The sequence below is a fragment of the Lathyrus oleraceus genome, chromosome 4 (genome assembly GCF_024323335.1).
Source record: "Lathyrus oleraceus cultivar Zhongwan6 chromosome 4, CAAS_Psat_ZW6_1.0, whole genome shotgun sequence".
Taxonomy (NCBI): Eukaryota; Viridiplantae; Streptophyta; class Magnoliopsida; order Fabales; family Fabaceae; genus Lathyrus; species Lathyrus oleraceus.
Genome location: NC_066582.1, coordinates 418,421,529 through 418,493,617, shown reverse-complemented (window position 1 = coordinate 418,493,617; position 72,089 = coordinate 418,421,529). Strand labels below are relative to the sequence as shown.

The 72,089-nt window shown below is 36.1% G+C and overlaps 5 protein-coding genes across 10 annotated transcripts; 2 read left to right on the top strand and 3 right to left on the bottom strand.

Moving 5' to 3' along the window:
- Positions 1-6,784: 6,784 nt before the first annotated feature.
- LOC127075792 (growth-regulating factor 9) lies at positions 6,785-9,062 on the bottom strand. The gene is made up of 4 exons (XM_051017266.1): positions 8,851-9,062; positions 8,541-8,750; positions 7,491-8,156; positions 6,785-7,405 (listed from the first exon to the last, which is right to left on the bottom strand). Exons 1-4 carry the CDS (start codon positions 8,882-8,884, stop codon positions 6,933-6,935), a joined length of 1,383 nt encoding a protein of 460 aa, XP_050873223.1. The 5' UTR covers positions 8,885-9,062; the 3' UTR covers positions 6,785-6,932.
- A 32,934-nt stretch (positions 9,063-41,996) lies between these two features.
- On the top strand, positions 41,997-46,723 carry LOC127075791 (pentatricopeptide repeat-containing protein At4g32430, mitochondrial). Of its 6 annotated transcripts, none has more exons than XM_051017263.1 (4): positions 41,997-44,754; positions 44,940-45,270; positions 45,379-45,447; positions 46,240-46,723. In XM_051017263.1, the coding sequence occupies exon 1, from the start codon at positions 42,064-42,066 to the stop codon at positions 44,434-44,436; it is 2,373 nt and encodes a 790-aa protein (XP_050873220.1). In that variant the 5' UTR covers positions 41,997-42,063; the 3' UTR covers positions 44,437-44,754; positions 44,940-45,270; positions 45,379-45,447; positions 46,240-46,723. The 6 variants fall into 6 exon arrangements, with proteins under 6 accessions (XP_050873220.1, XP_050873219.1, XP_050873218.1 ...); XM_051017262.1 differs by having other exon boundaries at positions 45,536-46,723; XM_051017261.1 differs by adding an exon at positions 45,536-45,621 and having other exon boundaries at positions 44,940-45,447.
- A 4,559-nt stretch (positions 46,724-51,282) lies between these two features.
- On the top strand, positions 51,283-54,407 carry LOC127075790 (peptidyl-prolyl cis-trans isomerase CYP18-1). Its single transcript, XM_051017259.1, has 5 exons — positions 51,283-51,492; positions 51,578-51,652; positions 52,295-52,456; positions 53,498-53,656; positions 54,101-54,407. The coding sequence occupies exons 1-5, from the start codon at positions 51,490-51,492 to the stop codon at positions 54,182-54,184; spliced, it is 483 nt and encodes a 160-aa protein (XP_050873216.1). The 5' UTR covers positions 51,283-51,489; the 3' UTR covers positions 54,185-54,407.
- Positions 54,408-54,534: 127 nt separating this feature from the next.
- On the bottom strand, positions 54,535-56,218 carry LOC127075789 (4-hydroxy-tetrahydrodipicolinate synthase, chloroplastic). The gene is made up of 3 exons (XM_051017257.1): positions 55,929-56,218; positions 55,780-55,851; positions 54,535-55,671 (listed from the first exon to the last, which is right to left on the bottom strand). The coding sequence occupies exons 1-3, from the start codon at positions 56,009-56,011 to the stop codon at positions 54,747-54,749; spliced, it is 1,080 nt and encodes a 359-aa protein (XP_050873214.1). The 5' UTR covers positions 56,012-56,218; the 3' UTR covers positions 54,535-54,746.
- Positions 56,219-61,663: 5,445 nt separating this feature from the next.
- LOC127075788 (4-hydroxy-tetrahydrodipicolinate synthase, chloroplastic) lies at positions 61,664-63,465 on the bottom strand. The gene is made up of 3 exons (XM_051017256.1): positions 63,240-63,465; positions 62,791-62,871; positions 61,664-62,665 (listed from the first exon to the last, which is right to left on the bottom strand). The coding sequence occupies exons 1-3, from the start codon at positions 63,299-63,301 to the stop codon at positions 61,738-61,740; spliced, it is 1,071 nt and encodes a 356-aa protein (XP_050873213.1). The 5' UTR covers positions 63,302-63,465; the 3' UTR covers positions 61,664-61,737.
- Positions 63,466-72,089: the final 8,624 nt, after the last annotated feature.

Below are 72,089 nucleotides of genomic sequence, written 5' to 3'. Positions count from 1 at the left end.
GCATAATATTTGGTCACAAATTCACTTCTCTAAAATCAAAATATCAAATCATTATGCAGGTCGGTTTCTAACCCCATTGAATACAATGATCCTTCTCCTTCTCCAAATTTTGAATTCTCTGTGTTTGAGGCTGAGGAGGAAAGTGACGAAGAAGTGAGTGATGAATTGTCTCGTCTTCTTGAGCATGAAGGAAAAGCCATTCGGTCATTCGAAGAGCAAATTGAGTTAGTCAACTTGGGTTCTGAAGATGATGTGAAGGAAGTCAAGATTGGATCTCAACTGTGTTTAGAGGTTAAGAAGGGGTTGATTGATCTTCTTCGAGAGTATTCAGATGTGTTTGCTTGGTCCTATCAAGACATGCTTGGTTTAGATTCTGAGATAGTGGAACATAGATTGCCGTTGAAGCCAGAATGCCCGCTAGTCAAGCAGAAGTTGAGAAGAACACATCTTGATATGGCAGTGAAGATCAAAGAAGAAGTGCAAAAGCCGATTGATGTTGGTTTCCTTGTGACCGTTGAGTATTCGCAATGGGTGGCCAATATTGTGCATGTGCCAAAGAAAGATGGAAAAGTCTGCATGTGTATCGATTATAGAGATTTGAATAAAGCCAGTCCAAAAAATGATTTCCTTCTGCCACACATTGATATGTTGGTAGATAATACTGCTAAATTCAAAGTCTTTTCGTTTATGGACAAATTTTTCGGACATAATCAGAATAATATGGCCCCCGAAGATATGCAGAAGACAACATTCATTACACCTTGGGGAACATTCTGTTATAAAGTGATGCCTTTCGGTTTGAAGAATGCTGGTGCAACTTACCAAAGAGCAATGACTACTCTTTTTCATGATATGATGCATAAAGAGGTTAAAGTCTATGTTGATGGCATGATTGCTAAATCAAGTGATGAAGAAGAGCATGTTGAGCATTTGTTGAAGCTATTCCAGCGTTTGAGGAAGTATAAACTCCGCTTGAATCTCAATAAGTGTACTTTTGGTGTCCGTTCTGGTAAGTTGTTGGGCTTTATTATTAGCGAGAAGGGTATTGAAGTTGATCCTGCCAAGGTCAAAGCAATACAAGAGATGCTTGCGCCCAAAACTGAGAAGCAAGTTAGAGGTTTTCTCGACCGCTTGAATTATATCTCAAGATTCATTTCACACATGACTGCCACATGTGCGCCTATATTCAGGCTTCTTCGGAAAGATCAGTCTTGTGATTGGACCGAAGATTGCTAGAAAGCTTTTGACAGTATCAAGGAATATCTGCTTGAGTCTCCGATTCTATCTCCACCTGTTGAAGAAAGATCATTGGTCATGTATTTGATTGTTCTTGAAAAGAGTATGGGTTGTTGAAGGTTGAGAAAAACAAGAAAAGGGGTTTGAATTGTTTTGGAAATAAAAAACTTTTTCAGAAAACAAAAACACATATAATTTTATACTAGTTCGCTTGAAATTCAAAGCTACTCCAGTCCACCCGACCAAGGTGATTTCGCTTTCAAAAAGGACTTAATCCACTAATCTTGAAAGATTACACAACCAAACGTCTAAGAGAATAATCTCTTAGCCCTCTCAAGTATTCAGATGCGCATAGTCACTTGAGGAAGTAGTTTAAGCAAGAATAAATTGTAATGTAAAGTGCTTCTAACAAAAAGCAAATATTACAGAAATATAAGAACAATAGCTTTTCACGTAAGAGCAGTAACTCGTGAAAATGAGAGAGGATGAGTGAGATTTCTATGTGTCTCAGGTGTGTTCTCTTGTGAGGTATTCCATTCTTTATATAGTCGTTGAGAAGGACCGTTGGAGTGATGACAGAATCTTGGTCATTGAAGAATAATTAATGTCATTACTCTCCTTGTTTCTTTCTAAAACAGTTTTTCACGCCTCATTATTCCCTTCTTGAAATACTTTCTTTCCATATTAAGATTCTTTTCGGTTGCGCGTTCTGGACTGGCGAATCTACGTCAGAGTCTGTCTTCAGAGGATGATTATGTATGACTTCATCAGAGCTTCTTAGTGCTCTAGACTTCTTAAGTATCAGAGTCTGGATTTAGTAGTCTTTTATCGGAGCTTCTGATTTCTTAATGTTATGCTGGTATCTGCGTTGGTCAGAGTCAGAACCTTCTGGACGCATCCTTTCTGAGTGGCATCTGATCATCGAATATCTGATATAATTTTGTATCTGATGTATGGTCAGAATCCTGCGAAGTGTTCAGAGTCCTGCACACTAAGAAAAAATCACGTTAGAGTATCATTTTTGTTTCATCCTTTGTTATCATCAAAATCTTAGAGATATATTGTATAACCAACTTTATTCTTACAATCTCCCCCTTTTTTATGATGAAAAAATAATTCATATTAACGATGAAACATTTAAATAAACTTTTAGATCAGATGGTACAGTGCCCCCCCCCCCCCCCCTCCGAGTTAGATCTTTGGATAACTCAGAAGTTCTTACCGGACTTTCCTTGGTTTGGTGCTCTTAGCTACTTTCCAGCATATCTTTAGTCATTGATTTAGTAATAGTTTATTAAAAGTGTTCGCAGTGCTTGAGATGAATTAGTTATGTTTTCATCAGAGTTGTTTTAGTTCTCCCCCTTTTTGTCAGAATCAAAAAGACATAGCAGCAAAAAATGATATTGATATAGAAGCATTTACAGATAAGCACATAAGTCAGAAGACAGAAAGCAAAAAGAAGACATCAAAACATAGAAAGCAACAAGCAAAAATAGCCTAGGTGCCTAAGGGTTTGGAGGCGGAGGCATCCTCTGGAGCAGCTGGGACAACATGTTCTGAATGTTAACATTGATAGAGTCCTGTTGATCCAGTCTGGCGCGAACTATCTGTTGTTCTTTCTGCAGTTCTTCGAGAGTCTTCAGGACTAGAGGGACGAACCCAGAGGTGGAGGGCTCCCCCTGAGTCAGTTCATCAGCTTTGGCTATGGCAGCAGCTTCTTCAGCAATGCGAGCTGCTTCTTCAGCGTCGACTTTAGCTTTTGCCTCAGCCTCAGCAGCAGCAGCATCATCAATAGCCTTTGCTTCAGCTTCTCTGAAGTTCTTCTAGACGCACTTTCTCTTCAGCTTCTTTCCTTGCCCGTTCCTCAGCTTCTCTGGCTAGGCGCTCTTGGAGTCTGATCTCAGCGTCTCTGATGAAGCTGTTGCGGACTTGTTCAGAGAGGCCTTTTAGCTTGAAGGCTTCAGAGGTCATCCAACTTATCACTCTGTTCCAGTGGATCCTTACAGCAAAGGGATCATCACTGATACCAGAGGTGTATATGTGGGTTGTTTGGGGAAGAGAAGAAGCAATAGGTTTGATTTTGACAAAGGGAGGGAAAGATACAAACTTACCTAGAGATCCAACCAGAGGAACTGGGGGTCTTGATCCAGATGATTCTCCCAGCTTAGCTTGCTTCGCCTTTTCTAAGATCTAATAATCCAAACTAAACGGCGCAGAGGCCCCCAAAGGGACCCAAACCTTAGGGGGTTGATCCCTATAAAGTTAAGCTACATTTAGGCAAGCCAAAACGAGCAGGATGAAGTTGGAATCAGAGCCTACCTTCGAGGCGGAGGCTGGCCCGACGAATGTTGAATTTGAAGAATCAAGAATACCATAGGAATTTCCAAGAGGTACCTAACTGATGTGTAATCCTTCCTTATACTCTTCTTCTTCTTCAACCGTAGTGAGTAGGATTACTTCTTGTTGCTGTATTCTTGTTTGAGATTGATGAGAGTTGAGAGGTGAGTGATGGAGAGACTCAGAGAGTGCAGTGACATTGAGAATGAAAGTTGTAAAGATTTTGATTTATGAGTGAGGTGATTTTTAGTGAGTGTGATAGAATCCCCTGATTCAGCAATGATTGGAGTATTATATAGGGTTAATGAATGGTGATGATGCTAACAGAATCGAGTAGCTCGGGCAGAATGGTTAGGGCAGGTTAACTCTGTTAATTTGCTCAGTGAAAGTTTGTTAAATGGATAACTATGTTAGTAAAATATGTTAGGTTTAATTTGGGTTAATTGGATTTTGTTGATTTCTGTTATGAGTTGGTTAATGCAGTTAGTAAAATGAAATCATGTTAGCACTCTATCAGATTAGCTGTTAGATTCACTTCTGGTACAGTTAGTTATAGAATTTTAGAAGTTAATGGTTTTACCTTGTCGATTCGAAAATTTATGAACTGAATGTTAGAGAGTATTAAAAGGTTGAAATGTTAGTGAATAGATTAGTTAAAAATGGAATCTGTTAAGTTAGTTGCAGTTAGAGTGTAAGTAACATAGTTGTTAGTTGTGAATCAATTAGTTAAAGTGAAATTGATATGAAAAATTTAAGTAGTTGGTTAATGATTGTTAGTTAGTTGCTTGTGTAATTTGAGTTATAAGTTAGCAAAACAAATTAGTCAAATTAGCTTTCATGAAATTTTTGAGTAAGAGGGATGGAGTTCAGTTATGAGATGTTGAAATGAGTGTGATTTTCTTTGAGTAGATATGCAAATAGTTGATTTTGGCATTAGTTAATTATTAGAATGGATCAAAGAATTTACATGAATTTGGTTAGTGACGTTATGTTGAAGGAACTGTTATGGAAAGGTTAGAGTAATTGGTTAGCAGATTTTGAATGTTAGTGTTAATGCTTGAAATAGATTGTTGTGCAATGTTAGTGTATTAGTGAAAAATTGGTTTAGCATTATACTTGAGTGTTTGGATTATTAACTATACATGAATAGATTCTAATTGTGCATTATATGTATTTTGCAGGGCTGGTGTATGTGATAAGATGGCCTGCCAAACTTGGCTTGATTTTGACATGGCATCATAAAGGAGGAGGCCTTGTATGAAGGTTGGCATATGGTGAAGAAAATGGAGTGCATCAAGAATCACGAAGAAATTGAAGACTTTGTGTGAGATAGAAAGTAGAATTAGGATTAGGATTAGGATTAATGGTTGACTTTGGTCAAGTGGTTGACCAAAAAGTCAACAGTTGACCAAAGTCAACTGTAAATCAAAGGTTGTAGTTTTTTGTGTAAAGTGTGCTAATTTTTTTTATGATGTAACTCGATATTTAGCAATGAAAATGACTTTTTGGATGAATGTGTGTATGATTTGACAACTTTCCCTCCAATATTTGGATTTGAAAAAAATAATGTTCGAAATTGTGTTGACTTATTAAATGAATCTAGATTTTTTCCTTGAATGCTATATCATGAATTACATATGATCAATAATAATCATAGAGTGAGACTTCATATGAAAATGATTACCAAAAATCTAATTTAAAAAGTGACATTCACAATCAACCATTCCATGATGCCCTCCAAAGATTGTACCATGAATTAGGATTTCAAGACAACCAAAGTCAAGGTAACAAAACCTCAAAGGATGACCCCAAACATGTCATGGAGGTAAACCCTATCCCATGAGACTTGTCAAGCCAATTATCAGGAATCCAATCTTTGTGTCATAAAAATCTTTGAATCAATGATATTTGTGAAATAAGAGAATGACCTAGATGCCTAGGAGGATGTAAATGAATCATAGACAAACAGTTAGATCAAAAGTGAAAAGGGAGGGCAAATTTTGGGGTATGACACCTTCTTTGTTGGTTAAGCTCCTTTGTTTATGTAACTTGGAGCAAGAATGATTTTCAGTACTTGCAATCTATCAACTAAGTACTCTTCAAAGGTTGAGCTTCCTTCTTTAACTGAGAGTTATTCTAAAAATACAACAACGACAACATCAACACCATTATGTGACATAGATTGTAAGGGCAAAAAAAGTATTTTGTTCAAGATACAAGGACATTAAAGATTTTTTCTGTCTTACAATCCATCCCAAAGAATGATGCTTGTGAGTTTGGGGCGGCTTCATATTAGTAAGAATTAGGGTAAAATTTGTTTAACGAGTGCTTTTATAGTAAAATCATATTATTTTATGTCTCGGTTAAATAGAAACTCATAGGATTAGAACATTTTGTTTACACTTATAAACAAATAAAATCATAAACTGCGATAGTCGGGAATCGAAGCTTGTACTGAGTTGTTTTTTCACCTCAGCGTTATGAAAAACCGAGGGAATGTATTTTTTAAATAAAAAATAGCGCGTCTTGGCTTTATACCTAGATTTTCTATTGTTCGAGGTGAAAACTTCGTCATAAAAACGTTATTTGTTATAGTGCTCCTAGAGGACCACCTAGGCCAACTAACGTTATGTGTTAGATTATGTTTTTATTAATATTTGACTTTTTTTTTTCATTCAACTATTTTTTACATAAAATTTACTTTAATTTTATTATAATATAAGTTGGCCGCAAAAGATTACGATGTTGAGACAATGGTGATATTCTGAAATGATTCAGAGAGGTATTCGGAGATACATCTCCGAAATAAATCACATTTTCAACACCTTTTTAAGGACTTCAGAGAACATTTCAAAAATACATCTCCCGATACACTCAAATAATATGATACATCTCCGAATCATATTAGTTCAAACTGGGATGAACCTCTTAATAGCGTAGTTTGCCGAGATTTTGGTGCGTTCAGATATGCATCTCAGGAGCACGAAGGACAATTTTGACTTTTCAAATGTATGCTATGCCCATATAAAGTGGACAAAGGTGGATAGAGTAATACCCCCCAAGTCAAAATGTGAAAATAAGCAATCAGGCCCAAATGTAAATATCACAAGAAACAAATGAGAGCTGTGATATTTTAAAAGAACCACGAGACTATAACATAAAAATAAGATAAAGGATAAAAAAGTACTCTAGCCTAAAACAAAAGCAGCAATTAAGAAAAAGTTTAGTTAATCTATTTATAATGTAGACATATGAGACCATTGTTCACTGAACACAAAACTGATATCAGTATGCTGAAAGTTAACATTTTCATTCATATATAAAAATTAAACATGTTTTGAGAAATCAAACATAGCTACTCAGAAAGAAATATAGCTACACCCATTGACGGCATCAGTGATGGTAGTACTAGTATTGATGTCACTACTGCATCTGCCACTTTTCTCCTTACATTCTGCACTTTCTGGAACTGACATTGAAAGCTGTGTGTTTGGCATTCGACAGTCAGCTTTCTGAATGTCGGTTGCTGCTGCGGCGGAAGGCAACCGAGCAATGGTAAGATCTGAACTAATTGCAGTTGTAGTAGCAATGGCGGAAGGAGGAGATGATTTGGTATTTGTACGTCGTCTTTTAGCACCTCTGTGCATATGTGTTGCACAATATTTCTGACCTGGAAGAACTGCACTCTTGCATCGCCATCTCTTACCGTCTGTTCTTCGGCATCTACCGGGTTCAGGCTCTACTATCTTACCGTCTGTTCTTCGGTATCTACCGGGTTCAGGCTCTACTATACTGTTTCTATCGTTGAGGTATGAACCATTGCAACCAGAAACTGAAATGACAGCCGAAAATGGGAATCAAAAACTCTCTTAGCTTTCTGATGAAAAGTTAACCGGCAAAGTTAGTGATAGTCTTACCTTGAAGAACACTCTTCGGGGAGAAACCTCCATTGCATACATTAAGACTGCCTCTGTTGTTCGAAGTCAGAGTTGCCGTGCCTCCGAAAGTGGTCACCTTAGGTCCAACTGCAGGGGCCAGGTTCGAGGCGGCGGTCACCTTAGGTCCAACTGCAGGGGCCAGGTTCGAGGCAGCGGTCACCTTAGGTCTAACTGCAGGGGCCAGGTTCGAGGCAGCGGTCACCTTAGGTCTAAGTGCAGGGGGCAGGATCGAGGAAGCGCTCACCACAGTCACCAAAGTAGCGTCAGAACTTATGGCATTTCTCGGGCGATTACAACTGGACATGTTATTTACAACACAGAAGCTCCTCGATGGGGTGTATGAGAATGCATGGCTGTGTTGAATGACCAAAGGGCTTGGATTTGAAATTGCAGACTCAACTTTCGGGACTTGTTTTGCATGTGAGTTGCCATTACTAGACTTTGCTTTCAAATTAGGAGAGTTAAGTTGAGACGTTTCCACAAGCTTTCTTGAACGATTTCGACCTCTATGCATGTGGCGTTCGCAATATTTCTGATTAGGTATTGTGTCCTTACGACACCTCCATTTCTTTCCATCAGTTCTTCTACACCTATGTGGTTCTGAATCCAACATAGTCATGTAATCAGAACCACGACAACCGTATTCTGCAATCAAAAGAAATAAATCAGAATCATTAGTATCTTACAATTTCACAAGACATTTTCAACATCAAAATATCAGAAACAGACTCTTGCAGTAATAAACTCTGTAAGCATTTTCCCCCCGCGGGTCGTAGACAAATTGTTAATAATCACTCGAAACTCACAGGCGGCGGTGAGTACCACGAATAACTGCTGGTAATACTAATTAGTTCCAAATAGAAACATGAAATTCATTTCAAGACAGTTAATTGTTTAAATTTATCCATGCAATTCCAAAATATACTCTTTCTCAAACTAACAAAAATTGTGGAAAATGCATTCACAAGTAACAATTTCCAATGTAATAGTAAAAAATTGAAAAGGGTGTGATAAGAAGTTTTCACAAACCTGACACAACAGTTGGAAACTGCAAAAGGTAATGAGGAAGAGGAATGTTATAAGCAAAGTGATAAAAAATGAAAACTTGATGGTCAAGTTCACGCCTTTGAGCTTCTGTGATCAAAGGGTTTCTTTCTATCTCTTCCTTCAGCACAAAAACAACCCTTTTTTTCCCTTCATCAATTTCACCATTCTCAATCTTCATATGGGTTCCACCTCCTAAATAGTCCTCATAAAGAAACATAAAATTTATTGTTCATAACAAAAATACAAAGAATAAGGAAGAAAAAAAAAAAAAGAGAAAAGAGTGGAACGAAACCAGTTGTGTTAGCTTTCATTGTGAACATTGACATGAGGTTTTTATTTTTCTAGTGGGTCGGTTTGTTTGTTTATTTATGATGCTGATAGCAGATGATGATCAAAGTAAAAAAGAAAATGCTTTATTTTATCTTTCACTTTTCAATGAAAATACAAGTGTGAGAAAGAGAGATGGTGAAGGAAAGGTAGTAAAGTGGTGTCAGGTTTTCTGACAAAGGTTATTTACGTTTGCAGGAGCGACCAGACATACATGAAGCTTACGTTTTTTACTTTGTACTTTTCAATGTTCTTAGCCGCGTGACCGCCAAGTCCTTTTCTTTGTTTTTAACGGGACTAAAATCTTATATTTAAATTTAAGGTTTATTTGTTTCTTGGAAATGCACAAGACTTAACAATTAGCCACTAGATTAGATTAAATTAGAGGATTGACATGTAGAGTTGGGTCGATTAGATTAGATTAGAGGATTGACATGTAGAGTAGGGTCATTAAAAAGGGTTGTCTATCGGTGATATTTTAAGTCCGCCAAAAAAAAAAGTGGAATAGACAAGTTTGTCTTAAATAATATTTTTTATTAAGATGGGATTGACATTCGTTTATTTTTTAATTTTTTAATTTTTAATTTTTTTAATAAATTAATAGTTTTTTTTTATATTTTAATTTGATTTTTCATTTATTTTTTAAAATACTTTTTTATAAATTATCATTTTAACAGATTTTACTTACACAAATAAATATATAAAATAGAATCATCAACAAGTATTCCAAAACTATAGTTCAATTATTAACCTTCAATCAACCAAAATAAATATTTTGAGTGCTTGATAACTAGATTGGCGGACCAACCCTTCCTTTTTTTGGCGGGCTTAAGGCGAGGTGGGCTTGAAGTTGGACGGACTGACAGGGTAGGCAGACACAAAACTCCAATCCAATCCGCCATTTTTTGGCGGGTGCGTGGACTGGCCCAGTGGACCACTGCCCCTTTTACCACCCCTACCTAAAGGCACACTTATCACACAATCTCTTTGTCTCTAAAGATTTTTAGATGATAATAGAGTCTAAAAAAATCTCGGACTTATATCCTTTGAGATAGTGCCTTATAAAAGGTTTTATATAGCCTCTAAACTCTAGTACTATGAAGTCGAACTTCTTAGACAATAGTACCGATCTAGAAGGGGGTTGAATAGACCAGTTTTTGAAATTTAGCGCTTTTTAAAAATGTTTTCAACGGTTACGGAAGCAACCTAGATTATAATCGTCTAAACGATCCATTAATGGAAAGATCGGATATGCATGAAACCGAATGGAATAACTACGATAGATATAATCAACCACTATCTAAATCAATCGATTAACCACTACAATCCTTGATATCATTACCTCTAATAATGTTTTAACACAATAAGAGAACAAGTAAAATATTACTAGATTTGTGTGAGATTAATTTTATCGAACACTTAGTGAGCACTCCACACCAAGTTTCAATTTCACTCAAATTGAATGTGCAGAATTTTACTCAGTTGCAATCAAAGTGATTGCACCAATTTATCGAACAGTTACTATGCACAACAATCAAGCGATATTGATTTTACTATTAATTTCACATGAAACGTAATTAATGCAGAATTTAAAGAGTTAAGAGATAGAGAGAACAATACTGGTTTTATTGAGGCAGTTCCCCTATCGTCCTCGCTTAGGGTACTGTAAGACCCCAATTTTGACCTTAAGATCCCTCATGCAATCTCATCATATGCATTAGCATTGGGATCATACTTTGGCATCCGCACTACCTCTCTTTCATTGGGTTTGTTTTGGGAGAGATCACCAAGCACCATGTGATTGTATCATACTTGTATTTTATCATTTCACTAACCAAAATACCAAAAAAATATGTCTTTGTATTTGTCTAACTCTTTTGTAGGTAGGGCATGATCACTATTGATCTATCAAGTTCACATCTAGGGTTTAAGACCCTCATTGCTAAAAGCACAACCAAGGAATGATCCATAATGGCTCTATGCATTATATATGAGTCCCCATGATCTCTACATATTATTTTGATCAAGATTTCTTCAAGAGTTTGGAGTTGGTTTACCTTGGAAACCCTAGTTCATCTGGGTATCTTAAGTAACTTCTTCAATAATTTTCTTCACCAATTGATCAAATTTATCAAGGTACACTTCAAATTTCATCATATTATACATATATGATCTACCATGAGCCTAAAAAGTCAAGAGAATTGCAAGTTAGCAAGTTGGTTGATGGTGGCTGGCCGAATGAATTCATTTGATCAAAACTGGGTCCCCCTAGACCCTATCTTCTACAATTTTTATCATATGAAAATGATTCCAAGATGAAAGTTACTCTAAATGACATTCCAAACAACTTTAATGTTAAATTATAGAGCTAATTTTTCTTGGAAAGTCATTTTTTATGTTAAAACATTATAGGTCATTTTGTCTAAACCCTAATTTGAAAGTCAACTTCCCAAGGCCATAACTTTCTCAATTTTTATAATATGAAATATTTCCAAGTTGCACCATCAAATTCAAGGTGTATACTACAACTTTGATGTTTGTAGTAGGATCTAATTAAACTTTTATGAGCATGTGATATGAGGACTCATTAAGCTACTTGAAGACCGAGTGACGAAGAGACAGAGATAGCCAGAGGTTTCATCTTCCTCTAGTATGCCTCAGCCTTCCGTTGCTTGGAAGAAGATTTTCGATCAGCTTGTCCTCGAGAATATTCAGATGAAGGCTTCTTTTGAGACCGAGATCCGACGCATTTGAAGGAAGTATGCGCCTACAGCCAGATCTTCTGATATTGTTGTTAGGGATCCTTATGATGACTAGTCTCCTTTTCTCTTTATTTTTCATTTGGTTTCTGAAATCCTTCCAATTATATAAATAAAAGAGATTTTTATGGTCATATCAAATTTTTGTAATTATTGTTATGTATATTTGCAAATAATATAGTAAGTTCCTTGAAAATAAAAACAATCAAGCATTGCATTTCATGCATCATTTGCATAAGCAGGTTTCTCTTTCGCCAGGTGTCTAATTTGTGTTTCTTCTGTGCTTCAGCCAAGCTGACTCATCGATACAATACTCGTGTCAATCACTCCAGAATCATGGAACATCTTGAGCAAGAGAATAGAGACTTGAAAGAGGAGATCATCTGCTTGACTACCATGGTGGAGTCAGTGTTAGCTGCTCAGAGCCGGTCTTCTCCAACACCCGCAACTCCTCCTTCTTAGAGGACTGTCATTTTCGAGGTGGCTACCCTTACCATTCCTACAACTGCTGCTCATTTTGAACCCAACATGCCTGCCAGATTCCCGTGGAGAATGCTTCCGAATTTCGTACCTGAAGGCTTTGTGCCCATGTTTGCTTCAATACCGACATCTAACCTGGTCATGTCTGTGTCGCCGCCTGTTGTGCATACCCTGCCTCGTGTAGAAGACATCATCTATCATTCCGAGCCGTTTGAGGGCCCAGATGTGTATGAGAAGATGGATGAGATGAAGGATCAATTCCTTGAGCTGCATAAGGAGTTGAAAATTTTGAGGGGTAAAGACTTGTTTGGGAAGAGTGTTGTAGAATTGTGTTTGGTCCCAAATGTGAAGATTCCAGTGAAATTCAAAATGCCTGACTTTGAAAAATACAAAGGGAATATCTATCCACTCAGTAATATTTGGTGATATATGCCCGAAAAATGTCTACTCAAACAGATAATGATCAGCTGTTGATCCATTATTTTCAAGATAGTTTGACTGGTGTCGCTCTGAGGTGGTACATAGGGTTGGATAGTGCGAGCATCCGCACATTCAATTATTTGGGCGAAACATTTGTAAAGCAGTATAAATATAATGTTGATATGGCTCCCGATAGAGATCAGTTGAGATCATTGTCTCAGAAGGACAAGGAGACATTCAAGGAGTATGCGCAGAGATGGAGAGATCTTACTGCTCAGATCACCCCTCCTTTAGAGGAAAAGGAGATGACTAAGATTTTTCTGAAGACCCTGAGCTCATTTTATTATGAGCGGGGTGATTGCCAGTGCCCCCAGTGACTTTATCGAAATGCTAAACATGAGGATGGAGCTAAAAGAAGGTGTCCGAGAAGGACGGTTGTCTAGAGAGGAGGTGTCATCCAGCAAGAGGTATGGCAACAGTTTTAGTAAGAAGAAGGACAGTGAAGCTAATGCAGTTTCCAATGAGAGGCAAATGAGGCCTCAGATTAGAAGAAATCAACCACCTCGTCAACATCATCATCAAGTATCTTCAGCCATTCCTGTATTTTCAGCAAATCAATCAACACCTATTCAACAACAACGACGTTAACAACAACAACCACAACAACGAACAAACACCTACAACAAAAACAATACCAACAATTATCAGCAACAAACTTTTGAGAGGAAGAAGGTCTCTTTCGACTCAATTTCGATGACATATGCAGAACTATATCCCTCTTTGGTTCTCAAGAACCTATTACAACCAAGAAATCCTTCGCAAATTCCCGAACCACTTCCATGGTGGTACAAATTAGAACTCTGTTATGCTTTCCATCAAGGAGCTCCCGGGCATGATATAGAGAATTGTTATCCCCTCAAGTATGAAGTTCAAGAGCTGGTTAAGAGTGGAATGATGTCCTTTGAGGACCGTGTGCCGAATGTTAAAGCTAACCCACTGCCTGCCCATGGAAATTCATCTATTAATATGGTAGACGGTTGTCCAGGGGAGTTTAGGGTATTCGATGTACGCTTCATTAGGAGGTCCTTGGTGAGGATGCACAAGGGCATTTTCTTGGTTAGTGATTGTGAGCATGACCATGATGGTTGTGCTATCTGCAGTGTCAATCCTAGAGGTTGTATAATTGTGAAGAGAGACATCCAGCGGTTGATGGATGAAGGCTTGATCAAGATCGTTCAATCCCGTCACATAGATGACGATGTCAATGTTATAGTACCGGTTTTCAAGAATCCTGAGAGAGTGGTTATTCAGTATGACAGTAGCAGCAGTAACAGTGTTAACAAGAGATCGGTATCACCGTTGGTCATACGGTTGGCGGGTCCAGTCCCGTACACATCCGATAAAGATGTTCCTAATCAGTATAATGCAACTATGGTGAAAGATGGTCAAGAGGTTCCTTTGCCGACGAGCAGTTTTGTCGTAAGCATTGCTGATGTTACTAAGGTGACCCGCAGTGGTCGTGTGTTTTGGCCGGTGTTCCAAAAGAATATAGAAGATTTGATTGTCGGTAAGAAGGTGGATGTGCCTGTTATAGAATCGGTCAGTGCTCCAAGGTGTCAATCTAGTGAATCCAGTGGCTTGAAGCCTAATGATGATGATAAGGTACTCAGGCTGATTAAGAAAAGTGAATTCAATATGGTGGAACAACTGCTCCAAACCCCCTCGAAGATCTCAGTATTGTTTCTGTTGATGAGTTCCGAAGCACACAGAGAAGCACTGCAGAAAGTTCTTGAGCAAGCTTATGTGGAACACGATGTTATGGTGGATCAGTTCGATCATATTATGGCTAATATCACTTCCTGCAATAATCTCAGTTTCTGCGATGAAGAACTCTCCGAGGAGGGTAGGAATCGTAACTTGGCTTTGCATATCTCCATGAACTGTGAAATTCTGGTATCAGATATAAGATGTCGAAGGTAATGTCACGACACTAATATCTGAATAATACAAATAGGATAAAGACAAAGAATAGTAATGCAAGAGACACAAGCAATTGTTAACCCAGTTCGGTGCAACTCACCTACGTCTGGGGGCTACCAAGCCAGGAAGGAAATCCACTAAATAGAATCAGTTCAAAGACTCTCAATAAACTACACAAATTACAGTCTTTTTCACCTAATCTTTACCCATATGATTTCTATCTAAGAACTCTTAGATATGAGATCCCACTCACTCCCCCTCAATCACACCAGTTTTATTAAATAAGAATTACTTATGAAAAGAAGACACTCTTCAAAGACACACACTTGATCTTAGTTAGCAGCTTCAATCAAGTAGACACACACTCATGCTTAAAAGCTTAGAGTGACAAATTACAACTCAAAAATCAGACCAATTCAATCATCTATGGATGAATTGAATGGCTTACAAGTCACACGACCACACAAGACTAAAACCCTTATTCTCTCTCAATATTTCACTCTGTATTTCTTGTGTATCTGTCATACCCCAAAATTTTCCCGTTAATATTTCAAGACATTCTTCAAGGCACTCCAACTCATTGTTCAAGGCATTGATCTTAAAAGAACAAAGACCCAGCACACAGGTGGCCAAATCCAGAAAATGGGCCAAACTGGCATGCTCGCTAGGCGAGCAACTCCTTCGCCTAGCGAACCCTTCGCTACTCCACTCGCCTAGCGAAGGTTGCGAACACCAGAAAATTCTGGGCTTCATTCTGAGCCCATCAGGTCACAAAAATTATTATAAATAGCAGAGCTTCATTCAGAAAAAAGGGACGGAGGCAGACGGACAGAAACCCTAGCAAGGAAACCCTAACAGAAGCAACACAGCAAACCCTGGAGGCTAACCCAGAGAATTCAGAGCAACCCTCAAGGAAACCCGGAAGGAAACTCATCTGCACCAAGGTTACCTCCGCCCAACTCAATCCGGCGCCAACCCTAAGAGTGACTTGCCAATTCAAGGTTGCAATTCAGTTGCAAACAGGTTTGCATTACTATTACCGCTTTATGTTCTTAATTTGCATGTGGCATTATGATTGAATTTATAAAAATATCTTAAGCTTTGCATGTGAATTTAAGTATGTATGAATATCTTGAACGTTTAACCATGTAATTTCTGTGATGGATGCCATAGGGTGTGAAGCTTTCTGGAACTGTACTGTCATTAAAACCAGAACCCGCAGTCACTCGCTAGCACATCGCTAAGCGAGCATGTAGCGAGCATTCGCTAAGCCTTCGCTAGGCGAGGCAGGAGCGAACGTGTCAGTCGCTGATTTTTCTGTTCTGTTCTATGCTTATCTGATCCGTTTTATTCTAACCATGCGTTATTTTGCCTGACATTCCTACCGCTGTGTTTCTTTTGTGGTGTAACTCTCGATTGCACCCTGATTTGGTATTCTGACCTGTTTGCTGAATTTTGTAAGGGTTCACCTACTCCCGGAGAAGGTAGCTTGCTAGGTATTCCACTTTATTTGTGGGATACCCTTGTGGAGATTCACCCTAATTACCTAATTGATTATAATGTGGACCTAATTACCTAATTGATTACAACTACCTAATTGATTGTAAAATATTGCCTTTGAATATGTGATCTTGGACCTCTCTTTGTTGCCTTACGATATTACGGTATTATGGTCATGTCCCGCGAATGTGGGGGTACACTTAGCAAAGACCCTTCGATTAAATCATCAAGTCCCTATAAAATAAATCATCGTCCCTCGGATGTTGCCTGCGAATATATGATTTTGTCCCTCGGTGACCCGTCGTTGTAGCCTACGGTTAAATGATGATCGTCCCTTCGAATGCTAAGGTATCCTTACAAATGTTGCCTTCAATGACCAATCGATGACCCTACGATGTCCCTTTACATCCAAAGGATAAAACTACTTACTTCTTAATAGTAAGGACAGTTTTACCCTCATAAGGATAGGAAATGCCCATAAAGACCTTGGGTAGATATAACTCTTAAATGCCGAATCACAACTCAAAATACTTTTCACACCTCACACTTTGCAAAACATCTACTAGGAAATCACCACTTGGTATACATTCGTACTAGAATCATTGCCAAGTTATATTTTTCTAAACAGTTTTCTAAACAGCTTTCAAAATTAAACGAGATAAACACTTTGTATACATTCGTACAAGAATCATTACAAAGTTAAACTCTCTTTCCAAAACATTTTCTAAGCAATTCACAAACACTTTTTCAGACAAGAAAAACATAAGTGATTCAGCAGTTAAGAGCCCATGGATAACCATGGATACAAAGGGTGCTAACACCTTCCCTTTGTATAATATACCTCCCGAACCCAAAATCTAATCTAGGTCTTTCCTGTTCTTTTCCGCCTTTCCTTATTGGATAAAAGAAAAGTCGGTGGCGACTCTTGCTATCCGCGACATTGCGATTCAAAACAAAACACAAAAGTCCAGTTCACCGTATGACAGTATCAAATCAGGTTTTCCATGTCTTTTTTATAGAAGCATTCAGCTGGGCTTGGACATCATAAAACCCTAAAATTATTTTCCATTCAAATCTTCTTATGACAGTTGGTTAGATTTCTTTGGAAAATAAGTTTAATCACGTTGTAATTACTGATTGATAGCGTGTTCAATTAACTCATCAATCATACACAGATTGCCATTAAAAACGCAATCACAAAACATTCAGACTGAATGTTTTGTGTACAGATGTCATGACATCGGGTCTGACATCCTGGAACAATCCTGCATAATTCCATTTTAAATATCCAACAGGTACATTATATTAGATGTCATGACATCGGGTATGACATCCTGAAACAATCCTGCATAATTATATTTTAAACCTCCAGCAGGTACAAGATATCTTATGTTAAGACATCACATGTAACATCTTGTGAACACTCTTTGTTTTACCAAAATTGCTGCCAACACTTAGAACCAACAAACTCCCCCTTTGACAAATTTTGGCTAAAACATATATCAGTCCATTTTGTTCACAAGAAAAACACATCAGCAGTTAAACAGCATAACAAAGTTTAAGCAACAGCAGAAGCAAACAGAATTACTAGCTATAATAGCAACTAGTAAAACACACATAAACACATGGGTACATCTTCTCCCCCTAAGTCTGTTCAATACATACATCTCCTTCAGCACCTGTAACATTCAGAGTTACCCTCTGACATCTCCTTCAACATCACCTGTGCATAGAATATGCACAGAACATCAGACATCTCCTCCAACATCACAGAACAAAACATCATTCTGTTCAACATCAGACATCTCCTTCAACATCAGCTTTCCACATCAGGCATCTCCTTCAACATCAGCTATTCACCTGTTTAGCCTAGCTAGCTACAACAGTACTGCAGATCTCCATATCCACACATTTAATTGCAGCTCTCCACATAATCACTTCTCCCCCTTTTTAGTCAAAATAGACCAAAGTGACCAATTAGACAAACTAAATGTCAATTAGTCTAGCAGAGAATGTCACAAGGGATGTTATAACATATTAAATGTTAAAACATAAATGTCAGGTGGTAGAAACCATAATTATACACAACTGCAATAGCTGAAATAATCAGAAATCCATGGAGCTCATAAAGAGCCCAAATATTACATCATGGCATCAAAAAGGACTGCCAAAAATTACAAACATTAAGCAGAAAAACATCAAAACATCCAAGCTTCCAAAACATCCAAAACAGCATCCAGAACACACAGTCTTCATAACAGGGGGACCATTACAACTTAGTCTGAGGAAGTAGCATCTTCTTCTCCTTCAGATTCAAAACTGCCACTAGATTGATCTTGAGAATTGGACCTCTCACTTGAGGTATGGGCATCTGACTCCTTGGTTTCACCAACCTTATCCATCTCTTCCTGCTCCAAGCTACTAATGAGAACCTCTAAAGCCTCTTTCCTAGCCTTGGCAACCCTAATCCCAGTTTCCAGCTCCTTACAAGTTTCCTTCAATTGAGCAATCAGGCCACCTTGAGAGGCTGGCTCCTTCCTTGCAGATGTCATGACAATGTCATTGACATGGCTTCCTTCAAATAACTTATAGTGAATGGACAGTGGAGGCTTCCTTCTGCTGGGAATATCACTTGTGTTTAAAATACTAGGTTGCTAGCTTAAAATAATTCCATAAATGATAGAGGGAAAGGCAATAGGCAGCTTTACTGCATTAGTGGAGGCATGTCTAACAATTTGTTCAAACATGAACCTTCCAAAATCAAAGTTAAGCCTGGTTCCAATAGCATAAATGATTCTTCCAAGACCATTAGAGATAGTTGAGATATGATTTGTTGGCACCCAGTTGGCTGAACCAATCTTATGCAAGATGACATATTTTACAGTCAATTTGCCAGCTGATAGATGCTTTTTACTTGGCCATTCCTTGACTTGGCCAACAGTGATTGTCCTACAGACTTCATTGTCTGTAGCCTCTAACTCCATGACTCCTTCAGTTCCTCTCCCTAGGAACTTATTGATTATGGTTGGGGAGAACCTTACACATCTTCCTCTCACAAAGACCTTGCATAATTCTTTGCTACTCTTGTCAGAAATATCCTCTGGGATATTCACCACAAACTCCTTCATGAAACCTTCGAAACATTGGGGCAATGCAACAACTGTTTTCATCAAACCAGCAATCTTGATCAATTCCATAACCTCCTTTACTTCTACAGCCTCCTTCCCTAGCTCCCTCTCCACAACAACTCTCCTTTGAATAACAAACTTCCACTTGGAAGCACCATCTTCCAGATGGAAGGAAATGTTGTCCAAATGTACAGCTGCAACCTTAGCTGGAGACTTTGTAACAGTCTGCCTTTTAGCAGGAGAGATGTCTGGGACATCGTCTTCGACATCATCTTCAGAATCAAAGCTTTCTCTGACCTTCCTCTTCTTGACCTTTACTTTACTCCATGATTTGGAGGGTCCTACACCAGCAACCTTCTTACCTGTTATGGCTGTCAACATCTCAGCCACAGTCTTGCCTTTCCTGGTCTTCATTTTCCTTGCAACACTTGGTTTCAAGTGATGAACCAAGGTGTCATCTTCTTCTTCTGAACTCTCTTCCTCCAAATCAATTACTCTCTCAATAGTGTCAGGCTTCTTAGAATGAGAAGCATCTATAGGATCTTTGTTAGGCATGGTTTTTCTTAGAGAGCATAATCCCTCAGCAACAATGTCTTTTCTGATCTAGATGAATCATCATCTTTCTCGGTTTGAGGTTCCACCTCAGGTGAGGGGTCCCTTCTAGACAGAGGAGTCGAAACTCCCTTGACTCATGTCCTTCGTTTAGAATCCTAGTTACTAGGTTCCTAATGACACGATTTGTATAGTGCATGTCATCCTTAGGAGAAGGGTCTTCAGAGTTGTTACCTTGATTGTTTCCAGTTGTGGAAGAAGGGCCAAGGGCGTTGCTTGGGATTACAGAAAGAGGAATAACCTCCAAAATATCTTCATCTAGAAACTCCATGGAGGGAGTCCTTGCTTTGTGAGTGGGTTTTGAACTAGAGGATGAGAGATGTTGTGACATTTTTTTGAATTTTTGAGAAAAATCTTGTTGCCCTAGCAGAGGTTGTCTGAGAAGTTGGATGAAGATGGAAATGGTTGTGTTGAGGTAGCGTGTGGAAATGGTATAGATACTAGTTCCAATACTAGGTAATGACTTATCATAAATGAGGCACTTTCTTTTAAGTGGGCAGACAATATTTTTATTACCTTTTCCACTCCACTTTAATTGCTATAAATTCTCATGAATACAAATCCCCAATTTCCCTCTTAAACATTCAAACTGATTAGTGTAACACCCTTCTACCCAAACGACATATTTAAATAAATTATCAGAGTACAACATGTAGAAGAGTTTACATTTCTCACAACGTAACACTTATTGCATTACAACATAAAACATATTATTTAATATTTAAAATTTCGCAGCGGACAACAGCACAAATATTATAATTCATAATAATGTTTCAACATTATCTCAACAAAACATCTCAGCATTTAGTCCTCATAAACAACATAAATAATAATCAACTATCTATCGAATCCTATAACCCCGGTGTCACATGACCAGAGCATTTGACTCGACTCTGTAGAATAACTCTACACTTATTCCTCGAACCTCAACAATAGCTACTCCTCTTTATCTGCACATTGCTCATCATAGATGAACATAAACACATGCAGAAGGGGTGAGAATTACATTATTAAATAATAATATAACGACAGAAATATAAACATAAATATATTTCACATATGCCAACACAGCTCATCATAATCATCATAATCAACATACTCAGGAACATCAACAAAACAACATATCAAATGCAATGCACACACCCATGCATGACTCAACACGACTCGGTATACCCATTTTGTGACCAACTACAGGATCACCACTCCCAGATTCATCACCATAGAATCCGAGTTCCCCGCAAGGAACCAAGCCTCTCAACAAGCCCGGAGTCAACAACATCATTGGAACTCAGTCCGTTCATCACTAGGCATCGGCCTTTCATGAATGCATGCACACCAAACATGCATCATAATCAACATAGCAACAACAGCATCATATAGTCTTGGTATTATCATCATTAATAGCATGACATACAACTCAACAAAATTACTCATCATAATTAACTACAATAGGCCATTCACTAATTGGGTTCACAACATAAAATTTAACAATTTTTCTACACTGCAACAGTGTTAACCGGTTAACGCCCTGGGTTAACCGGTTAACGCAGGAAAAATACACTTTCTGGCAAAACGCAACAGTGTTAACCGGTTAACGCTATAGGTTAACCGGTTAACGCAGGCAAAACTCAACATTTTCACAAAATGTAACAGTGTTAACCGGTTAACGCCCTGGGTTAACCGGTTAACGCAGACAAAACAGCAGTCCCTGCGCTAACATAAGGCAGAATGCAGAGTTCTCCGCATTTTCCGCCGTTGGAGGACTTCCGGACCTCCGATTCAACTTCCGTAAAAAGCTATACGTTCGGAAATTCATAACTAACCTAAACACATATTCAATTACAGTCTAAACACAGTTTCATCCAACGTGATTTTCCCTCAAAACCCCAACTTTCCCAATCCCCCTAACATCCCCAAAATCCATCAACAATCCAACATATACATGAAATTGCTCGCATATTATCGTTTAATAAGATTCAGACCCCTTACCTCTTTGGATTGAAAGAAACTCTGAGCAGTCTTCGGCCTTTTCCTCTTCCTTCTCTTTCTCTTAGCGTTTCTCCCCCTTTCTCTGACTCTGAAGCAAAACACGTGAAACCCAACTCTGAGTTCTCTTGGCTTCTTATATCAATTCCACTTTTACCCTTCCACTCTTCATATTCCATTTATTTTATTATTTTATTATTATTAAAATAAATAACATCTATAATAATAATAAAATAATCCAATAATTCAACTTTATTTAATTAAATTAATAAAATAATATTAACTCAATTAAATAATTCTCTTATTTTAATCGGGGTGTTACAACTCTCCCCCACTAAAAGAGTTTTCGTCCTCGAAAACATACCTCAAGCAAATAGAGCCGGATACGACTCCTTCATCTGATCTTCACGCTCCCAAGTCAAGCTCTCACCAGCTGGACCTCCCCAAACAACTTTCACTAGAGCAATCTTCTTACCTCTCAGGGTCTTCTCTTCTCGGTCATCTATCCGAATTGGCAACACCTCAACGGTCAAATTATCCCTCACCTGGATATCATCCAACTGAACAACATGCGAAGGATCCGCAATATATTTTCTCAACTGAGATACATGAAACACATCATGCAGATTAGAAAGCGACGGCGGTAAAGCTATCCGATACGCCACTTCCCCAATTCTCTTCAAAATCTGATACGGACCCACAAACCTCGGAGTAAGCTTTTTAGACTTTAAAGCTCTACCCACACCTGTCGTCGGAGTAACTCTCAAGAACACATGGTCTCCCTCTTGGAACTCAAGTGCCTTTCTCCTATTATCATGATAACTCTTCTGATGACTCTGAGAAATCTTCATTTTCTCCTGAATCATCTTAACCCTTTCAGTCGTCTGCTGCACAATCTCAGGTCCGAGTACAACACTCTCACCTGATTCATACCAACACAATGGAGTTCTACACCTCCTACCATACAATGCTTCATATGGAGCCATACCGATACTAGCATGAAAACTATTATTATAAGTAAACTCCACCAACGGCAAATAACTATCCCAAGAACCACTCTGCTCCAACACACAAGCTCTCAACAAATCCTCCAAGGATTGGATAGTTCTTTCAGTCTGACCATCAGTCTGAGGATGATAAGCTGAACTCAACCTCAACTTAGTCCCCAACGCTTTTTGCAAACTTTCCCAAAATCTAGAAGTAAATCTGGGATCTCTATCAGACACAATACTGGATGGAATACCATGCAGCCTCACTATCTCCTCAATATACAACTCTGCCAACTTCTCTAAAGAGTGATTAATCTTCATCGGCAAGAAATGCGCCGACTTAGTCAATCGATCCACAATCACCCAAATAGAATCATTACCCTTCACCGTCTTCGGCAATCCCGTCACAAAATCCATGGAAATGCTATCCCACTTCCATTCAGGAATCTTCAAAGGTTGCATCATACCTGCCGGTTTCTGATGTTCAATCTTTGACTTCTGACAAGTCAAACAGGCATACACAAACTTAGCAACATCTCTTTTCATACCAGCCCACCAAAACAACTTCTTCAAATCTTGATACATTTTAGTTGCACCTGGATGGATACTCAATCCACTTCTATGGCCCTCTTCAAGAATACTCTTTTTCAATTCAGACACCTCAGGAACACAAACTCTACCCTTAAATCGCAGGATGCCATTCTCATCAATCTCAAAATTACCACCATTACCCTGGTTAACCATAGTAATATGATCAACTAGAGCGACATCAACTTGCTGACCATTCCGAATATCTTCCAGAATTCCACTAGTCAACTTCAGCATACCCAACTTTACACTATCAGCGGAAACTTCACAACCCAAACTCATATCACGGAACTGTTCAATTAACTCAAGTTCCCGAACCATCATCATAGACATATGTAGAGTCTTTCTACTCAGCGCATCTGCAACTACATTAGCCTTACCGGGATGATAACTCAATTCAAAGTCAAAATCCTTCAGTAATTCTAACCACCTTCTCTGCCTCATATTTAACTCTTTCTGATCAAACAGATACTTCAGACTCTTGTGATCACTGAACACTTCGAATCTGGAACCATACAGATAATGCCTCCACATTTTCAACACGAATACAACAGCTGCAAGTTCTAGATCATGCGTAGGATAATTCCTCTCATGAACTCTCAACTGTCTAGAAGCATAAGCTACAACTTTACCATTCTGCATCAAAACACCACCAAGACCCATCAAAGAAGCATCACAATAAACAACGAAGGACTCACCAGGATTAGGCAAGATCAACACTGGAGCACTGGTCAACCGCCTCTTCAACTCAACAAAACTGGCTTCACAAGCTGCATCCCACACATACACTTGACCCTTCTTAGTCAACTGCGTCAACGGCAATGCCAACTTAGAGAAGCCCTCAATAAATCTGCGATAATAATCAGCTAACCCCAGAAAACTGCGTATCTCAGTAGCAGACTTCGGAGTCTCCCACTGTAATACAGCATCCACTTTAGCAGGATCAACAGAAATTCCACCACTCGAAATCACATGGCCAAGGAAACTCACTTCCTTCAACCAGAACTCACATTTAGATAACTTTGCATATAATTTCTTTTCCCTTAACACCTGCAAAACAATTCTCAGATGTCTTGCATGCTCTTCTCCCGTCTTAGAATATATCAATATGTCATCTATGAACACCACAACAAAATTATCAAGGTACGGATGAAATATACGATTCATATATTCCATAAACACACCTGGAGCATTAGACACACCGAACGGCATCACAGTGTATTCATAATGACCATACCTCGTACGGAAAGCAGTCTTCGCAATATCATCTGACTTCACTCGGATCTGATGATAACCCGACCGCAAATCAATCTTACTGAAAACATGAGCTCCAACCAACTGGTCCATCAAATCATCAATCCTCGGCAATGGATACCGATTCTTGATAGTCACCTTATTCAACTGCCGATAATCGACACACAACCTCATCGTACCTTCTTTCTTCTTCACTAACAATACTGGTGCACCCCAAGGAGAAACACTCGGACGCACAAACTTCTTCTCAAGTAATTCTTCAAGTTGCTTCTTCAATTCAACCAATTCAGTTGCCGACATCCTATAAGGAGACATCGACACGGGACTCGTACCTGGCACTAAGTCAATGGCAAATTCGACTTCACGTTCTGGAGGTAAATCACTTACATCCCCCGGAAACACATCCTGGAATTCACAAACAACGGGCAAATCTACACTCACCACTTTCTTATCCGCTTGCAGAGACGCAAATAAAGCGAATATCTGAGCTTCCTCTTTCACAAAATCCCCCACCTGCCTAGCAGATAGAAATCTTGCCTCATCATTCTCACCAACTTCAGAAAACCGCACCGTCTTCCTATAGCAGTTGATAAACACGCCATAGAATTCTAGCCAATTCATTCCCAGAATAATATCAATTTGGTGCAAGGGTAAGCACACCAAATCAACCACGAACTCTCTCTCAAAGATCGTCAAATGACAACCTCGACAGACAACAGAAGTCTTCACAGAACCATTAGCAGGAGTATCTATCACCATACTTCCGCCTAGGGACGACATAATCACACCAATCCTGGTCGCACACTCATACGAAATAAACGAATGAGTAGCACCAGTGTCAACAATAGCAAGCAATTCAACATTATTAATCAAGCAAGTACCTTTAATTAGATTATCTTCTTTAGGAGCTTCAGCCCCACTCAGAGCAAACACCCTACCAGTAGTATGAGCTGCAGTAGCCGCCTTCTTCGGTTTCGAGCACTGCGAACTGATATGGCCTTTCTCGCCACAATTAAAACATGTCGGACCAGCATCCTTACATTCCGTAACTCTATGACCAGCCTGACCGCATCGGAAACATCTCAACACTTTCTTGGTACAGCTATCAGCACGGTGGCCTGGCTCGCCACACTTGAAACATTTACCAGCTATGGGAGGTCCTCCCCCACTTGGCTTCTTCTCATCTACCACTTTCTGCTTACCTTTACCATTCGGAGATGCATAAGGACTACCACGATCCTTATTCTTCTTCTCACTAAGACTCTTGTAATGAGCAGTCCTAGCCTTACTATCTTCCTCAAATATCCTGCACTTGTTAACCAGTGTAGGAAACCTACGAATCTCCTGGTAACCAATGCCTTGTTTGATCTCGGGACGCAACCCGTTCTCAAACTTGACACACTTGGATTCCTCAGCATCAGCATTATTATAATGAGGACAATACTGCACCAGCTCCTCAAACTTCGAAGCGTAATCAGCAACAGACATGTTACCCTGTTTCAGTTCTAGAAATTCCATTTCCTTCTTACATCGCACGTCAGCAGGAAAATATTTCTCCAGAAAGGCCGTCTTGAACCTTTCCCAAGTCATCTCAGCACCTGGTACTGCAATTCTCTGGCGAGTGTTATCCCACCAGTTTTCAGCCTCTTCAGATAACATATGCGTACCGAACTGCACCTTCTGTGCTTCAGTACACGTCATCACCCGGAAAATCTTCTCAATTTCCCTCAGCCAAATCTGAGCACCATCTGGATCATAGCGCCCTTTGAATGTAGGAGGGTTATTCTTCAGAAACCTTCCCAAATTCTTAAACTCGTCGACCGGCGGATTCTGCTGCGCCTGCATAGCCTGCGCCATAGCAGCCAAAGCCTCAGCAATCGCACGGTCATTTTCTCCAGCCATACTCTGCACAACACAACCACAACCGTTAAACATCGACAGTGTCATTTACACTAATCGACCAACAGGGAAAACATCACATTATGACTCGACTGGACTGACCATGCTCTGATACCACTAATGTAACACCCTTCTACCCAAACGACATATTTAAATAAATTATCAGAGTACAACATGTAGAAGAGTTTACATTTCTCACAACGTAACACTTATTGCATTACAACATAAAACATATTATTTAATATTTAAAATTTCGCAGCGGACAACAGCACAAATATTATAATTCATAATAATGTTTCAACATTATCTCAACAAAACATCTCAGCATTTAGTCCTCATAAACAACATAAATAATAATCAACTATCTATCGAATCCCATAACCCCGGTGTCACATGACCAGAGCATTTGACTCGACTCTGTAGAATAACTCTACACTTATTCCTCGAACCTCAACAGTAGCTACTCCTCTTTATCTGCACATTGCTCATCATAGATGAACATAAACACATGCAGAAGGGGTGAGAATTACATTATTAAATAATAATATAACGACAGAAATATAAACATAAATATATTTCACATATGCCAACACAGCTCATCATAATCATCATAATCAACATACTCAGGAACATCAACAAAACAACATATCAAATGCAATGCACACACCCATGCATGACTCAACACGACTCGGTATACCCATTTTGTGACCAACTACAGGATCACCACTCCCAGATTCATCACCATAGAATCCGAGTTCCCCGCAAGGAACCAAGCCTCTCAACAAGCCCGGAGTCAACAACATCATTGGAACTCAGTCCGTTCATCACTAGGCATCGGCCTTTCATGAATGCATGCACACCAAACATGCATCATAATCAACATAGCAACAACAGCATCATATAGTCTTGGTATTATCATCATTAATAGCATGACATACAACTCAACAAAATTACTCATCATAATTAACTACAATAGGCCATTCACTAATTGGGTTCACAACATAAAATTTAACAATTTTTCTACACTGCAACAGTGTTAACCGGTTAACGCCCTGGGTTAACCGGTTAACGCAGGAAAAATACACTTTCTGGCAAAACGCAACAGTGTTAACCGGTTAACGCTATAGGTTAACCGGTTAACGCAGGCAAAACTCAACATTTTCACAAAATGTAACAGTGTTAACCGGTTAACGCCCTGGGTTAACCGGTTAACGCAGACAAAACAGCAGTCCCTGCGCTAACATAAGGCAGAATGCAGAGTTCTCCGCATTTTCCGCCGTTGGAGGACTTCCGGACCTCCGATTCAACTTCCGTAAAAAGCTATACGTTCGGAAATTCATAACTAACCTAAACACATATTCAATTACAGTCTAAACACAGTTTCATCCAACGTGATTTTCCCTCAAAACCCCAACTTTCCCAATCCCCCTAACATCCCCAAAATCCATCAACAATCCAACATATACATGAAATTGCTCGCATATTATCGTTTAATAAGATTCAGACCCCTTACCTCTTTGGATTGAAAGAAACTCTGAGCAGTCTTCGGCCTTTTCCTCTTCCTTCTCTTTCTCTTAGCGTTTCTCCCCCTTTCTCTGACTCTGAAGCAAAACACGTGAAACCCAACTCTGAGTTCTCTTGGCTTCTTATATCAATTCCACTTTTACCCTTCCACTCTTCATATTCCATTTATTTTATTATTTTATTATTATTAAAATAAATAACATCTATAATAATAATAAAATAATCCAATAATTCAACTTTATTTAATTAAATTAATAAAATAATATTAACTCAATTAAATAATTCTCTTATTTTAATCGGGGTGTTACAATTAGCATCCAAAGCCTTTGTAAATTTGTTAGCTAATTGCATTTCAGTAGTAACATGCTTCAGTGCTATGATTTTCTCTTCCACAAATTCTCTAATGAAGTGATGATAAATATCAATGTGCTTTGTCCTGCTGTGCTGAGTAGGATTTTTGGAAATAGTTATAACACTCAGGTTGTCACAGTACAATGTCATGACATCTTGTGTGACATTGTATTCAGTCAACATTTGTTTCAACCAACCCAGTTGAGAACAGCTACTTCCAGTTGCTATGTATTCAACTTGATATATAACACAAACACCATTTTCATCTTTGGATACTTTCAAATGTGTAGGAGCATGTGTCCTTTTATGACTTGCATTCTCCATGCCAACTTTCTTAACATTGTTCTTGGCATATTTGCTTTGAGATAGAAAAATAGAATCTTCTATCTGCTTGACTTGTAGCCCAAGTTCAACAAGGCTCATATCATCCACATCTATTTAAGCCACCATGAGCTTTCCTCCTTCATTCTTCACATATAGGGTCTTGTCAATACCTCATCTCTTGTAGCCATTGTTAGTGAGGAACACTATGAGTCTCTCATACCAAGCCCTAGGAGTTTGCTTCAAATCATAGAGGGCTTTCTTCAATCTGTACACATGCTTTGGAAGGTTTGGATCTGTGAATCCTTTAGTTTGTTCAACATATACTTCCTCTTTTAAGTAGCCATTCAAGAAGGCACTTTTTACATTCATTTGAAACAGTTTGAACTTCAGACTATATGTCACTCCATGAAAAAGTATAAGGAACTCAAGGTGAGCTATGACATTTATTCTTTCAGGTCTAGGAATCAGTTCCCATACTTCATTCCTCTTGAATTGACCTAGCTCCTCCAGCATGGCATTGATCCAGAACTCATCAGTCAAGGCTTCCTTGACATTTCTAGACTCAATCTTGGACACAAAGCAGCCATGTGAGATTACTTTCCTTGATTTAGTTGTGACCCCTTTACTTAGACTCCTATAATGAGCTCTTTGGGATGATCCTTCTGAACTCTGATGGAGGGTCCCTTGTTGATTTTGTCAGGTTCAACTTGAGGAGGTTCATTCTCCTTGTCTGAGAAATCAGCTGGGGGATCATTCTGAGATGTCTCAACATCGTCGGTGACATCAGTCTGTTGGTTATCAACCACAACATTAATAGATTCCATCATTACTTTAGTTCTGGAATTAAAGACTCTATATGCTCTGTTGTAGCCCAAAAATAATCCTTCATTACTTTTGGGATTTATCTTCCTTCTTTGTTCACTTCTAATTTTGATAACTTGACTTTCCTTTTCTCCTTGAAGTTTTAGACAAATATCTTTGAAGACTTCAAACACATCAGATTTGTTTCTTATAAAGTTGATCCAGGTGTATCTGGAGAAGTCATCCACCACTACATATGCATACTTCTTCCCACCAAGGCTTTCCACCTGCATGGGTCCCATCAAATCCATATGGAGGAGTTCCAAACCTTTGGAAGTGGTGTCATGTCTGAGTTTCTGGTGTGACATCCTTGTCTGACATTTCCCACAGACTTTTCTTTCATCAATCTTCAAGTTGGGAATTCCTCTAACAGCTTCAATAGATATAATCATCTTCATACCTTTAAGATGCAGATGCCTCAATCTTTGATGCCATGTCTTCACTCCTTCTTCTTTGACTAAGGTACACTTTGAAGAATAACCAATTTGAGAACTCCACATGTAACAGTTGTCTTTGGACCTGACTCCTTTCATGATCACTTCACTTTCTTTGTTAGTAATCACACATTCAAATTTAGTGAAGTTAACATTTAGACCTTGGTCACACAGTTGACTGATGCTTATTAGATTTGCAGTCAAGCCCTTAACAAGTAGGACCTTGTCAAGATCAGGAACTCCAGGGCAATCAAGCTTACCAATCCCCTTGATTTCACCCTTTGCTCCATCACCAAAGGTTACATAGCTCGTGGCATGAGGATGAAGGCCAGTTAGCAGGTCTTTGTTTCCAGTCATGTGTCTGGAGCACCCACTGTCAAAATACCAATCTTCTTTGGCTGAAACTCTGAAGGAAGGGTGAGTTATTAGACTTGTAACATTCTTAGGAACCCATTGCTTTTTGTTGACAGGCCTGTGATGTTTGGGTCTAGGTTGATGGTGTGTCTGATGATGAACAGGGCTAGGATAACCATACAGCTTATAGCAGAAGGGCTTTATGTGGCCAAATTTTCCACAGTAATGGCATCTCCATCTTTGATGTTTCCCTTTCTGCTGTCTTCCCTTACGATGTTGTGACATCTCATGTTTGCTTTTAATATGGCTGCACTTAGGTTTGGATTTAGGTTTGCCACTAGTGTAACTGCGCTCAGACTTAGATTCATTAAACCCAATGCCAGATTTGTCTCCTGTTATTTGTCCAGTCTGGAGAATCTTGTCTAAGGAGTCAGATCCATTGTTTAACATTCTTACATACTTGGTCATCTCTTCCAGTTTAGAATTCAAGAAAACAACTTCAGTCTTTAACTTGGAGATGGTTTCCACATGTTCTGCCTTCTCATTCTCCAACTGTGCTATCACTCTCTTCTGGCTATCAACTTGTTGACTCTCATCTAATTTGGCATTCAGTAACACTGCTTCAATTTTTAATTTGGAGATGGTTTCCAAGTGTTCTACCTTCTCATTCTCCAATTGAGTTATCACCTTCTTCTGATTTTCAACTTGTTTACACACTTCTGCACTTCTCTGACACAACTTTCTGTAGGTGGTGGCCAACTCTTCAAAGGTTACTTCATCATCACTTGAGTCTTCATCAGAACCCCATCTTCCAGTCAAGACAGTCACCAGATTTGCAGACTCTTCTGTTTCACTTTCATCAGACCAAGTGGCAGCAAGACTCCTCTTCTGTTTCTTGAGGTAGGTTCCACATTCAGTTCTAATGTGTCCATACCCATCACATTCATGACACTGAACTCCTTTTCCTTCTTTGGGCTTTTCATCTGGCCTTGTTCTTCTTCCAGCATTGTTGGATTTACTGATATTAGATGAGATGTTCTTGACATTTGCCTTAGATCTTACATCCATCTTTTTCAGAAGTCTGTTGAACTGTCTTCCTAGCATTGCTACATCATTTTCCAGGTCTTCATCAACATCCTGACCACTTTCCTCCTCTTCCTCCTCAGTGTTTGACATGAAGGCTATGCTTTTGGCTTTCTTTTCAGATCTATCACACATTCCCATCTCAAATGTTTGGAGGGAACCAATTAGCTCATCAACTCTCATATTGGAGATGTCTTGAGACTCTTCTATGGCTGTCACCTTCATAGCAAATCTCTTAGGGAGTGACCTGGGTATTTTCCTTACTAATTTTTCATCTGACATCTTCTCTCCCAGGGCTCCTGAGGCATTAGTAATTTCAAGGATACTCATATGGAATTCATGAATATTTTCATCTTCTTTCATCCTTAAATTTTCAAACTTGGTGGTGAGTAGCTGCAGTCTAGACATCTTCACTCTAGAGGTGCCTTCATGAGTGGTTTTGAGAATGTCCCAAGCATCTTTAGCCACCTCACAGTTGTTTATAAATCTGAAGATATTCTTGTCTACTCCATTGAATATAGCATTCAATGCTTTAGAATTTCCAAGGGCTAGATCATCCTCCTCCTTGGTCCATTGTTCTTCAGGCTTTTTATCAGTTGTAGCTTCTCCTTCCTTAGCAACTACTGGATGTTCCCAGCCTGTTAACACGGCCTTCCAAGCCTTATTATCCAGAGATTTTAGGAAGGCTACCATTCGAGGTTTCTAGTAGTCATAGTTGGATCCATCCAAAATAGGTGGTCTGTGAAAAGATCCTCCATCTCTCTCCACAGTAGCAGAAAGTATCGTCCCTAGATCTCACCCAGAACCAGAGCAGGATGCCTGCTTTGATACCAATTGAAATTCTGGTATCAGATATGAGATGTCGAAGGTAATGTCACGACACTAATATCTGAATTATACAAATAGGATAAAGACAAAGAATAGTAATGCAAGAGACATAAGCAATTGTTAACCCAATTCGGTGCAACTCACCTACGTCTGGGGGCTACCAAGCCAGGAAGGAAATCCACTAAATAGAATCAGTTCAAAGACTCTCAGTAAACTACACAAGTTACAGCCTTTTTCACCTAATCTCTACCCGTATGATTTCTACCTAAGAACTCTTAGATATGAGATCCCACTCACTCCCCCTCAATCACACCAGTGATATTAGACAAGAATTACTTATGAAAAGAAGACACTCTTCAAAGACACACACTTGATCTTACTTAACAGCTTCAATCAAGTAGACACACACTCATGCTTAAAAGCTTAGAGTGACAAATTATAACTCAAAAATCAGACCAATTCAATCATCTATGGATGAATTGAATGGCTTACAAGTCACACGACCACACAAGACTAAAACCCTTATTCTCTCTCAATATTTCGCTCTGTATTTCTTGTGTATCAAATCAGGTTTTCCATGTCCTTTTTATAGAAGCATTCAGCTGGGCTTGGACATCATAAAACCCTAAAACTATTTTCCATTCAAATATTCTTATGACAGTTGGTTAGATTTCTTTGGAAAATAAGTTTAATCACGTTGTAATTACTGATTGATAGCGTGTTCAATTAACTCATCAATCATACACAGATTGCCATTAAAAACGCAATCATATAACACATAACATTCAGACTGAATTTTCTGTGTACAAATGTCATGACATCGGGTCTGACATCCTGGAACAATCCTGCATAATTCCATTTTAAATATCCAGCAGGTACATTATATCAGATGTCATGACATCGGGTATGACATCCTAAAACAATCCTGCTTTATTATATTTTAATCCTCCAGCAGGTACAAGATATCTTATATTAAGACATCACATGTAACATCTTGTGAACACTCTTTGTTTTACCAAAATTGCTGCCAACACTTAGAACCAACAAACTGCAAAGATGACGCTTTGTCAAATATGCTAGTTGAAACCAGGTCTTCGTTGAATGTGCTTCCAAAGTCAACATTGTCCAAGCTGTCGACAAACACTCACACTTACACATTTGTTTAGTTTATGCATTTTCCATCTTGATAAACACTCACACGTGCACTTTACTAAAATTTTCATATCTCGTTCTCCTTACTACCAATTAAGTTAAATTAAATCTAACACAAATACACATATCATCATCAACAACAAAAACAAAAACAAAAATAATTAGGCAAATAGGAAACTGAAGAATACCTGATAAGAAGGTCCAAAAGCTAATCAGGTAAGCTTGGCTCTGTCAGAGCACCAACAAAATACCTAATGCAGTAAAAGCGCAATTGAGAAGAAATACATTCATGCAAGAAAGGAGTGCATCAAAAAGAGGCCCATCCAATGTTATTTTAAAGTACTTCACAGTCATAAATAACTTAGGATAAAAGGAATCAAAAAGACGAATCAAATCAATAAATCGAAAAGACAAATCAAAATGACGAATAAAGAGAGAGAGAGAGAGAGAGAGAGAGAGAGAGAGAGAAGACACGCATATTCGAACCTGAAAAATTGATTTCTTTGATGAAGAGAATGACAATTGAACCTTGAAGTGGTTTCCTTCTTTCAACGATTTCTTGAAGCAATTTCCTGAAACGAAAGAAATGAGTATGAGCGATTCCATCAACCCAAAGCAAATTTACATGTCACAATTAGCGATAACCTAGTTGTTCATACCTAAAGAAAAAATGATGGAGATTGAGAGGTTAATGGAGATTGAGAGATGAAGTTAGAAGTGTTTGTGCTCCCTAGAATCTAACGAAACATAAACAAAATTAGATGAATAAAGGAGAAAGGATTATGAACTTTGTTTGTATCTTCGTATACCTTAAAACGCAAGGAGTTCTTCACCGCAAAGAGACTGAGAGATTAAAAAATTAGGGTTCGTGTTTGAGAGTTGAGAGATTTGGAGATTGAGATACTAGGGTTCGTGTTTAAGAGCTGGGAGATTGGGAGAGTGAGAGATTGAGAGACTAAGGTTTAACGTTTTTCTTCTTTTTCATTAGAGTTTTGTTTTTTATTTTATTTTACTTTATTATTAATTTATAGTTTTAATTTTATTTTATTAATTTAATTGTATTTTATTTTATTAATATATAATTTTGGTTTTATTTTATCAATTAGATTTTAATTTAGTTTTGGTTTTATTTTATTAATTTAGTAAACTTTCTATTTTATTTTATTAATTTATAATATTGGTTTTATTGTATAATTTTTTATTTTATTTTATTAATTTATTTTATGAATTTTATTTTAGTTTTAATTTATAGTTTTATTTGATTTTTATAATTTATAAATTAAATTTATATATTGTAATTGTTATTATAAATAATTAAAACAATAAAAAAGGCAAACTTGTGGAGGAAAATAAAAACCTTTTCACATCAACTCTAGCTCGGCCATGATTGTCGCTAATATAAAAATTATATAATTAGCATCGGCTTGAATCGCCGCTAATAAAAAATAATTAATTAAACCAATGAGAAAGGGAAATGAAAAACAATTCCCACCAACATTAGCGTCAACCTTACCTGCCGCTAATACTCAATAAATAATTATTTAAAACGATAAAAAAATATTAGGCAAACAAAATTGGTGAGAAATGATTTTTTTTACCAACAACAACGTCGGCCAAAGTCGGTACTAGTATTTTATTAAATGAATTATTTAAAATAAGATAAAACAAATGCATATGTAGCGTCGGCGGCGACCGACGCTATATTTAATGACCTAGTAAAAAATAAAACATATGATTTTATTTTGTTAGTGTTGGCTTATTGAGACATATTTGCAACACTATTAGCGTTAAAACCGGGGCCAACGCTAATTTGTTGAAGCTAAAATGTGATTTTCTTGTAGTGGAACAAGCTTTAGCTTTTCTCTCGGCTTTATGGACAAGTCATGTTTGAATATCTTCCTAGACTGCTTTGCTTTGTATCATTCCTCACATATTTGGCTATTTAACTTGAGGTAAACCATACACCATCTTCTTCTAGTTAAGTATACATATGTTGGAACGAGTTTGGTTTTACATCTACTATCCTTAAGTTTTGATGATATTAAAGTATAAAGAACAGTTTTGTACTTTAATAGTTTGTTGAGTGTGAAGAATCTGATAAAAGTCTAAAGTTGAATCAAGAAGACTCTGAACAAGCTAGAAGGTGAGTAAAACAAAATTTGAACAAGTCAGATCTTGAATAGAGAAGACTGTGAACAAGTCAGACACTGATCAAAACTGGACAAAGCAGACTCTGGACTCTGGACAAAGAGAGACTCTAGATAAGAGAGACTTTGGACTCTGGACAAAGAGAGACTCTAGATAAAGAGACTCTAAACTATGGACAACCAAAGTGATAATATGAAGAAGTACATAATTTAGAGTTAAATTCTGGATACACCAGTCAACGCTTCTGAAGTAAACAACACAGATGTACTCTGATATATTCAAGCCTCATTTTCATTAGACACTGAAGTTTATTCTCAAGGCTCTGAACTTTAATCAAGTTTCAAATCTCTCATACACGAAGCCAATGATTTAGAGAAAATGAATGAATAAATTTTATAAGAATATAATATAAGTTAAGCTACAAAATCCAAAGGGTTGTACTACAAACATCTATAAAATATTCTCTTTCCACTACGCATGATTTACGATTGAACCTTGTATCAACTATTACAATTGTAGATTTGAAGAAGTTTCCAATTCTATCCTCCAACGATCTTATTTTTTATCTATATAAGGAGGACAAAAGAATTGTGAAAGAAGAGCTTTTTACGAAGAACTTGAACAAATTTCATGTCGAAGGAATTTCAATTGAGAAAATCAAATTCAAGAAAGATAAAATATAGAGAAACACTTATAACTTCATTTCATATATTCTAAGTGTAAAGTATGATAATCACTTTGTGTATCTACTTATTTAGAAGAAATTTTTTAAACACAAATCTTGTATTTCGCATTTGTTAAATTCCTTGAGGGACTAGGGTATAGTCATAAGCCTTAAGAAATCATTAACGGTTAGTCTTTGAGTTGTAATTCCTTAAGGGACTAAGTTTAGTCATAATTCTTAAGAATTCATTGACGAGTAGTCTTTGAGATTGTAATCAGTTTAATTATTGGATTAAGTCTTGTTGAGAAGGAAAAATCACTCTGGCAAGTGGACTGGATTAACTTCGTTAATGGTGAAATAAGATAAAAATATCTTGTCATTTCTATCATTGTTGTTATTGTTTTTTAGGATAACAAAATATTATCATATTTGTAACCCAATTCAATCTCCCTTTATTGTGTTTCCTGAACCTTCAATTGGTATCAGAGCTCCGGTTATGGTATTGAGCACTTTGTGTCAAACACTTATTTGTGTTTGATAAAGATCCATTTTTTGAAACACAAAATGGCATATGCAAACAATGATAAAAATCATTATTCTGCCAAACCTCCAATCTTTGATGGAGAAAAGTTCGACTATTGGAAAGATAGAATCAAAAGTTTTCTCCATAGGATGTGATGCTAATATATGGGATATGGTAATAGATGGTTGCACACATCCTATAGATGAAAATGGTACGAAGCTTGAAAGAAGCAAAATGAATTATCAACAAAAGAAGGATCACAAAAATCATTATAAATTCAGATTTATATTGTTGAATGCTATTTCCTATTCAGAGTATGAAAAGATAATAAATAGAGACTCTGCTAAGTCTATATTTGATTCTTTGAAAATGACTCATGAAGGAAATGAGAAAGTTAAAGAAACTAAAGTCTTGGCTTTAATCTAGAAGTATGAATTCTTTAAAATGGAAGAGGATGCAATGATTGAAGAAATGTTCTCAAGATTTCAAACTCTTGTAGCAGGATTACAAGTTTTGAATAAGGGTTATACCACTTCAGATAACGTAAAGAAAATCATTAGAAGTCTGCTAAAGAAATGGAGACCAGAGGTGACAACACTTAAGGTTTCAAAAGATCTGAACAACATGATTCTGGAAGAGGATGAGCCACAGAAGAAAGTTAACTTTTTAACTTTGAATTCCAAAGGCAAGCTTGAGAAGGCCAACACTCTTCAAGTTGAAGAAGAAGAAGAGTCTGAAGAAAGCTCTGAAGAAGGGGACAAGTTGGCTCTACTCTCCAGAAGGGTCAAACAACTCTGGAAGAAAAGACAGCCAATGTTCAGAGGCTATAGAAGAACATGTGGACGATCTGAGTCAACCTCTAGAAAGAAGAAGTTTGAAGCCGACAAGGATGTTAAATGCTATGAGTGCAAACAAGTTAGGCATTATAAACATGAGTGTGCCAAACTCATGCCTAAAAAGAAATTCTTTAGAGGGAAAAGGAAGGTTATGATGGCAACCTGGGATGACTTTGAAGCTTAAGAAGATGACTCTGAAGAAGAGTAGGATAACATGGATTTGAAAGCTAGCACAAAAGCATCTGAATCATGATCATATTCATAATCAAACTCGGATTCTGACGAGGTATTTTATCATCTCACTCGTTATGAATTAGAATTGTCCTTATATGAGATTATTGAAAAGATGATGTAGACTGAATTGTTTCAAGTTTTCCTGTTATGCTTTTTTCGAGTTTTTTATTTCGTTCTATGGGAGTTATGGAAATTTACTTTTAGAGTTTTTCTATTATGCTGCTTAGACATGGTATGCGATGTTCCATTGAAATAATAAGATGCATTTGTTATGTATGGAATGTATGAGGACTGAGTTATAAATATGCATTGGTTTCTACTTATTTTGAATTTTCATGATATCTTCATTTGCTGCTGCTTGATAATGTCACGATGAAATGTATTGTTGATGATTTGCTTTGAAGATGAGTTGTATTGCAATGAATGATGTGAAGTTTATGATGACTTATGGATTAAACTTACTTATGCATATGCTAATGCTATAATTTGTTGTATGGATATGATGAATGGATGACCCCCTTGTGCTAGGGTTGTTTGGATGATATTGAACTGTTATTTTGCAGGTTAAAAATGGAATTGGTTTTGAAGATCAATTTGAAATGGTTTTATGAAATGTTGATTTGAAATGGATTTAAAGGTTAATTAGAAATGGATTTGTAGGGCCATGGTAGTTATGTTGAAGCTTGAACTTGGCATGCTTGGAATCCTTGAAGATTGGAGTGGATTTATGAATTGTTGAAATGTTTTTATCATGTAGCTTATAATTGAGAAATTAGTTTGTAACTTTGGAAATTCTGTAATTTTAGATTATAATGAATTGAAAAATGGATTTGTATTGAAAGGTTGAATGTAATATTGAATGGTTTAGTGTAATGAATGTTTGATGGAATTCGAAATTGTTATGGAAAGTTTATTTATAGATTTGAGTATGCATTGAATAAAATGATTTAATGGAACATTGATTGAATAAGTACATTAAATGGTACGAAAAAAATATAAATGGAAAGTGTATTGCAAATGAAAATGGTTTATGGAAAAAGTTTAAATGGAATGTGAAATGAATAAAAGTTTGAATGATTGAATTAATGGTTATGGTTTTATTTTGATTAAAAGGTTAGTAACAACAATAACGTGAATTGGCTTGTTAAACAATGAAATGAATTGGACAAAACCAAATGAAAATGGGCTTGAATATAACTTATGGATGATGGTTGACTTTGGTAAACTTGTTGACCAAAAAGTTAACAGTTGACCAAAGTCAACTGTGGATTAGGAAGTAGGTTTTGCATTGCTTGATGGAGTGAGGACTTGTAATGCAATCAAGGTTATGAATGAATAATGACATGGTTTAAGTGAAACAAATGACTTATGTGGTCTTCAAAACTTACCAAGACAAATGAAAGCAATTGATCAAAGGATCAATGTACATAGATGAATCCAGGGTGAATGGCCTCTAATATCTTATGGACCAAATGACAAATCAGGGACCAAAAGACCAATGCACTGATGTAAGCATGAATAAAAGACCTATGAATCTTGAAAGCACCACATGGATGGATGTCTGAACAAACCTTGAACCAGATGAAATTCCAAGCAAGTGGACATGTAAGTCAAGAGTCTCTTGCCAATGGGTTAGGGTTTCAGATGCATAGATGAAAGCTCATGAGGTCAAAGGGTAGTAAAGTCAGGAATTAGGGTTTGAATGCATAAATGAGTGTCATGATGCGAACTCCATGAATCAAGACCCTAGAGAGCATGAAACTAGGGTTTGCATTCTATATGATGAGTCATTCTCCAATCCTCAAACAAAACCCTAGTTTGAACTGTCCACCAGCTTTGAACCTATGATGCTTGTATTAATATGAATGCATGATGCATATTAATGAATCATGAATGGGTACAAAGGGATCTCAAGTCCAAGGTTGGATGAAAAAAGGAGGATAAATTTTGGGGTATGACACTCTGGGCAAAAGAAGTATGAAGCTGACAAGGATGTTACCTGCTTTGAGTGAAAACATTCTGGACATTATAAAAATGAGTCCCAAACTCATGCCTAAAAAGAAATTATTCAGAAAGAAGAAGAAGGTTCTAATGAAAATCTGGAATGACTCTGAAGCTTCAGAATATGACTCTGAAGAAGAGCATGCTAACATGGATCTGAAAGCTAGCACAAAAGCATTTGAATCATGATCAGATTCAGAATCAGATTCTGACTCTGACAAGGTATTTTCTTATCTCACTCGTTCTGAATTAGAATTATCCTCAGCTGAGAATATTAAAAAGAACCATAAGCTTAAGCAAAGATACAAGAATCTGAAGCAAATTCATGTAATCAATTCTAAAGCCCATAGTGAACTACTGAAAGAAAGCTCTATTTTAAAAGAAAGAGTTTGTAGTTTAGAAAATGAAAACTCTGTCCTAAAAAGCAAGATTGAAAAACTTGAAAATAAATTCTTTTAGAATCTCCTATGGGCTCTGAATATGCTTCCAAAAGAGACGAAGCATCTTTTAAAAAATGCCTAGCAAAGAACATAGAGATAAGCAAAATAGATTCAATGATCTATGGAGTTAGTGGAAACGGGAAAAGAGGTCGTGGTTATGTTAAACCAAAGAATTTTAAGTTGAAGCCTAAACCAAAGAGATTGTGATAAAGCCAAAAGCTTTATACTCTCATATCACATATTGTCATACACATAATACTTATTCTGCACATAAACCCTGGGTTGATAAAACTTCCGGGAGAACTAACCTCAAAGGACAAAAAAATATGTGAGTACCTAAAAAAATAGTATATATTGCAAATATCCTTAGCAGCCAAGTTGAGACACCAATCAAGGTACCTGGACTCTGGATACTCACGACACATGGCGGGAATAAGGCATATGTTCCAAAAGTTGGAACTTAAGCCATGTGGCTCTGTAGGCTTTGGAGGAGACCAAAAGGGTAAAATCATTGGCTCTTGAAAAATAGGTAATGGTTCCCTTCCCTCTATTTTTATTAATGTGTTATTAGTTGATGGTTTAATGCATAACCTCTTATCCATAATTCAATTAAGTGACAATGGTTATGACATTATCTTTAATCAAAATTCATGCAAAGATGTAAGTCAAGGGATGACTCTGTACTTTTCAGTGGCAAAAGGAAAAACAACATTTAAAAAATCAAACTTTTAGATTTAGAAAATAAAACTGTTAAATGTCTTATGTCAGTGAACGAAGAGCAATAGACTTGGCATGGACGGGTGGGTCATGTTAGCATGAGAAGAATCTCAAAGCTTAACAAACTCAACTTGGTCATATGCCTTTCAAATATGAAGACGGTGGAGATGCGTAAGCCCTATAAGTTGATGTCTCTGCATCAACCAAATTAGAACCAAATAGTGTCGCTAGTGAGGGTCAAGCTTTTCCCCTCCAAACTGATGCATGCTGCAAAACTCTGTCGTGCCTTAATCTAGCTTAGTTACCAGTCATAATGCATATAATTAAACAACACAAGCATTACCAGATGAAACACAATGAAAATAAAGGCGAACAATGCATACAGACTAAATACGAAAATGCATTTTCGGATTCTGGAAAATCAAAACGTTGAACAAATCCGAAAGTTCATTTCCGTAATATTCTATAACTCAGAGAAGGACAAAAAATGGTAGAAATGCATTTGAATCCAACATCCAAAAAATGCAAAGATAATTTAAACTACCTATCAAACACATTGTTAAGTAAATAATATATATAAACTACCTATTACACAACCTAATACTCAATTTCGACAAATGTGTAGAGAAATGAAAACGTATAGAAAAATCAAAATCTACTAAATGTGATTTTGATGTTGAGTTATTTGATTGTTGGATATTGAGATTAGAAACTTGGAAGTGAGTTGAGTGGGTTTGAGAATTTGCGAGAGTAAAATGAAATGAGAAAGGAGGAACGCATTTTTGATTAAAAACGCGTTCATCATGAATCTAAGTAAGTTATACGAAGATACATTTTCGTTTTCAAAATTTTAAAGATAGTTTTGATTTTTCACTAAGTATGAGAGCAAGTCTTAGGATGGAAAAACAATCTCATAAAATTTTAGCAAATAAAATATTAATTTTTTATAATAAACTATTTATTTTTTATTATTATTATTATTTTAAAAACTGAAATATATAATAATAAAAAATTCATTTGTACAAAAAAAAATTAAGTTCCCCTTGACCCAAATAAATAGAGTGCGACTGCAAACCAATTTTTCCAGAAGAATCATTGTTTCTCATGTTATGTTATACTCACTAGTACTAACTTCCAAAACCCTCAATGTCCACGAAACACAGTTACAACGATCATTCAAAACTTGTTCTAAACTATTCCACTCACTCAAACAACATGAACAGAACCTGTTCGACAATATTCCCCACCCAAATCCTTCTTCAGTTAACCGCTCCATGCTTAACCTCTTGCACAACAACCTCCCCTTTCAAGCTCTTTCCATATTCAAGAAACATTCTCAATTTCATTTTCTTCAAAATGTCGATGAGGTAACATTTGCACTGTCATTTAAGGCTTGTCGGGGAGAGTTTAATTTGGGTTCCCAAATTCATGGACTCGCGGTATCTACCGGGTTTGTTTCCCGTGTTACTGTGTCGAACTCGCTCATGAAGATGTACTGCAAAGCTGGGAAATTCGAATGTGCTTTGCGTGTTTTCGAGAATTTGAGTTATCCAGATATTGTTTCTTGGAATACTATTCTTTCTGGGTTTGAGAAGAGTGTTGAAGCTTTGAATTTTGCGTGTTTTATACATTTAAATGGGATAGTTTTTGATCCTGTGACATATACTACTGCGCTTTCGTTTTGTTGGGATAGGAATCAGGATGATCATGGTTTTTTATTTGGGTTGCAGTTGCATTCTCTTGTGGTTAAATGTGGATTTGGCTGTGAAGTTTTTATTGGGAATGCACTTGTGACAATGTATTCAAGGTGGGGGGAATTAGATGGGGCTGGGAGAGTGTTTGATGAAATGCCTATAAGAGATTTGGTTTCTTGGAATGCGATGCTTTCTGGGTATGCTCAAGAGGGAGAATGTTATGGGTTGGAAGCGGTTTTGTTGTTTGTCAACATGGTGAGACAAGGTATGTTGCTTGACCATGTTTCGTTCACGGGTACGGTTTCTGCTTGTGGTTATATTAGAAACTTGGAGTTAGGAAAGCAGATTCATGGTTTGGCTAAAAAATTAGGTTATGGAACACACGTTGCAGTTTGCAATGTTTTGATTTCGACTTATTCAAAGTGTAAGGTTCTTAATGATGCTAAGGCAGTTTTTCAGGCCATGAGTAATCGAAATGTAGTGTCTTGGACGACAATGATTTCTATTGATGAAGAGAATGTGGTGTCTCACTTTAATGCTATGAGAGTTGATGATGTGTATCCAAATGATGTTACGTTTATAGGATTATTGCATGGTATAACAACCAGGAATATGGTGATAGAAGGTCTAATGGTTCATGGGTTATGCATAAAAAGCTGTTTTTCATCAGAACAAAATGTCTCCAATAGCCTTATTACCATGTATGCCAAGTTTGAATCCACTCAAGAATCAAAGAAGATTTTTGAGGAGCTTAACTATCAAGGAACAATATCATGGAATGCATTAATTTCAGGGTATGCTCAAAATGGCTTGTGTAAAGAAACTTTCCTTACTTTTTTGTCTGCAATAAAGGAGATTATGCCCAACCAATACACATTTGGTAGTGTGTTAAATGCCATTGCCGCAGCTGAGGATATTTCTTTGAAACACGGGCAACGATGTCATTCTCACTTGATCAAACTTGGGTTAAACACTGACCCATTTGTTGCAGGGGCTCTGCTTGATATGTATGGTAAACGCGGAAGCATTAGCGAGTCTCAAAGAGTATTCGATGAGACACGCGAAAAAACCCAGTTTTCTTGGACAGGGATGATATCTGCCTATGCCCGCCATGGAGATTATGAGTCAGTAATGAGTTTATTTAAGGAAATGGAAAGGGAAGGAAGCAGTCCTGACTCCATCACTTTCCTTTCTGTTTTGGCAGCATGTTGTAGAAAGGGAATGGTTGATGTAGGCCATAGAATATTTGACTCAATGGTGTTAAAACATTCACTTGAACCATCCCCTGAGCATTATTCAGTTATGGTGGACATGTTGGGCCGTGTGGGACGGCTAGATGAGGCAGAAGAGTTGATGCATCAGATTCCAGGAGGACCTGGACTCTCAGTGTTGCAAAGCTTGCTTGGGTCTTGTAGATTACATGGGAATGTGGAGATGGCAGAGAGGGTTGCTGATAGTTTGATACTAAAGGACCCTGCAAGTTCAGGTCCTTATGTGTTAATGGCAAACTTGTATGCTGAGAAAGGAAAGTGGGACAAAGTTGCTGAAGTGCGAAAAGGGATGAGAGGGAGGGGAGTAAAGAAGGAAGTGGGATTTAGTTGGGTGGATGTTGCTAACGTTGATTCCTTGCATTTGCATGGTTTCTCATCTGGGGATAAGTCACACCCAGAGTCTGAGACTATTTGTAGAATGGCAGAGTTTTTGGGATTGCAAATAATATTTTCCAAACAGAGTAGAGTGGAGGAAGGTGATTGGTCTCGAGAGTTTGAACTGATGAGTCATGGATAGCTTACTTGATCGTGCTCGTTCAAAAAGAAACTAATGTGTGCTCATTCAAAAGAGAGTATGGGAAAGAGGATGGGTACTTTGTTGAAAGAGTTCCTTCAAAGCCCTTATCTTTTACATTTTGGAGTTTCCCCCAAATTGAGGGGGTTATTATGGTTGTGTAGCTTCACTTCATTCAACTACCAAAATTGCAACTTTGCAATTTAGCTCAAAGTTGTAAACCCCAACTTCTTTCCCCACTCTCTGACCGGTCTTTTTCTCTCTCGAGTTGCATATTTTTCCATCAGCACATATATTTGTTAATAGTTTGGTTTGATTCAGGTATTTCTTTGTTCCGGCTTTTTGAATCACTCCATTCAGGTCTTTTGTTTGTCTTTCTGCTTTGAATCATTTGGTAATCCAATAATTTTAAATGTTTTCTTGTTGTTTGTTTGTTTGTTCATGGTTGATTTGTTATGAGTTCGTGGAATTTTATATATTTTTTATTTTTTATTTTTGTTTTTCAGTCTATGGTCTTGATTATGCTTATGGGGCACACGAGAATTCATCAACGGGGATATTTGAAGGGGAACATGAGAGATGTGAAGGGTTTAGATTTACAAAGACAATTTTAATTGGAAAACGGATAAGGGAGTTGGTGAAATAGGGTGTGATAGAATAACTTGCTGCTGAGTGCAGAGGAAATGCTTACATTCTCATTACAAAAAATTGTATCCAGTACTGTGACGATGCTTGTGTTAAACTCTAAATTCTATACCAAGTTTGGGAGTTTTATCTTTTGCATTTTGGAGTTTCTCAATTGAGGAGTTTCTGGAAGAAAAATAAAGATTTTACTATGTAGTACTCTCATTTAATTCAACTACCAAAGTTACAATTTTTCTATTCAGTTCATAGTTGTAAACCCTAACTTTTTTTCCCACTCTCTATCCTCTCCTGTTCACACAGGGTATTTGGATTTGTGAGTTTGTTTCATCACCACAGATGTTTGAGAATCAATAGCTTCCTTTGATTCAGGTATTTCTACTTTCTGTTTTTTTATTTATTTATTTCCCGTCTTCATTATTGCTGAATCTGATCTATCTATCCGCTTTGAATCATTTAGGTATTTCTCCGTTTTGTCTTTTTGATTTCCTGTCTTCATTATTGCTGAATCTGGTCTATCTATCTGCTTTGAATCATTCCATTCAGGTATTTTGTCTGTGTTTCTGCTTTGAATCATTCAGCAATCAAGCAATTTTTAAATGTATTTTTGTTGTTTGTTTGGGTTCATGGTTGATTTCTTTAGGTTTGGGGCAAACAAGTCGGTTTTGTAAGATTAACGTCTAATCCAAATTCTGATATTGCATAACAGGTTATTTTAGGTTTGTTGAGTCCCCTTTTGTTGGGCCACATAGAGCGCCCCTCACCTTACATACTCATATTGTATGGTTGAGTTAGACCCGACTCAAATTTTAATAGTAATTTATCTCTAAGGTTGATATTTGTTAGGGAGGCAAAAAGTTGCGAGGATCCAGAGTTTATATTGGCTTGGTTTTTAAGAATAAATGCATGAGTAAAGCAGTAACTTTACGTGTTTGGCATTTCGTTATCTTCTGCGGAGAGGAAAAATAGGAATGGGACACTGGACGGTAATGCTTATTTTTAGGGAGGTCATTCAATATATGTTATATTCATCCTTTGATGATCAGTTTTACTGGGGTGACAATGCAAAGTCAGCAGAATATTTTTCCAACCAGTTTATGTTAATCTGAAACATTTATTTGGGTTTTAACTTTAAAACTTTCAATATGCTGTGTGATGGTACAGGTACTGGTCATTAGCCATGGACATTCAGTTATTGGAATCGAAAAGCATAGCACAGTAGCTAGATCAAAAGGGTAAGAAAGCCATGGCTAATTATCAGAGTCACCATGTAAGTGAACCAGTGTTATCTGGCGAATCACAGAAAGACATTTTTAGTCGCCATCCTTCACAATCCGCCATAACAGTTGTCAAAAACTCCGCCACTGCAATCCGTCATGGCCAATATTTGACAATGAAGTGAGCTAAGTAATAAGAAGTCAGGCTCAATGCCATTAAGATCGACTATTTTAATCTTAAAGCTTTGGCTAATGAACGGGTTGTGAAAAATGGAAACAAGCTGATGATTTGGTGTTATTTGTTAGTAATAATTATAAGAGTGTTACTATCGTTATTTTTAAAGGTAAAATTATATGTATTTTAATACTAGAGTACTGATTACAATTTGAACATGTCTCCTAATGAAAGCTTCCAGCATATTTCCAGTTCCTATGTAATGTCTGTAAGTATTGAGTGCCTTTGTTTATTTGAGGTGTTAATATGCATACACCGAATGCAGTTCATGAGTTAATAACTGCATGTAATTTGAATCTTATCTAATTGTTTCACGTTTTCTTTTTCCTTTATGTTTGGAAGGGTGCATCAATGCTCAACCACTTTTTATGCTTGTTATGAGACCTTGTAGAAACTTGAGCAAAAGTTCTCTCTGATTGACTTTAAAATTCTTTCCTCTGCCTTAACCAACAGCGGATTGAGAGCTTTGTCTTTGTTTTGAGATTGGTTGGTGGTCTTGATTCTTCTATTGGGAGTCTCTAATATGTTGATAGTGGTTCAAGATTTTTAGTTTTTTGGGTTTACTCTAGAGTGTTGTTTTGTCATGTTTTTTTTAGCTTTTTGGGTGTTTTTGTCTTTGTATTTGTGAGTTGAGTTTAGTACTATACTTTCTGATCTCATACATACTTTGTTGGAATCTTTATTTCGATATTATATTAATATATTAATTTGTCATTGAAAAAATCGATATATTTCTTTGTTGGACAAAAAGTGCAAACCTAGCTCAATAGAGAGAGTGGTGTTATTTATGGTATCTCCCCTCTTTTTCTTTTCATGTATAATTAATGTTATTATTGGATAATGAATTGCATATTTGATCAATAGTTCATAGGCTGAAAAAGTAGTCACCCATAGGAATAATTGTAACATGTACTTTATTTTATACTTCCAACTTATTTTCTAACCTCAATTTGAATTCTCAATTGTTTTTATTTTGCATACACAAAGTGACATCATAATCAAATATATTAACAAAGTTCTAATGTAGGTATGAATTAAAAATTACTTAAATACCATACTAGGACACGTTTTTGAATTTTAAAAAGTTTTGAAAATCAATTTATCACCTAAGAAATTAATGACTAAGTTGCATGTAAGATTTTTCTTTTTAATCAAGATGTTTCGTGATAATGTTTAAAATTGTGCAATAGACTATCAACTATGAAACAATAAATATACGTCATGTTAGTAAGATTAATACAAAGCCTAGCCGTAAGCCTAAGCTTATCAACTATGAAACAATAAATATACGTCATGTTAGTAAGATTAATACAAAGCCTAGCCGTAAGCCTAAGCTTAGGACTGACTTGAGCCAACCAGCATATCAATAAGATTAATATAAAGCCTAGCCATAAGCCTAAGCTTAGGACTGACTTGAGCCAACCAGCATGTCAATAAGATTAATATAAAGCCTAGCCATAAGCCTAAGCTTAGGACTGACTTGAGCCAACCAGCAGAACCGCATGTGGTATTAATTATTGATACCGCTCTCAATTTGTAAAATTTGTATATTTTTGGGGATGTTATAACATAAATGTTGTCGCAGTAATTTTTCAATACTCGCTCACTTAAATTTAAAAGAAGATTTCAGATCAAATGCTTCTATAAAGCAGTATATTAGCTGAGATGTCGACAGATTTGAACCTCAACATAGCGAGTAAAATTCAAATTTAACAAAAGTGATCATAGTCTTGAACTATATCTCTAACATCTAACCATAATACAACTATTTTTAGGTGTATTTTCAAAAAGCCTGTGTTATTATGACTATGCATGTCTATCACGGTTCAACGAATGCTCTAGAAATTCATGTATGAGATTTCATGGAAGCGGTCTCACTTCCACATTCTGAAAGATGAGTATATCAAGAGTATTCATATAATTAGACATTCCACTACATATCGAGTATAGTTCTCATTAAAATTTTCTTTCACCTCAACCTCGAACTGCTTCATGAATCATGCACACTGACACATCCATTTTCATATCACTTCACAACTTTTTACCCATTGAACATGAATTTCTAGATCTCCAGTCTTTTAGGTTGGATTATCATTATTAGTGATTTATTGATCTATTGATAATAGTCCCATCATCTTAGGTGTATTTTGGAATTTTCTCTAGCTAATCTTTTTGTCAAAAGTCAACTAAGTTTTCATCAGTACGTACATGATCCACTATAACATCTCCCTTAGAGAGGAATTCTCTAACGATGATGTGCTTATGACATATTTTTCGTCTCTTACTGTTATAATTACGATTCTCAATTTTTGCAATAGCCGAGTTACTATCATAGTGGATCAAGACAATAAACATCAATTTTTTTCATAGAAAGAATCTTCGCTAGTAAGCATCTCAACCACCTTACTTCTACACTAGTGGTTGCAAGTGCTATTATTTATGATTTCATAGTTGATTGAACAAGAATCTTCAATTTCTTAGACTTCCAAGGAACTACTCCTCTAACTATCCTAAAAATATAATTGGTAGCCACTTTGGAATCACCGATAACATATTCCAATTAGCATCATTGGACTGACTTCATGGTCCTTTAAAGCTATTTCATGCTCTCTTAATAAAGTGTGAATGCTATATACTAGGTCTACTAATAAATGCATAACAATCTTATGGCATATGCAATGTCCGACATTGTACAAGAAGTGAAGAAGTGAGATACTTGAGTCTCAATGATGCTTTTATATTTATATTGTCTTACACTATCACGGGTTGTTGAAGTCATATGACAAGTTGATCAAGTTAGAAACAACTAAGGTATTAATGATTCACATCATTCTCTCTATTTGCAAAAAATTTATACATCTTTTATGAATGTTTGATGACTAAACTATGATTGGATGCTGATTGGCCTACCAACTAGGATTAATGACTCTAGATCAAACAAAAATACATTATCCCAAAAAAATCAATTATCCCTAATTTTGGATATCTTTCACATCTTCATCATTATCATTGTATACATTTTTATTCCTTCTCTTTTTCAATTTCCAAACATCAAATCCTCCTTTACTTCATAACTTTTAATTGTTACGAATTTTATCAGACCTTCATTTTCCTCCTTTGTATACACCCATTTACCACCGTGATTATGTTGTGGTACAAAATTCCCACGCCGTCTCCATGTTTGTGAAATTCCGACCACTACCCATACAATTTCCTTCCCATCTTAAAATTAGCACTACCATGTTATATTCATCTAAAACAAGATGAATTTGTTCTTATATTGAGTCGAAAAGATTCGAGGCAATGTCAACTTATTCAATGAAAATATGTGTCAATATATATATATGTTTTTTGCATGCTCGTGTGGTGTTATACCACTATAAGAATGACCTTAACAAGAAAAATATTTTTTTTCCGAGATATCCTTTTTGACAAGTACTCGATGAATTGAAGTTTGTGACCGTTTAGGTCTCCATTGGTGCTAGAATATATTAACTTGAAATTAACTAAGGAACAATATCAATAAGTCTAAACTTACTTTTTGTGTGCTTTGGGTACATATGTTATATGAATTGCTTATATTGGTATTTCACCATTCTTAGGATTAAATGGCACAATAACAAGTCTCGTTGTTGCAATGTCTTTTGTATCACCATTTTTTATTTGGATCTAATTTTATATAAGTCCTATCATTATATTCATACTTAAACATCTTATACACTTGTGGATTATGTTTGACATTTCCCACTTTGGTTGATTAACTTCATATGATTCCATACTACGATGTTTCTTTGGCTCGCTGAAACACATTTTTATTGAGGAAGAATAATCCTAAGACCAACCGGTCTTTAAAAATTTGTTTAAACCATTTTTGAATGTGATTTCTTATTCATTTTGTCCATAAATACTATCATAGAGATATATAAGATGTTTAAGTATGAACATAATGATAGGACTTGTATAAAATCGGATCAAATAAAAAATGGTGATACAAAAGACATTGCAACAAAGAGACTTGCTATTGTGCCATTTAATCTTAAGAATGGTGAAATACTAATACAAACAATTTATACCATGTATCTCTAACTTTGTATTTAATCATTCATATATTATCAAATAACAACATAATTCATCATATTTGGACAATAATTTCCTATTTAATATGTAAAAATTAGATTAGATAAAAGTATAATAAGAAACATAAAATAATAGCATAAAACAATTTTAAAAATATTATAATGATAAAAAAAAATAGAGGAGATGAAAGATTAGTGAAGACGAAAAAAAAATGGGAGAGATTAGAGAACAGTAGTATAAAAATGAGAAGATGAAAAACAAAGAATATAAGAGAGTAAATATTAGAGAAGAAGATGCGAGATGTATATGATAAAGAAAATGCAATATTGTTAAAAGAGATTTGAGAATGTTGAAATTGAAACTTAAACCGTGAAGAAAATCATTCCTAATAGATTTAGGTTTGAGTTTAATGTGAGTTAAGTGAAGATTGAGCTATAACATATTGCACTGAGATTCAATTTGATTCAATATGCAAAATACAATCGGTAAACTAACCCGATCCATGCAGTTTTGTTAAAATATAACCCAAACATATTTGAACAAAATATAACTTTTTACAATTTTCAATTTAATTTAATTCGATTTACAATTTTTTATTAGACCAATTTGATTTTGAAGAAACTGTCCCCCTTCCCCATCCATCTTATAAAAGGAAAATTTTTAAAGACTAATATTTGAATTAATATTTGAATTTTTTTCTTGAGATTTATCATTCTGAATTTCTCATTATACCCCCAAAAGTCCCGGACCGAAATAAATAATGGTTGAGTGCCGAATATCTTAACCCCTCCATCTTTTTCTCCAGAAGAATCAAGCAGAAACCTTCACATTCACATTCACACATCTCACTACTCCTTTGGTTCCTCAATTTCTCAATCAAATTCAATGGTAACTGCCAACACTCTTCTCTTCTATTCTATCACTCTCTTCTCTCATGTTTTACTTAATCTCTTTCATTCATTTTTGTTTTCAGTCGGTTACTCTTCACACAAACCTAGGTGATATCAAGTGCGAAATCTTCTGCGACGAAGTCCCTAAAACCTCTGAGGTACTTCTTTCACTTCTCCGCTTTTCTCATTCTTATTTCAACTATTCAATTCATTGAAAAATCAATTTCAATTCAATTATTACCATGGTGATGAAGATTTGATTCACGTTTTGGAAAATAGGTCTTTTGATTCACGAAGCCAACATATAAAATAATTATTTGATAACCATATTTGGTTAAACTAAGATAATGATTGTGAACTTAGACTGTGTATGTTTGGTTCTGCGGTGAAGAAAATTGTTTAAGTTAATTGATTTTGTAAAATTGATTCTGATTAAAAGTGCTTATGTAAAGTGATTATTTATGTTTGGATAACTTTATGCAAAATTGAGTTGAACATTAAATTTTAATATAAAAATCACATTTAAACTCTAAAGTTAGAAATTCTAGCTTAAGAATCAATTTTGGAGGCAGAATCAATTAAACCTTAGAAGAACCAAACACTCTGAAATCAATTCTACAACTCTAGAATTGCTTTTGGTTCTTACAAAAGCTAAACCTAATGGACCATCTCTTATGCATTTGACCTCAAGTTAAAGAATGCCGTTCTTTCCCTTTTCTGTTGTTTTCATTGGTTCTTCTATGTTGAAGGGTGATGTAACTAACGATTCGTTTTTCATGTGTAAATGCTTGTAAATCCAGAACTTTTTAGCGCTGTGTGCGAGTGGTTACTATGATGGGACTATATTTCACCGCAATATTAAAGGTTTTATGATTCAAGGTGGAGACCCAACTGGTACCGGTAAAGGAGGGACTAGTATATGGGGCAAGAAATTCAACGATGAGATAAGAGAATCTTTGAAGGTGAGTTCTTCTTCGTGTTAGTTACTATGAATTATGAAACCGTGGTTTTGGGGATTATGCCTATGTTTGGGTTGTATTTGTTAGGCTTGTTAGAGCAGGGAAAAACATACTGTATGGGTTTTTACGTTTGGGGCATTTTAAAAAACAAATGAACCATGGCGTGTTGCGAAATACAGGCTATAGCATTGTGGTATTAGGAATTTGAACGCATCACTATTGTTCCACAGTATGCTATTTAATACAAAATGTTGTCAAATAGCAGCTATAGTTAGTACTCTAGTAACTAGCGTAGTGGAATTTGAAAAAGTCGCTATTTGACCTGCGATGAACAGCAGTTGATGTGGGTTTAACGAAGTATATTTGCTTCTACTGAAAAAATGGTTGGAATAAATTAAAACAGAACATATCCATTAGTGAAGTGTTACCTTTGGCAGTCTGTTATACTTTTTAATCAATGCCAATATCAGAACTATGAAATCTGGGTCTACACACATAGTTGCTATTGGATAGATGTCATTTTCGCTAGCACCGCATTAAGATAAACTACTGTTATCAAGATAATCCATATGAAAAACACCTCTGCATTCAAAATGGCTTTTTAAATTACTTCAAGCTATTTCATAGATGATAGTTTTTCCAAAGCTAAAATTTCAAAAGTACTCAGAAGTCTCGTATTCGCATTAGTTAGCTCAATGTTATTTCTTACTCCTCTTAACTTTGTAAGTTTACGAGATTTTATCATTTTTAAAAATATATCAATTTTGTTAAACCTAATGGGCTGTACCTACTCTTTATCATATGAAACATGACTTTCCAAGTTCCAGCACTTAATTATCTGGTCAAAGGTCAAATTTTCTGTGATTCAAATATAGTTATCTTACAGTAGTTATGTATGTTTTTGTGATCATTTTTGGTTTATGGTGTGGACCAGCATAAGCTTAAGGGGACATTTCTTGTGACGTGCTTTTCTCGAGCAATTGCATACATTTTCTTAAACTGATTATTGTAGTAGTTAATAGGTTGCGCATTTGTATGTTTCAGCATAATGCAAGGGGAATGCTGTCAATGGCCAACAGTGGTCCAAATACAAACGGAAGTCAGTTTTTCATAAGTTATGCAAAGCAGCCACATTTGAATGGACTATACACTGTGTTTGGAAGAGTTATTCATGGATTTGAAGTTCTTGATCTCATGGAAAAGGTATCTTAATCTTCTGCTGATGTCATTTTTTAAAATTTAATTTTTAGTGAACCTCAGACATGTAGGCTATGTTTAGATATTTATTGAATGAGGAGTGTATGAGATCACACACAACGGAAGAGAGTTATCATTCCATTGAATAAATATTTTTATAGAAAAAAAACACTGTTTAGTATAATTTTGAAAAATCAATGTAATCAATACTATTATGATTGCATTCTATTTCACCCTTTCCATTCGTTTCCATCAATCCAAACATAACCTAGTTTTTGGTTTTGGCAACACAATAAAGGTCTCTAATTCTTGCAACAATGATGTATTTGTGCATTTTATTGCTGCCATGCCCATATACACTTAAATGTCTCATTTAGAATTCACGTGCAATATGCACACTTACTAAACATCTGAGAAAAGAATAAATGATATACTTTTTTTATTGTGCAGACTCCAATCGGGGCACAAGATCGACCACTTGCAGAGATAAGGCTCAATCGTGTAACAATGCATTCTAATCCACTTGCTGGTTAGACTGGTTTCTACAGTTCATGTAAAATCGAAGTTTCAATTTCCCTAAACAATAGATCTAACTAGCTAGAGTCAAAGATGATTCTTACATGCCGAATTTAGTACTTGGTCACATCTTCTTCTGATTCAAAGATTTAATCTGGTAAAATAGTATAATGTACATCAAACATAATTGAGACAATTTTGTGCGATGGCAAAAGTTACTCGAGTTTCTCAGCTTTAAATACTCCTGTTGTCTTGGTTCTGTTGTTGCCATTCACTTTTTAATGGATATTTTGTCATCTTCAGGATAACTATTAAGCATTACGAATGTCATAAATGCGACTCGAAAACATCACAAACACCAAAAACAGTTTAAACTTAGTAACAATAGAAATTGTTACAAAAATAGTCACTATTATTTGGAGAAAAGTGCATACAAGGGAAGCTTTTTCAGCCATATATCTTCTATGAAATGAATGAAAAGTTTCCTTTCAGACACAACACAATAGTGCATTTAGTGTTCACAACATAAAAGCCAATACACAAAGTAACTTAAAATAAGGCAGGAAGATGACAATCTAAGCTAATATCGAGAGACTATGATAAAGTCATCATCCTCAAGAACTTGAACATCCTTTTCTCCAACAAAATTCTCCCTACCCATTTCCTTCACCAAATTCACAAACCCTTCCCTTTGTTCCACATTTAAAGGTACATATGGCAACCTAAAAACAGGCTTGATAACCCCAAGTTGAGCAAGAGCAGTACTCAAAGCAATAGGGCTAGGCTCTATAAAAAGCCAATCAAACAAACGCATAAGCTTTGAATTCAATGAAGGATTCTTACCCTCAAACATGAGTTCCCTCATTAAACCAGGAACCAAATTACTTGCAACAGATTGAACTCCAACAGCACCACAATCCCATCTACCTTCATGGCTCAATCCATCAACAACCCACACAACAATCCCTTTATCAGTATACAGTTTCACCCTCTCATTTCCCACACACTCTTTCACACCAACAAAATTAGGGTTTTGAGCCAATACTTCAATCACATCAGGAGGAATATCTTGAGTACTCCTTGAAGGTACATTGTATACAATGACAGGTCCTATAGAAAGCAAACTATTATAATGAGCAAGCAAACCTTTCATTGAGGTTTTTCCATAGTAAGGGTTTATATGAAGAGCGGCATCCATTCCAACCGCAAAACCTCGCTCGGTAGCCTCAATCGCTTCTTTTGTACAGTTGCTTCCCGCATTACCAATAACCTTAACTTTGTGTCCGAAACAGTTTACCGTATGAGCAATGAGCATTATCTGTTCATCCCATGTCATTAACTGCCCTTCACCAGTTGAGCCAGCAACAAGAATACCTTCAACGCCATTCGCAATTTGTATATTCACCAAGTTATCATATGCTTCCAGATCAATTCTTCCATGAGGTAAATACGGAGTCTTAACCGCTGTGATAAATCGCAAACTACGGACATCCTCAATCGATGCCCTGTCAACACGATACACATAAAACATAAACATAAACACATTGAATTATCGAATTTAGTTAGAGAATGGATTCATATATATGAAGTAAAACTTGACAATTCAAAACCACCTGACTGGTGTTGAGCTGGTCATCTGGAGGGAAAAGTCAAGTTTTGCAGCTGCTTGATGAAGTTTGCAAAATCTAATCGATAATGAGAAGAAACATTAGAGTATAAGCTAGAAGAAGAGAAGAATAAATAGAGAAAGAGAATATCAAACCTGGTATTGAAGTTTGAGGGGAGAAGGTGTAAAGTGGATTTTCTGAAGAAGGAGCTATTACAATAACCTTTTAACATGTTCATCAATCAAAACACGTTTGGAGGAGTTGAAAGGTCAAAGGAAGAATAACAGTAGACAGACAAACAAGGTACAAACAAGCATGATCAGTGACCAAAACCAATTTCTTAACAAAGATCAAAAGCAATAATGAATAATAAATAATAAATAGGGGAAATTATTATGAAGGAGACATAGTAAGTTTCTCTACACGGACGTACTAAAATATGTTTGAAAGATTGACTAAGGTCTAGTTGAGTTTTAGTTTTTAGATTTTAATTTTTTTTTTTTAAATTAGTTTTAAAAAAGTTTTGAAGAAAAATGATAAAATAATATATGTTTTTGGTAAACTTATTTTTAAAATATTATTAATTTGTCATTAATAAAAGTGTATCATTTTTTTATTTTTTATTTTCTTAATTTTCACAATTAAAAACTAAAAATTTCAAATTCTCTAAAACCTATTTTAATTTTTTAATTTTTAAAACTCTTAAATAGAAAATAGATTTTAAAACTAATTTTATACTATCAAACAAATTTTATTATTTTCGAATTTTCAAAAATTAAAAAACAATTTTACCAAATCAAATCAAACCTATCTTAAATCTTTAGAAATTTTTACACATATAACCACCATTTTCAACTAAATAACCAAACAAACTATCTTTTCAATTAAAATCTTAATATACTCAACTTTCGAATATATAAATAAAACAAGGGGGTAAAGCAATTGGCACTTGCTCCTAATTTTAGTAGCTACGTCAATTGAATCGATGCCATTGTATTTTTTTAGTTTTCTTTATATTTTTGACTATAAAGAGTTTTTTTAGTAAATAAATTTTTTTAAGAGACGTCAAATTTGCAAGAAAATCCAAAAATAAATAAATATAAAATACAATTGATGATTCATTTGATGGATCCAATTAAAATTAAGAGCAAGTGTTAATTGCTTTGGCAAATCCATTTTTTTTAAAGTTGAATATATTGGATTTTAATTAAAAATGTGTTTTTTTTGGCATTTGGTTGAAAATATTAGTTATATGAGAAAAAAATTCATGTCTTTAAATAGAAATTTCAGTTATCATTGAATAATAATAGACAGTGTAGTAAATAATAAAGAGGAATTATACCAAATAAAAAATGAGCCTTGATGAGTTAAGAAACTCATATTGAATAATCCGAGGGTTTAACATAAATTTATAAGGAATGAGAAATTCTCATCTTACAAGTTGATTTTTTTAGGATTGTCTCAGATTCAATCACACGTTATAAAATTATATCAAAGTTTCTTTCATCATCAACATCAATTAAATTACCTCTTATTAATATTTTTGCTATCGAATCACTCACTATTTATGTCCATATTCTAGATTGAGTTTAGAGTCACATAGCAGACAATATATGACCTGGACATATATTTATAAGTGAGGATAACTTTTATTGGGCAGTGCTCACTAACCCTATGAAAAGCCAAAAATATCTTTTCGCACAGTCCGACGATTGAAATTCGAACACACCAATTATACATCAAATCTCTTTATCAGAAAGGAACCACATCCAAACAAAAAAAAGTGTTCGAATTACAATATCCGAACACACTGTCTAGACATTAAACTTTAGAAAACGAATTTTGCATAACCTTGCATGTATGAGTATTTTCATGATCATAACACAGATATTCTAAAACCCTTCCAAAATCTTCTTCCATTCTCATTTAAGCTGAGCAATATTGAAAGACAATCAAATTAGGAAAAGTCAAAGGCAAAACCACCCATAAATATAGATTCAGGCGGTGACATATTTTTTGATGCATCTTAGTTTTTTGACCCATAAATCTATCAACACCTCAAAGTGTCTAGAATGATCTATTGGTCATTCCCCAACATATTTGAAGTGTTGAAGATTTAATCAACCCTAAGATCAATTACTAATGATCAATAGATTATTATCAACCATGACCAAGCACAAAGGCAAAAAAGTCCAATTAAAATGATGAAAATAATTAATTAACGGTAATAATAAAAATATTTGATGAAATGTATTTAATAAAATATTTGGTTAAAAGAAATAAACAACAAAAAGAAAATGAAAATGGTAAAGTGTGTTAATAAAATAAATAAAATAAAATAAGAAAGAAAACATACAGAAAAAGGAACAAAAGGGTTGCCTGGGTTTGAACCCTCAACATTGGGATTACATGCCTAGCCCCTTACCACTAGGCCAAGTGTGTTTGGCTAGTAATTAAACGTGTGCATGAAAATATATAAAATACATCAATTGAAAATAATGAATGGACCAACCATAATCCTAGGACTTAACTAGTTAAAATGAGTATTCACAAATGATGCTCTTGATCACGGGGAACACTAAACACGCGCGTTGACCAACGCATACCTAAAATCAAAAGCCACATCAACTTAATCAACCAATAAGAACGCGCCAAACAACTTTTTTCAATTTAAAGTAAAAAGGAAACACGGGAAGCAACAAACATGTCTTCTTCTTCAACCTTGGAACCACAAAAATCATCAATCTGCAACTCAAGGTTTCAAGTGGAATCAAGCATGGATTCCACTTCCCTTTTGGTCATCATTTCCTCCTCATACTCATGATCCATTAATTGGCTCTGAGTATGGGGAATTTCATACAAATACGAACAAAAACTTAAGCCTAAAATAAGAATTAAATAGTGTTGGTGCAGTGATTGAAGCTCAAAACACGTGGTTAAGCTTCAGTGGATCATGAGGAACAAAATGGTAACTTATTTGAAACGAAATGATGGTGTTAACTACCTTTTCGGAAAAAGATTCAGATGGTGGTTTCGACGTATATGGGGAGCTCAGGTGAAGGTGTCTCAACCACTTCTATGGATTCAGTTAACTTCAGGAAGGTTTAGGGAGGGTGTTGGAATGATTTTGTGGTGTTGAAAATGGCTCAACGACTATAACCGAATGCTCTTTTTTTTAAGGAAGTGAAATATGTTTTCAACAGGGTTTCGATGGCTGTAAAGCTTGGTTATTGAAGGGAGAAGTATCCTCTATTTATAGAGAAGCTGAGGGAGTGATTAAGGTGAAGCTTTAGGGTTGAAATATTTGATTTCGTTGGAACCCGAAAATGTGTCAAAAACCAAACTTGTTGGATAAGGGTGAGTGATGTGTCACCTACAATTCCCCTTCCACCACTTTGTTCTATATACATGATGTTTTTGGTGAGATGAATGTGTTCCCTACACCTGCTGAAGCTTATTTGACTTGTATCCAAATATGACAATTTTGAGCTTTTGGGATTTTGCTTTGGTTGCACATGTGCTAACTTTCCACTCTCATTTGGGCCTTCATTTGGTGTCTCTAAATGTTGTTGCAACAATTTGGTCATATGGCAAGGAGTGTGTATGAATTTGATGCTTTGGGACATGAAACAAAATGGTTTGGCTGATCTGACTTGTAGTATGCAACATGGTAAGACACAATTTTTGCACTTGGGCCAATTAAAATTTGTTCGTGCATTTTGAACCAAAATTAGGCCAAACCATCTTTGACATGTCCTTAATACAATTCAAAAAGAATTAGGTCAAAATATGTTGTGAGGTGAAAATAACCTTGGTGCAAAGAGGTGGTCCTGACATGCTTTTAGGCCTGACTAGGCAACTTGACCTAACTTGACCAATCCCAATTTTGATGTCCTTAGGTGCTGAATTAGGTTTTGGGTCTTGAAATAAAGTTGGAGAGGAGTCCATTTATGACATTTGGCTCGAAGTAAATCCTCAAAAGGTTAAAAGATGAAAAAGTTATGGGGTTTGGACCAAATGGTAGACCAAACTTTCCAAAACATGACCAAACCAAAATTACATAAGTTACATTTTTGATGTTTCTTGAATTCCAAGGCATAATGATGATTGTTTGAAGACCAAATGAGAAAGTTTTGATAGAAAAAAAAGCCTTGATGCTTTGTAAGATGATCATGGGCCATGCTTATGGATGAACCTTTTGTGATTTTAAAATTCAAAGTTCAAACCCAAAACTTTCACTTATATTGCCAATTATAGATGAAATCGATGGATGTTTTGGTGGATGATGATTGAAATTGGTGAAAAATAGGACTTTGGAAAGATGAATTGACTTTGGTCAAGGTTGACCAAAAATTCAATTGTTGACCAAATTCAAACTTTGGTCAAAATTGTTCTCTTGTATTCCTTGGATGAATGATGAATGGAATGAACTTGAGTTGGATGTAAATGAACTAATGGATGATGAAGTGATCAAGTGCAATCTTCATGAAGTAAGGTTTCAAGCAAAAAGGAAAAACATATAATAAAAGGGGCATAATTAGGGTTTCTTGGACCAAAAGGTTCCTCAAAGCCAAAGTCATACAAACTAGGGTTTGAGGTGTGCATGAAGTGTCTTGGTATAATTTCACAAGGTTAAAGACTAATCAAAGGTTGGATATTAGGGTTTCCTCAAGGGAAAGGCCAAAGCACAAAGTCAAATGATGACTTGTACAAGCTACAAAGGATAAGTGGATTAAGGTTGAGGTTCATGGGTGATCAGATGATCAAGCAATGCTTCCAATCCAGGTTCTCCATCCAATTAGGATTTTGGGAGATGAATGGGGTGACTTGTGCAATCCCACAAGGTCAAATAGTGCTTGAAGATGAGAATTGGGGTTTAGGATGGATTAAGCACACTCCAACATGATCAAGAGATCTTTGTGGTTCTCAGATATGAACACCATGCCTTGAGTCCATGTAGCATGCTATCTTGTTATGAATGTAAATGCAAATGAGATGATGGGATGATAGATGTATGCCTATGCATTAGGGTCATGAAAATTGTATAAGAGGTAGGGTAAATTTGGGGTACGACAACACTAATGTGCACAACTAACCTAACGGTCCCCGTTGAGTACAATAGACGTGAGATGTGTTAATACACTCCCCTTGCGTAATCGACTCCCGAACCCTGATTTGGTTGCGACGACCAATATCAATGTCGCTCTTTCTTGGGTTTCATCGATATTACCCCTTTCCTTTTTAGGAATAAAAAAGTTCAGTGACAAATCTGTTTAGTCCATCATGTGAGCGTTTGATTGCACTTCATTAGATCGTGTTCTCATTTTTCGAGGCGCGACACCCATGCCAGTTTAATTCGCGCCCGATAAATGGGCGTCAATATAATATATAAAAGTACAATGAGCGTAACAACCCCAAATGGATTAGGATTCTCAAAGGCTTATGGTTTATTGAGGGTTAGAGTTAGCTCACATGTGAATGGTGAGAAGCTGTGTATGGTGGTTTTCTCTATGTGTTGATAGATTGTCCCTGTTATCATAGTGCACCTCTATTTATAAATCCTGAAGGCTGTTAATCAAGCGAGCTTAGCCTCTATAAAATATCACAACCTTTAAGGGAGTAGGTGATTGATACATTAAAAATCCAGAAAAATAGTTAGACCCCACGACTTCCAAGGTATTGATGGTTGATCCAAAACACGCACGTCATGGATGGGTGATTGGGAGACTATGTGACTGGTCCTGACAAAGGTGATCGAACCCAATGAAAGGTCCTCAAACTGATGTATAGGTGACTCCCAAAGGATAATACTCACTCTCACCTTGCCTTAGTACCTTCCTTAGTTATTCCTTTACAAAATAAAAAGCAGTTTCCATTGCAAAATAGCAACTAAAAAAATAAAACATGTCTTATTTTATTTGTCAACTTAATATGACACTAAAATGTCACATATGGTTTTTCAGCTTAGTAACGAGCAACAACAATAAAGTCATCATCTTCAAGAACTTGAACATCTTTTTCACCAACAAAATTCTCTCTACCCATTTCATTCACCAAATTCACAAACTCTCTTCTCTTTTCAAGAGGAACAGGAACATGTGGTAATCTGAAAACTGGCCTGATAACTCCAAGTTGAGCAAGTGCAGTGTTCAAAGCAACCGGCGTGGGCACATGAAAAAGCCACTTAAACAAAGGCGTCAACTTCGCATTCAAGGTAGGATTCTTACCTTCAAACATGAGTTCCTTCATCAAACCAGGAATCAAGTTTCCTGCAACAGAGTGAAGTCCAGTAGCACCACATTCCCATCTAGCTTCATGGCTTTCTTCATCGTTCCCGGTCCAAACATGAAGTCCTTTACTCGTATACATTTTCACCCGGTCGTTACCGATACACTCTTTAATGCCAACCAAGTTAGGATTTTCAGCCAATTTCTCAACTACACTAGGAGGAATATCATGAGAAGATCTGGTTGGCACATTGTATATGATGACCCGCCCGACTGAAAGAACGCTGTTGTAATGAGCAATCAAACCATCCGACGAGGTTTTCCCATAGTAAGGATTTATATGCATTGCCGCATCCATTCCAACAGCAAAACCTTGCTCGGTGGCAGTAATTGCTTCTGATGTGCAGTTGCTTCCAGCGTTGCCGATAACCTTAACTTTGTCGCCGAAAGAGTTAACTGTATGTGCTATAAGCATTATTTGTTCATCCCAAGTCATTAAATAGCCTTCACCGGTTGTTCCAGCGACAAGGATACCTTCAACACCTTTTGCAATTTGCATGTTCACCAAATTATCATATGTATCGAGATCAAATTGGCCATTACGCAGGTATGGAGTCTTGACAGCCGTTACCATTCTCAGACTCCTCAACTCCTCCATTGAAGTCCTGGAGATACATTCAGTACACACAGCTTAATAGCACACATAATGTAAAAAAACTTGTGGTGCTCATTGGAAAATCAAAACGAGAATAAATCAACAAGAAACAACACATCCATTAATCAAACCCGCCTTTCTTTCACCCCTGTGGTGCTCATTGAGCGGTCAAAAGCGGGTAGCACATTCGCCATTGGAGACTTCCGGTATGAGGTCCTTCATGACATGAAAAAATATTAGTATGACAGAGACAATTCAAAGTAAATAATTGCAATTTTTTCCACTTTATAACAAACACAACTCAAACCAAAATGGCCCAAGTGGGACCGAAGAAGCCATTTGTGCAGTTATTCTCTGCATGATCAAGGATCGTTAAAGCACAATTTGAAACCTAGCTCTCTAAAATATCATCAAAATCAAGCCCAGTATTTTACTAACATCTTTTTCCATAATAAATATATATATATGAAAGAATTTTTTATATTATGGTTGACGAAGCAATTCACATGCATAGACCAGAATCTAATAATAAAAGAATAATGAGAAATACAAAAAAATATATAGAAATAACATATGAAAAAAACCTGAGGTTACTGGTGGTAAGTGAAGGGAAAATTCGGGAGCTGAATCCTCTCAACATGGCCATTGGAGGAAGAAGTTCCGAAGAGGTAGCGGATGAAGGTCCGAAACCGAGATCAGACCAGGTTGAAGATTCGGAGAGGGAAAAATGGAGAGAGCGGTGTGATGAATAGGACAGGTGAGAGGGTCGAGGCGTGAATATAGATAAAAATAAGAACAAATTAGTACACATAAATTAAATTAATATTCACAAGTGAGTCATACGGGTGAAGATAAGTGGGAGTATAAGATTTGGCACTATTATTGTGAGTAATTTTATTTTTAAAGTATGTTAGAGATAATATTGTAACGAATCAGAATTAATCAAAGAATGATCTTTGTGGTGTGTAGTTTTGCACCTGAATATAATGAAGTGGTTATAACAACATGTTATTTCCTAGGTGTGTGATCTAGAGAGTCGTTGGATGTATTCTGATATTGGATCTCTTGTATTCTTTCGTAAGGTAGTTTCCATGGACTATGAGTGAATCCTTGCTTCCTTTAGGTCGTTAGCCAAAGGTCATTCTGGTCGACCCATAACAGTTGTCCCCCAAACCCTTGTCTATGTATGATAATGAAAGGGTTGTTGTATTCGCCTCATCCGTGTTGGCCATTCCTTTAGTTTAGATGGAAAGTCAAGAGAAGACGTTACTGTTTTTGGAGATTTATGCATTTAATGTGCCTCATGCTTCAAATGTATTTTCACAGGTTCCCTCATGATGATATTCAGAAACTGAAACACTTGAGTATCTCGCTAAGTTGATCTAAAGTGTTGATATGGTTTATTCATTTTAGTGAATCATCATACGATTCTTGAAGAGTCACACTCGCAAGTCTTTGAAACGTTATTTCTGCTTCAATGTTATTTGCATTTTCTACGGCGTTTTTCCTTTTTGTACTTGAAGAAAGTAATGTTTGTCGCATCTCGAAAAATATGACCTCGTGAAGCGCATCACATACTTGCGGATGGACTAACAGAGTCGCCACCGTAATTTATTTATTCCTAAGGAAAGGGGTATGACGATAAAATCCTAAGGGAAAGAAAGGGATGAGATGATTATCGTAACCAAATTTAGGGTTCGGGAGTCGGTTATGCAAGGGGAATGTATTAGCATCCCTCACACCCGTTGTACTCAACGGGAACCTCCTAAAGTCCTAAGAGTTGATTGTTTGTTTAAGTGAATGTTTGTTTTTATTCTTATTTTTATTTATCAAATTATTTTCATTAAAGTATTAACAAAGAGAAAATATTTATAAAAGAAAAAGAGAAAAATAAGATTTTTAATAGTTGAGCTCGCAAAGGATTCAAATTCTCGTGCCTACATATTCTCAAGTGCAATGAGAAAATCAGAGTATCGTAGTTCGGTATAAAAAAGTTTGTGTATTGGTTACTTTTATAGGATAGGGCTTAAGTTGCTCTTCTGTTTAAACTTCACATGTATTGCTCACACGATGGAGCCTTAAGCGTTTGCTTTTGTTTCGCGTTGAACATAACTTCAACTATCCCTTTTTATGAAAAACATTCTTGAAAGGTGCATAAGGGAAAAAATAGTTTGATGGGTTGTGTTGTTTGTAAGTTTATTTGATCTGAAGTAATCAAACGACACGGCGAACACTAATCAATTGATCACGTCTTTATTTGCAAAAAAATATATTTAATTTTATTTAAGAAAATAATTTGATAGATATATAAAATATGAATTATTAGCAATTTGGGAAAAATAAAACTTATAGTTTAGAAAACACATTGTTTATATATATATATATATATATATATATATATATATATATATATATTACGATTTTAGTTTAAATGAAACAAGAAATTAATTTTAATAAAAGAACTATTATCTATTGTTTTAATTTTTTATTAATAAAATAACTAAATTAAATAAAAGATGGTTAGTAATTTTTGTAATTAGGAATAACGAATTTTTTTTTAAAATTGAAATAAATCATTAAGTGATAGAAAAAAAGAAAATGAAATAAACAAATAGGGAGTGGTGCAAATTTAGTCCAAAATAATCGGTTGAGGTAAACGGGAGGTGTTAAAAGAAATGAGACAATGCCCAATGGCTTGAAAGCCCAAGGCGCTTGTTAGAGCCCTGTGAGGGAGAGTCAAAGGTTGACTCTCCTTTGGACGTTGGATCAGTTGACTATGCAGTCAACGAATCACATGAGGAACGCTTGATTGTAATACTAATTTGGGTATACATAATGGATGTATGAGATCAATAATCAAAACAGGGACCATGGTGTGTGTGCGTGTGTGTGTGCGGGAGATGAATCAAAGTACACTCATCTGAGGGCTCCAGATGCATCCACGTGTGGCTGGGTGACGGACACAAGTAGGGAGTATAAAAATGAACTCTCTTTAGAGTTCAGTAATTTCTCCTCTTCTTTCTCTCTCTTACTTCTCACTCTCTAAACTCCCTATCTCTTTATTCCCTTTGTTCTCCCCTATCTCTTCCCCTCAACCAACGAACCACCATTATGAACACCTTCAACCACCACCTTAATTCCAAAACCCCCCTTATCTCCTCCCTAAATCCCACCACCTTCAACCAGTGTTCATCCAGATGATAAACACCAACCTAGAAACCCCAAGATCTTCATCTTCTACCTTACAACCCTAGGAACCCTAACCCTAATTAAAGAACACTAACCCCAAAAATATGAACCTTAAACCCTAAACACATGATCCCTAACCTACAACCTTTAACACTCACCCAGAATCTTCATATCTTCATTGTGTTCATCATGATAAAGATGAATCTTCATCTTCAACCTTCGTCCAACCCCCCACCTAACCCAGATTCATACTCACCCCCATCTAAATCCACCCAAACATGAACCCTAACCATATATCCAAACACCTTAATCACAAATCAAAACCTTAAACACGAAAATCAAACCAACAAGTCTCAAACTCTAAAACCTAGACCCCTTTCTATTTAACACTAAACCGAACCCCAACCCAAATCCAATCACATCAAAACAATCATAAACTATAAATTGAAACCAACAAAGATCCAAAGAACAAACTCCACCCTAAATCAACATACCATATATTCTATCATCTTAGGCAAAAAAAAGGATAAAGAACTTGGTCTAACAACCTATAGAGACAAGGATCTCTCTGGTAAAAGGTAAAACTTTTAACTTCTATGACTCTTTTCTCCTTCTTTTTTTTGAATTGTTGGGATTGTCTTTAACTTCTTCTTCTTTTCTTTGTGGCCGCAAGGTGCGACTGGGATTGGTGGTTGGGATGGTTGAAGCTTAGATTAGGGTTTTGTTGTTGTTGTTCTTCGATGTGAAGAGCAACAATTTTAGGTAGTAAATTTATAAACTATGGATGATTATTATTGTAATTTTGTTTGTTTATTTATAGTGTAAAAATTAAGTTTAGGTTTTAATTCAGATTGATTAGATTTGGAAGGTTTTGCTCTAATTTGTTGTTTATTTTACATATTCAAATGTAACAATAATCTAAATTAATGAAAAAATTTCTTTTTTGCTGCAATTGTGTTGCTAGTCTGATTTGGTTCCTCTCACACACGTTTTTGGTGTTTCTACAATTTTGAACTTTCATGGACCTAGCCCTAGGGTTTGACCAGGTTAAACCTTAGAAAAATAATTGAAAAAAAGATAAAAACCCTAAATAATGCTAATAACATTTAAATAAAATAATATTAATAATACTCAATAATAATATCTTAATCTAATCAAACGATAATAATAATTATCTAATATGCTAATTAATATAAATAAGAATAAAAAAGATGTCTAACCAATAACTTAATAATATTTTAATATAATAATTTGTTCTAATTAATAATTAATAATCTAGAAAATACTAGTAAATAGTAATATTTAAATAATACTAATAATATTTATTTTCTAGTAATAATATTAAATAATAATACTAAGACTGAATTAATAAGTGTCCAAAATAGAAACCTCAGCCACTAAATGAAAATAAACTTTTAAAAGAGGATAAAAAGGGAAAATGATCCTCCTTTGACTTTTTAGGCCATTGGAGTTGATCATATGACATGTATATGATGGACTCCGATAGACCAACGCTTCATGTCCTAACTCAAGTGGATTGACTCTGACCCAAGGTACTCAACCACCACATATGACCTAATGCTGACTATTTCAAATAAGTGAGATTGATAAAATAGAGTGGTCAAATTTGGGGTATGACAGTTGCCCGTATTTAATTACCTTCAACCTGAGAGCATGATTGACCATGAGTTATCATGTGATAGTGGTAGGAAATAATTAAATATAAGAAAACCCGAAATTTTGTCCGCTAAGAGAGTTGTGTGAGTTGCAAGGCTTGTATGAAGTCCCGACCATGCTAGGGATATAAACATTCAATCGTCATCGGTATAACAACTGCTGCTAAATAGATCGTCATTGGCACGAAAATTTATGTAAGAACCGAAAGTAGTGACAGTGGTATAAGAACTGAAAGAAATAATAGTGGTGTAAGAATCGTAAAAGAAGATGCCAAACGGTGTAAGAACCATAAAAAAATGACAAACAGTGTAAGAACCATGGAATAAAATGACAATGGTGTAAGAACTGAAAAATAAAATGACAAACAATGTAAGAACCGTGAAATAAAATGACAACGGTGTAAGAACCGAAAAATAAAATGACAAACGGTGTAAGAACGATAAAATAAAGGACAAACAGTGTAAGGACCGTGAAATAAAAGACAAACGATGTAAGAACCGTGAAATAAAATGACAATGATGTAAGAACCGAAGTGAACAATGGTGTAAGAACCGAAAATAAAAATAACTGTGTAAGAACCAAAGTGAGTGACAACGATGTAAAAACCGAAGTGAACAATGGTGTAAGAACTGTAAATAAAAACAATGGTGTAAGAACCGGAAACAACAGTATAAGAACCGAAGTGAGTGACACCGGTGTAAGAACCGGAAATAAAAATAATGGTTTAAGTGTACTATATGTACCTGGAATGAAGTGGAACTCAGTAAGTGTTGGACAACTGGTCGAAAAAGGTTTCTCGGTGGTTATGAAAGATGGAGTCTTGGAACTGTTCGACACCCAGAATATCTTGGTCTTAAAATTACCTATGTCGAAGCATATGACATTTAAGACCGTGATTAGTCCGAATGAGGTACACTGCCTCAAAATAGTTGTCGACCACAAGAGTAGTTGGTTGTGGCATTTGAGATTTGGCCACTTGAAGTTTAGGTCACTCAATCAACTGATGACTCAAGATACGGTAACTAGTATACAATGTCTTTAGATGCTTGACAAACGTTATGAAAGTTGCTTAATAGGGAAGCAATCCAAAAAGTCTTTTATTTCGACTATGCCAATAAGGTCCTCTTGCATACTAAAAGTAATATATTCAGACATATGTGGACCGTTTATTGGATCATACAATTGGTGGAAACATGTATTTTGTCTAATTTATCGATGAGTATAGTCGAAATATTTGGATCTATGTGATCAATCGAAAGGCCAAAGTATTTGAAATCTTTAAGATCTTCAAGATGCTTGTCGAAAACCAGAGTGAAAAGGAGATCAAGGTTCTACGAATAGATGGAGATGGAGAATACACATCCAAGATATTTGAGAAGTTCTGTGCAGAACATGGTATTAATCATGAGGTAACTTCTCCTTACACGCCTCAACATAATGGAATATACAAAAGAAGAAACAATACCATATTGGATATGGCGAGATGCATGTTGAATCAGAAGAATTCGCAAAAATCCTTTTGGGTTGAAGTCACCATAACTCTATTCTAAACAGATGTCCTACAAAGAAGCTGAAGAACAAGGTTCCTGAATAAGTATGGAGTGGCAAACGACCATTAATGAGTCATCTGAAGGTGTTTGGCTCTATTTGCTACAAGCATGTCCTTGATGCAAGAAGAAGGAAGCTTGATGATAAAAGTGAACCTATGATTCTGGTAGGATATCACAAAACTGAAGCATACTGGCTATTCAATCCAATCAATGAGAAGATTGTGATAAGTCGAGGCATTGTAATTGATGACAATTCTACATGGGATTGGGATTCAGGTGATGCAACTAACAAGCCACTGATGGACTATGAAGTTGATGAAGAAAATAGTGAGCATGAAGAAATTCCAGTCGATAATGTTCCAGCCACGTTCAAAGTCGAAGCACATAATCGAGAGGATGTGGTTAGCACAAGCCAAAGACCTCAAAGAACTAAAGATCTCCCAGCAAGGCTTCAAGACTATGAAGTCGTTGGTGATGATAAAGTCACAACAAATGGAGAATTAGTTCATTTTGCTTTACTTGTAGGTGATGAACCAATCAACTATAACGAGGCCTTAAAGAATAAACAATGGAAGTCAGCTATGGTCAAAGAGTTACGAGCGATTGAAAGAAAAAACACATGGGAGTTAGTCAAATTGCTAACATATACAAAAGCTATCGAAGTGAAATGGGTGTTCAAGTTAAAGCATAATGTTGATGGGTCAATAGAAATACACAAGTCGCGATTAGTAGCTCGAGGATTTCTTCAGAGAGCAGGACTCGACTACTTTGAAGTATACGCACTAGTAGCAATATTGGAGACTGTTCGATTGGTGGTAGCATTGACATGTCAACAAGGTTTGTCGACATTTCACTTAGATGTGAAATCAACATTTTTGCATGGTCCTCTAGATGAAGTTATGTATGTCACATCCTCCTAAGTTTTTGATACACGAGGAAGCGAGGAAAGTGTACAAGTTGCACAAATCTCTCTATGGTCTCAAGCATGCACCTAGGGCATGGAACAAGAAGATCGACTCATATTTGGTTGAATTGGTATTCATCAAATGCAAGTCTGAGTATGGTATCTATCTTCAGGTTATGGCACAAGATATAACAATCATCTGCTTATATGTATATGACTTACTAGTAACTGAAAATAGCTTGGAGAACTTGTCGAAGTTCAAAGAGTTGATGAAGAGGGAATTTGAAATGTCGAATATGGGAAAAATTTATCTTATATCCTAGGCATGAAATTTCAAATTTCGAAGTATGATATGGCGTTACATCAAAGAAAGTATGTCAACGAGATACTCAAGAGATTCAGGATAGAAGACTCGAATCCTGCATCCTCACCTGTCAAACCAAATTTGAAGTTGAAGAAGCATGGAGAGGAAGACAAAGTCGATGTCACTTTGTTCAAATAAGTTGTCGGATCTCTGAGATATGTGTGTAATAGTCGGCCTAATATAGGTTTCTCAGTCAGATTAGTGAGCAGATACATGAGTGAACCAAGGGTGTCACACATGAAGGCTGCAAGAAGCTAATCCTGAGATACTTAAGAGGATCGACAAACTATGAGATTCTATTTCCACGATATTCTTAAAGCAAAGAATCTAAGTTTACTTGCTATTCAGATGTTGATTGGTGCGGAGACAAGGAAGAATGAAGAAGCACAACTTGTTACTTCTTTCAAGTATTTGGTGTCCCAATTTCATGGTGCTCAAGAAATCAATTTGTGTTGGAATTATCATCATTTGAGGCTGAATGTATAGCAGGATTCTATGTTGTGTGTCAAGAAATTTGGATTAGATTTATATTGAAAGAGATGGAGGTCGAAGTGAAGAAACCTCTGATGCTACAGATCACCAACAAGCCATCCATTAATCTTGCAAAGAGTCCAGTTCTTCTTGGAAGGAGTAAGCACGTTAAGGCTAGGTTTCATTTCCTAAGGAAAAAGGTAAACCAATATGAACTTGAAGTAAGACATTGCTCGAGTGAAGCACCGTTGGCTTTTACCAAAGGACTGAACGTTGACATATTCCTAACTTTGAGAAAGAAATTAAGAATAGTTTATATCGACCATGATTAGTTTGTGTTCGACAACTTGGATTATAAGGGGGTATGTTGTGATATAATTCAAGTGTAGCCCAAAGCAAAGTTAGTTACGATTAGGATTTATTAGTAACTTAGTATACAAGTAACGTAGTATATATATATATATATATATATATATATATATATATATATATATATATATATATATATATATATATATATATATATATATATATATATATATATATATATATACTTCAAGGGGGTATGTTGTGATATAATTCAAGTGTAGCCCAAAGCAAAGTTAGTTACGATTAGGATTTATTAGTAACTTAGTATACAAGTAACGTAGTTATATATATATATATATATATATATATATATATATATATATATATATATATATATATATATATATATATACTTGTAACAACTTTCATAGTATTCAATAATAACAATCCTTATTACTCTCTCTCTCTCTCTCCTCTCACTAAAAATGTCTCATGCACTAACAACTCTCAGTACATGGGAGATTGTGAGGTGTAATTTTGTGTTTCATAAAACTTCTTATTTACGTACCTAGGAGGTTGCGTGGACGTAATTTCGATGAGTGACTTCAAATATCTGTGAGGTTTCTTTGACGAAGAAGATTGCCTTGATATTTTAGACTCCTTGTACCTAGGAGGTTGCATGGACGTAATTTCGTGTTTTATAAAAGGTTATGATAAATCAGAATTGTTATAGGAGTAGTCATAGGAATTTTCAGACCTAAGGGTAGATGATTCAGAAGGGAAACTTAATAAATGTTAATTATAATTGTCAACCGTAGTTATAATTCTCTAGTTTGGTATTAGCACACAACCAATCAATTGGGCTCGAACACCCCATATTTTGTTACTCACTCACTTAATTATTATCACAAGTGAATTCACCTTATCCCTGTGTGATGTGATATTCACAATAGTTATGAATACAACAATA

Bases quoted from the DNA above. Each gene is read 5' to 3' on its own strand.
- LOC127075792 (XM_051017266.1), bottom strand. From the start codon at position 8,884: ATGTCAATGTTCACAATGAAAGCTAACACAACTG. The intron at 8,157-8,540 runs GTTTGTGAAAAC...TTTTGATTGCAG, and splicing joins GTTTCCAACTGTTGTGTCAG to AATACGGTTGTCGTGGTTCT. The intron at 7,406-7,490 runs GTAAGACTATCA...CTGTCATTTCAG, and splicing joins CCCGAAGAGTGTTCTTCAAG to TTTCTGGTTGCAATGGTTCA.
- LOC127075791 (XM_051017263.1), top strand. From the start codon at position 42,064: ATGTTATACTCACTAGTACTAACTTCCAAAACCCTCAATGTCCACGAA.
- LOC127075790 (XM_051017259.1), top strand. The intron at 51,653-52,294 runs GTACTTCTTTCA...TTGTAAATCCAG, and splicing joins AAGTCCCTAAAACCTCTGAG to AACTTTTTAGCGCTGTGTGC. The intron at 53,657-54,100 runs GTATCTTAATCT...TTTATTGTGCAG, and splicing joins TTCTTGATCTCATGGAAAAG to ACTCCAATCGGGGCACAAGA.
- LOC127075789 (XM_051017257.1), bottom strand. From the start codon at position 56,011: ATGAACATGTTAAAAGGTTATTGTAATAGCTCCTTCTTCAGAAAATCC. The intron at 55,852-55,928 runs GTTTGATATTCT...ATTATCGATTAG, and splicing joins CCCTCAAACTTCAATACCAG to ATTTTGCAAACTTCATCAAG. The intron at 55,672-55,779 runs GTGGTTTTGAAT...TCGTGTTGACAG, and splicing joins ACCAGCTCAACACCAGTCAG to GGCATCGATTGAGGATGTCC.
- LOC127075788 (XM_051017256.1), bottom strand. From the start codon at position 63,301: ATGGCCATGTTGAGAGGATTCAGCTCCCGAATTTTCCCTTCACTTACC. The intron at 62,872-63,239 runs GTTTTTTTCATA...CATGTCATGAAG, and splicing joins CTTACCACCAGTAACCTCAG to GACCTCATACCGGAAGTCTC. The intron at 62,666-62,790 runs GCGGGTTTGATT...ATGTATCTCCAG, and splicing joins ACCACAGGGGTGAAAGAAAG to GACTTCAATGGAGGAGTTGA.